At 35.0% G+C, this 72,089-nt stretch overlaps 2 protein-coding genes across 2 annotated transcripts; one reads left to right on the top strand and one right to left on the bottom strand.

Annotated features, from left to right (window-relative positions):
* The first annotated feature begins 27,340 nt into the window (after positions 1-27,340).
* Positions 27,341-35,617, top strand: LOC145776664 (zinc finger BED domain-containing protein 5-like). The gene is made up of 4 exons (XM_082587895.1): positions 27,341-27,356; positions 27,692-27,696; positions 35,099-35,237; positions 35,319-35,617. Exons 1-4 carry the CDS (start codon positions 27,341-27,343, stop codon positions 35,615-35,617), a joined length of 459 nt encoding a protein of 152 aa, XP_082444021.1.
* A 12,708-nt stretch (positions 35,618-48,325) lies between these two features.
* On the bottom strand, positions 48,326-51,738 carry LOC145776663 (chymotrypsinogen A-like). Its single transcript, XM_082587894.1, has 5 exons — positions 51,702-51,738; positions 50,898-51,060; positions 50,316-50,472; positions 49,321-49,545; positions 48,326-48,574 (listed from the first exon to the last, which is right to left on the bottom strand). The coding sequence occupies exons 1-5, from the start codon at positions 51,736-51,738 to the stop codon at positions 48,416-48,418; spliced, it is 741 nt and encodes a 246-aa protein (XP_082444020.1). The 3' UTR covers positions 48,326-48,415.
* Between the last annotated feature and the right edge of the window lie 20,351 nt (positions 51,739-72,089).

The following is a 72,089-nucleotide window of genomic DNA, read 5'->3' as shown; positions in this document are numbered from 1 at the left end:
AGAAAACATGATCTTATCCTTTTGCTATGCCACCGGACAGCACCATTTTACAGGAATATTCATACCCACATTTTTGTTGAAAATGCTTTCAGAATGCACCAAATTCAATGTAATTTTTCAAAAATATCTGGGGGAGGCCCCCCAGACCCCCCGCCGCTGGGTCGTCAAAACCCCCCCCCCCTTTCAAAATTCCTGGCTACGCTACTGCGGGCAACTTATTGTAGAACAAACTATTGGAAAAACAATTGCTGGCATGATTCTACATTAGTTTCACTCTGCATTGGTAGCATTGACATTCTTGCATTTCACTTACCAACACCAGGCCAGCAGTGATATTTTTCATTGTTTCGACAAATCTAATCAATTTTCATCTACAAGTCACAAAGAAGTCTTAAGGAACACTATAGAAAAACGAAATCCATAGATCAGTGGTTTCCAGTAGAAGAAGAAGTAGGAGGAATTCCCTACTAGAAAGGAGTTTTGAAATTTGTAAGGGAGAATTTGGTTTTAAGATTGTAAAGCTTTTTAAGGATAGTAAGTTAGTGTAGACTAGAGCTCGAGAGCGTTAAGGAGGAGCCCTTAACTCTCGAATATTTTAGCAACTGTGCACTGACATGGATGCAGACCATCACGTAGACCTACTTCTTTTTCATTCAAATACTCGATGGCTTTCAAGAGGAAACGTAACCAAGCGAGTGTTTGAGCTCAAAGGCGAGCTTAAATTATGTTTACAGCTTCAAAGAAAATTGGAATTTGTTTCTTTGCTGAATGATGATAGATGGATTACTGGATTAGATGCCTTGCTTATTTGGTTGACACGCTTGATCAATTGAATAAACTAAATCTGAGAATACAAGGAAAAAACACCACTATACGGTAGATGTTCAATAACCATCTCCGTTTGAAGCAGATTACGCATCAACATGGGTTATCTGAATTTATGAGTCATTGACATATTGATACCATGTGATTTTACAAGCCGTATTGCTTCCATGCTGGCTCAAGGCAGGTTGGAAAAGAGTGATTAATTTATGTCACTGCCACCAGGAGATTGTCTTGAGGGACTAGAATACTCTCCTGCCCTGGTCGGGGGGAATACGTTTTGTCTGGCCTCTACATTTCGACCAACCTGGCTTGGGTGGCCCTTCAAGGAGCAGATGCCAGCACCGCTCAGCATTTAAAGATGCTTTGAAAGATTTCAGCAGCAAGATTTTGTTTGTTCTAACGCTTCTAGTAGGGGTGTCTATCCGTAGTGTTTTCATCCTTCCCTAAACAACCTACGTAGTGCATTTCATACCCATAATGACCCTGGAACAGTTATATTTAACTGTTAACTTATTATGGTTAAGTGAGCAATGTTGTTACTTTGGGGTAGTACGTTTTTCTCAGATTTAACTAGTTTTATTAGTTTGTTGCGTTTCTTTGATGATTTTAAAATGAGCGTACCGGATACCGGTCGCTAACTCGGTCAATGTAATTCGTTTGAGCAAGCAAAGCGAGCAAAAAGTTTGCTAAAATAGAGAAAAAATTGAATGTTTTTTTTTTGATTTTGGAGGGGCATATAACCAAGTGCACTGTCCCTATACACAATTACTGTATATACAATACTAGTTTTGGATGTAAATTAAATTTGAATTAAACAATATATACATGTTATTTGCAGTCTGTCCGTGTTGTTGACCTGGTTTGGACCACGTATCTTCCACCAGCTATAAATAAAACCTTTCGTGACTTTTCATGTGATGATTAATCATTGATTAAAATACGGCTAAAACTTGAGAATAATAATAGAATAGATTTTGTCAATACCAAGTTGTTCTAACTTTGGTATGGTGTAATAGTTCATTCGAAAAACTAACCTTATCCGCCTCGTCTATTTGATATTTGACATCGCAGTTGTGGACTACCACTCCCAGAAAAAATAAGTTCTTTTAACATTAATTTGGGGTTAGCAGACATTGAATTAGTGTGAAAAGAATTGATTTTCTGACTGTGTTTACATCACAATGTTCCAAAAGTTACTAGTAAAATTTAAAAATGCTTTTTTACAACCCTACACAGTATATGAAACAGCATTGTATTTATTATCAACTTGAATTGTTACTATAATTAATTCGCAATCTAAGCATTGTGTTGGCCATGTATGCCTGAAATTGTGGTGATATTTTGCTATAGTTATCTCCAGCGGCATACGCACGAAGGGAGGCTTTGGACTATGTCACCCCCCCCCCCCTTCTTTAAAAAATGAGGATTGTTTTAGCGTTATTGTGAGTGTATTGCGCAAGCATGTTGTGGTTTAAAAGTGGTCTTGGGTAGTAAGACTGTAATAACCGTCCCTCTTACTTCCGGGGGGAAGAGGCACTGCTGTTTAGAGGCCCACTCATTTTAGTTTGTTCAATGTGTTTTGGCTAAGTTATTTGAAGTCAAGAAATGTTGCAAATATTGGTACAGAAGCTTGATATTCAATAGCCTAAATCAGGCAAGATCCTGTTTACCGCCTCCGCCTAGTGGGCCCACATCTATGTTCAGGGGCCCACCCATATTCTTATTTAGTTAATGCTTGGTTTTTCGGTAATTCTAAATAAAACAATGTGACAATGCTGCTACAAAAACTCTAGATTTTATGGCTTAGGCTGCATTTACCGATTTTGTATTGTTGATCACCGTTACGAATAACTATTTTAAATCAGCGAAGCCAGTAAATCTGTGCTTTCTTGTTAGAGTTTACAGAAGAAACAACACTTCGCTCACTTGCATTCTTGCGAAATGTGTTTCAACGGTTTATAGCATAAGACTTGTTCAAAATTAAATGCCCGTGAAATGACAAAGAGGTTCAATAATGGCATCCAGAAGTGTTGACAGAGATTATCCAATGTATAGCATTCGGCCACTCTAAATAAAAAAAATTGTCAAATTACATCGAACGCACCCCTCCTCAAGTAAGAAAATTCTGCGTTCGCCACTGAACATACCCTCAATAGGCTTGATTCATTGAGTTGAGTAACCTAATTACGTTACGTAAAACATTATAAGCGGCGTCAAGAATGTTATATCACATTATTTATTCATTATATTTATATTATATAATTTTTTTTATTTTTAATATAAAATCAAATCTATCCAAATGAGTAAACTAGTTGCTGCAAACTAAAACATTTTCGTCAATGCAAGCTGAGTATGGTAGGCTAATCTTACACCATATAACTTACTTGTTAGCCTATTATTCGCAAATGCTCGTTTTTTCAATTCGTTTTTGTTTAGATTTGAAAAAAAATTGAATGCCCACCCCCTTGAGAAAATCCTGCCGCCGCAAGTTATCCTTCTAAAATATAAATAAACCTTGCAACAAGTCGCTACCAATGCACGTGTGCATCGACGTACGATCAATTTTGTAATTACTGCATTACGGGAAATTAAATGGTGGATCACTATATGGTTTGTAGTCTTTTGTTGTCAACCTGATTGTGCTTTGCAGAACAATTTTGCGCAATATAAACATTTATTTTTTTGTTTTTCTGAGGCACAATCGGAATAAATAAAAACTTGACATTTTTTACAATTTTTTATAACAAAAAATATTGTTTAACTTAATACAAAAAGTTCAGGGTATGAAATACCAAATCAATATTATTAAATGCCGCCTTTAGTGAGACAGCTTAACAATGTACGACGGGTAGCCCACGTAGTATCTATACTTCGAGACTGATACACTACAATCTAGTCTAAGAGGCTAGTAATTGATATTTTTTGTTTAAAATGTAAAAATTGTTTTTAACTGAGTTTTATTCCTAATTTGGTAAAGGTACTGAATGTATGTTAGAGCACAAAGTTACACAATAAGATTGTAATTTATGGTATTTAACTGAAATGTTCCTCCAACTCTAATTACATTACTAAAACCCAAACAAGAGGAAACTGTTTCGCTGTTTACCTATTTCGACAAAATATTTTAAGAATAGTCAGTTAGAAGATTAGACATTTGAACAATAAAATCGTGATTATTTGAAACGTTGTCTAAAGCCCAGTCTTTTGTGTGGCTTCCACAAGAATTTCACGCTCTGATTGAATTAACGGATTGGTGGTGAGAGGACAATTTAATAGCAGTCACTTTGGGTGATGCCTTCTATATATAGAACTAATTCTGTTTGTTGGTCAAAAAGCAGTCTAAGGTAAGACGTTTATTTCACGTCTAACTGCACTTGATAGACTATAAATGTCTAACTTTTTAATCAAGCTAATTCGTCGACGATCACAACAAAACAACATGAGTAAGGCAAATGTAACGTTTTACGTCAGAACCATTTGCGCTTTGGAAGTTGACTTGTCTGAGAAGACCTTTCTTAAAAATCCGACGAACGTCTGACTAACAGTTTATAAAAGTTAAATCAATGTCTTTACGGCAAATTTTCACAGTGGAGAGTCCTGGACCACTGATTAGAAATGACCGATAGTTGCGTTAATCAGAACTATAACTAAATATAGAAACGTAATTGGCGTAAATCTTTCAAATTTGTAAACAACATAACGTTTGCTCTGTAATATTGGCTTGTTTGTTGTTTGATAATCACACGATTTTATGCTTTTATGGTTTAATATGTTTTGCCGTGTTAAACTTTTCTGAAATGCGACCGAAAAAAAATCCAAATATATCTGAAGCTAACTATAAAACTAAGGTGTTGCGACGGCCAAATTTTGAACTGATTGACCTTTTCGGTCTCAAGCACGTTGTAACGTTTGCGTTTCGTCACTTCTACCTTTTTATAAACTTCTGCTAAATTTGGTATATATTTGTTCGTTGTGGTGGTTAAAAAAAAAAACTGAACTGAAATGATACAAAATTATCTACAAATATATAATTGAAACAAATCAAATATAGTTATTACTATTTAAACCCTTGACAGCCTGTTTCACCTAAAGGAGGATTATCAGAAGGTCCTTATTCAAATAGAATCTATTTTATTATATATAAATAATATAATAAAATATAATTCTATTTGAATAAGGACCTTCTCATGATCCTCCTTTAGGTGATACAGGCTGTTGGGTTTAGAAGTAATAACTATATTTGATTTAATTCGCTCTGCTTTGCTTTTTGCTTGGCATTGAGCACTTTGTAGTATTAATAGTTTTTTAATTGTTTAATTGAAACAAAAGTATTTTTGAAATGTTACCATTTCGTTTATATCATAAAAGTTTTGTTTTTATCAAGTAGAAAGATTTCAAGTATAGAAATACCTGTCATCTTGTGTGGGATTAAAGCTAACCTGAATGTAAATTGATTGTTTGTATGCACTGCAGGTTCAAAAGTCTCCAAGTTTGAAGAAAGTGACTATACCTGGATAGAATTTAGTTTGATGTAGCTTTACTTAAATTTGTACATATTTCCCAGAAACAACGTGATCTTAACAAGGTTTAGACATTCCAAACTTTTACATTGATTCGACGGATAATATCGTGAATTTTTTTGCATCAGTGACATTTGCAGCTCGAATGTTTGATCAATATGCAAAGACATCGTGGATTAGCAGCGTTCCAGTACCTCCAAGTTTGTTTTGAATACTTTTCACACTTCCTATAAAAGGGCAGAAACAAAATCTTTATCATTTCTTAGAAGTTGTAGCGCATTTAAAAAATTTTCACAAAAAGGTGATTTAAAATTTTGTTAACTTCACACAAACACCGCACCATTATTATCTGAATACCGTTTCTCGGGTGGCCGGTATTTTAATTTCGATGCTTTGTGGAAACCACTTGTACAGTAATAAAAAAGGACTTAGCAAGTGAACAAAATCTTGTTGCTAAAATTAAAATTAACAAGATTCCTCATAAGCAAAAGAAACCGGTTTTTATAGGCTACATGAAATTAATTAAAGCGAGAATAAATCTTCAAATTTTTCACAGTGATGAAAATCGAAAACTAAAACTACCAGAATATGAACAATTTTTATCTTTACCCCATTCCTACAACTTTTGTTTTTGAACCTCAAGACACCCTGGGCCTGATGTAGAAACGTATGAAACTGAGCGCCACCAAGCGGTTTACTCTAAATAGATTCATTTAAACACAAAAATCAAACAAAATGATAAATGTTTCTGGCTTGCTTCGTGTCTTCATCAAGTGATGGTTTTACCATGAAACTATTTTATTTCGGTAAGGTGCGTACTTAGTTTAGAGTTCAGTTGGACGACACTAATAATTATCTTCTGCTTTAATGAAACAGTAATAGGCTAAAGTCACAGTTTAAACGCATTTTACCTTAGTATTTTAAAGACTACTGTTGTTGTTTCGTATGACGTTATAAGTCCAAGCAGTTTTCATTTAGCCAATCTATGAGGACGTTGTGCGTTGGTGGGCTGTGAGGCATCCTCCTTGAGGTTTCGTTACTGGGCACTTCAATACGAGGTAGTCTGTGGACTGTTTTGGGGTGTTGCATTTTGGAAAGTTTGGTTGAGTTGTCACTTGTCATCCCCCATACATAAAGGTCCGTCATTTGTTTTAGTTTATTTTGTTCTTATGCGGTTTGCAGTAAAGTCAGTAGACCGTAATTTTCTGGTAACCGCGTCAAGTCCTGGGAGAGCATTTGTTGGGTCTGTGATTAATCCTCCATCAGGAGGGATTTTGTTATTCCAGAAGTTCTGCCATTCATTTGTTATATTAATCAGGGATGGGTTGGTTTTGTAGCAGGGGTGTCTTGATTTAAGTGGCGAGGTGTTTGCTTTATTTGTTGGACTACTGGAAGATTTTCTGCTGAGTTAAGAGAATACTAATAGACTGAAAAAAAATTTCTGATACGTTTTTATGGGTAATAAAAAGATGAAACACTTGGTCAGTACATCATTTAGAAAAATATAGGAGTCAACGGATTTTTAACGCAGCAAAAATTGTAAAAAACCATGGATAATGTAATAGTTGAGATCGGAAGAGACGAATAGTTTAATAAAGGGACTCAACCCAAATTTTTTACAAATGGTTTGTTTTAGTCGCTTTGTGGTGTTATTTATGCCTAATATCTTTATCCAAGATGTGCACTTTGATCGAACTTATCAAATAAATTGGATTTTTGTAAAAGCTTGCATTTGGTTAAAAACTGAAATAAAGTGTCAAATAGTTTTTCATGACCACATAAGAGTTTCAATAATGTATTTGTTGACGAAGGTTTGTATGGTAAAAGGTAAAAGTAAGTCCAATACTTCATCCAAGCATCAGGTGATGAGAAGATAAGGTTCTCATTGTGCAAAGACATCGGCACTATCGAGAGTGAGTAGGGTGGCCAGTATCTTTCTCTCGGCCGCCTTTTTTTCAGCAACGACGCCCACTCAATTTATTACACCTTGGGTAGAGGTGAGCGGTGTTTTTCAACAACCAGCTTGAGCCGGGAGTCGAATCAGGATTGTATGGTGTTGGCGTTGCGTAGTTTCTAGTGACATTTTCAAAATCGGCCTGAGTTGTCCCCACTTTATTTTATAGTTGGCTAGTCCAGATTTTCCTAAAGTGTGTGCCGCGGCACACTAGTGTACCACGGGAAGATCGCAAGTGTGCCCAGAGAATCTTGATGATTTAAATGTTGCAGCAGTCGCTCAAGCTTACGAAGTGGAAAATTTGTTTGGAAGGGAGCTTTTGCTTTCATGATACAGTAGACTGACAATAAACTGAGTACGGTAAGTCGTTTGATCATCAGACCACTCCCACCTGATGGTAGCCTAAGTCCCGAATCAAGACTGTTTGTGCGCAAAAGCAGGCACACCTTTCACATTGCTTTAAAAGCAAATGATTTCACCGGCATATATTGGTTAAAATAAAGCTAATTTGTAACTTCTATCACGTATAGTTTGTTCAACGTAGCAACAACTTTGATCAAAAAGTTAGTGAAAAGCAATATGTCGGAAAAAACAAAGTCAAAGTGCTCCCCTAGATTCCGATATTCATTGGGGTATCCTAGTCTAAAAACTTGAAATCTACTGGGTTAGCCCAAGAAAGCCATAAACAAAGCACATTTCACTTTATACATGTAAAATTGGAATAGTTTAGTTTAATTGATAACTAGTTGATTGAGCAATGTGTTTGCTTCGGAATGTTGTATTACTTTCTTAGTTTTTGAAGAGCGCTTATAACACTTTCAATATCTTCATTTCACTCCGAGCAAGCAAGCAAGAAAATTTTGCAAAAACAGAGAAAAAATAGATATTTTTTCTTTGGGGGAGAGGAGAGAGGGAGAAACGCGGCGAAAAGAAAAACGTCAATTACAACACGCAGAATCAATGAGCACCAAAATGAGAATAAATAACCCGGAAATTGCTTACTCCCAAGAATCTTTAAATAATAAAGAAATTTAATACCGAAATCTAGTTTAATTTTTAGCGCTGCATTATATTTTCCAGATACCGTATTTCTTCAAACTGGCTAATTTTCACCTTACAAAAATCAGAAAATTTCCATTTGAATAACTGGTAAGCTATTGTATTTTGAGCAAAGACAAGGTATTTGATTTGAGTTGAACAAGAAAAGTAAAGAAAGAAGATTTTAGGTCTAATGCTTTGCTGATATCCCGGGCTTTGTTTTTCTGCTTTCCGTTGAAATATAGTGTGCTTTTTGGAATAATGGATTAAAACTTATGACTCTGCGTTAAGGTATGCTTATTACGGTTTAATGGCCACATTGAAAGGATTGAAAGCAGAAGAGACATCAAAACAGCTTCTGTATGATCTTAACATTCAACTGTGATAAACGTCTTGCCCCTCCTCTAATTGCCGTCGTCAGAAAGCTAAGCTGTTGCGTAGATATCAACAAGCCAAAGTACAATGACAATACTTAGTTATATGAATCGCATGTGTAGTTGTTTGTTTACCAAACAAAGCTTATTAAAAATGGTGGATTATCATCTTCTTATGGTTTAGCTTACAGCAACGCATTGCAACAAGAACATTCAATATTATCAGCTATGGGTGGTGCCTAAACTTGACAAACGTGGTCGTTTTTGTGACAGTGTTAAATATAGAAATTCGTAGTTCTTTTTTTTTCGATTGTGTTTTTTTTGCGACTTTAAGCTGTAGGCCTATATAATGATTTCCAGTATTGCAAAAGATAACGATCACCGTGTTCTGCTTGTGATGCTTGCTTGCAGTTTCTTTGGCAGTTGTGACGTATATGAGGTGAAAAATACTTATCACGTATTCTAAAAAAGAAACGTAGTTTGAAAAAGATAGAAACTGATGATGTGGGAAGCGGAAAATGAAGTTTACGGCATATTTAAAAATATATTTTTTCCGTTATCACAAGCAAAATCACCGATCTATTGCACTGTTGTGTGTATGGCTAATCTATTTTGAAACAAGTTTTGTTTTGTAGAATCACAAGTACTGTAGAAGCACAACGAAATTTTATAGGCCTGCTATGAAATGGGGCTTGAAATGACAGTATTCTTAAAAAAACTCAATTCAAAACAAAGTGACATGACTTTACATTATAGTCGTAACTAAATGAATGTCTTCACTGAATGCAGGATTTCAACCTTATCATTGTGTTGCTCTGCAAATGGAAAAACAGCGGTTGAAGGATATACTAAACTAACCAACAGAATATAACCTGTGAAAGGTTTTTGCTCTGCAGTGGGCTCACACAGACTGAAAATGATGATAAAATTGTAACTCAAAGAATGAAAAGCAAACGACGTTATACATTGATGGGTTGGTGACAGAAAAAGTGGAAAATGACCGTCTACTGTATTAAAAACCAGAGAGGCTACCCAAGTTGTTACATTTTAGAAGACCCTGTTTGCTCAATGCTCATTAGTCGTCTGGTAAAGATATGTTCTATACAGATGCCCTCCAAATGTGGTTTTTGATCGTCAAAAACTTTTCCACAATTACTATTCGACAAACTTATAAAGCATAGAAGAAAGAACAATGCATTTGAAGAGAAAAATACCTAATTTCTGAAGCATAGCTTTGTGAAATCGTCTAAGTTGAATTAAATCAACGCAGAAAAAAGAAAATGTGAGTGATTTAAGTGGTAGGATAATACCATGCAGCTGCAAAATGAGTTGTTTCAACAAAAGTTTATGTTTTTGTGATCGATTCAAAGCATACAAAGAAAAGTTGAAGTATGCTTGTAAGATAACAACTTGATAAATTCCAGCCGTTTCTCTTTACCTAATGATGTGGTGAAGAATAAAACTATAATCTGATTATCGGACAACGTTATGGCAATTAATTGCACTTGTATCAAGTCCACAAACAACTTGTTGATCATTCCAAAGGCATAAAATGTCCAATCGCTTAATTTACTTAATAGCCTTGTAAAACGTGGTTACTCATGAAAAACCTTAAATAGATTAAAGATGGGTGTAATCGCGATCGTGTCATTTGACATAATCGCAACTTAGTCTCGCAGGTCCCAGAAAAATGATAAACCTGATACAACCAGGTGGGACTTAGAACAAAGTCCAAGGCTTAGAATCAACCGAAATACCAGAGTTCTTACACAAAGATCAGAACTGCAACATACAAATCTTTTGAACCGAAACACTGCTACATCTTCGGATACCTTTGATATAGGCTACAGTATAGACCTATACTTTTTTGTTGAAATATGTATCTTAGATATATTGTGATTTTAAAATACCTGAAGATTGTTTAAAAAAAAAACTGGTCTGATTATTCACCGATTTTGTTAACCCTACGTTAGTACCCTGGACACTGGACAGTAGGATCGCCGTTAAGTAGTAATGTGGGGTGTTTCAACACACAATCACAAAAAATAGTGTTTATTACAAAAAAATAAACATTGGTCTCCAAAACTTATTGAACAAAGTAATACAGCAAGACGCTATGAAAGGTAACTCTTCTGTCTATATCTTCAGATAATCATTACTATCATTCATTATCATTTGGTGCTGAATCTTGGCAGGCAACGCAAAGCACAAACAATTTGATGTGGTCACTGCACACGTTTTTGCCACAATTGTTACAAATGGTTTTTACTTTACGATCCCGTGACCTCTCACATAATTCACATCTTTTTGTACCTCCTGATATCGGTGTCTATGAAGGTGTTACGGATTCACTGTCTATGGAGACACGTAACGATAGTGTCGCATAAATACCGATAGAAAGTGGCTAAAACCGTAAAATTTTCAGTTTTTCCCCACCTCTAATATTTACAAAAATACTAAAATAAAAAAAAAATGTAAATGCTGCCAATTCAAAACAGCAAACAAATTTAATTCCCTGGGGTGCTGGAACACCCCAGGGTACAAATGTAGGGTTAACTTTGTGGTTATTCCAATGATTTCTTATGAGTACTCTATTTCACCTGGACAAATTACATTTACATAAACTTTCTAAAGAAAAAAATCACCAATTGATTTTGCAAATAAAAATAAAGTGAGTTTTAATGAAAAATAAAATTCAAAATTTCCTTCATAGCTTTTATAGTCTGTAACATACTGACTAGATGGGTTAGTCTTTATGCTGTAATGCATACAAGATTACCCAAAGCAAATTATTCATGAACGGCCGGCCTACTTCGATTTAGATCACACATTCGTGCACGTTTTGTATTCTTCTGAATGGCTTCTTTTATCTTTCAAGCAGTACAAGAAAGATATCACAGCTTACAACAATTGCGGAAAGATAATTTTAAAGATGCTGCGTTTGAAGATGCACGACACTCCACTTTTATACAAGATAATGGTACAATAATCCAGTTTTAAGGGTGAAAGGTTATCCTAATCTTATCTTGATATGATTTATATTCTGCGATTATTTTGAGGTTGAGACCAACGCACAATTTGATTCAATTTGGTTGCTTCAACAAGCGAAAAAACGTGATAAGTACATAAAGAAAGTTGTATAAAATGGTGTGAAAATTATCCACCCCCTGATCGTTTAGTGCTGCGTGCTTGTCTTGGTCTACTATTGTGTAGTAGCCTAACATTATCAAAATTGGATTTTCGATGCGCTTAAACGTATGTATGTGTCTTCAACTCAGGAAAACACCTAACCCATTAAAGATGAAATAAGATAAAGATAAATAGCCATCTGTGTCTGTCACATATTGTCTCGCCTGAACTAGGCATCGACGGTCTCATACGGAAGTCAATGTTGGATTTAAAGTGGTCATATTTTTTTTAATCCCGTTCTCTTTGCGAATGACATTTGCTATGTTCTTTTGCCTAGCCTGAATAGACGGTCTGCAAGCCCGTACTAATGTGTGTGAAAGTTTTGTTGACAACCATAAAATGGTGTGCTATAATAACGTCTATTCGAATGCTTTTCTCTCCTCACTACTTTGGCCATCTCTAACTAAACTCATCATTACGAATAAACTTGTTGCTTTTAAAAGATTATATTAACCTATCTGGGTATTCAAATCAACACGACATTTAAAACACGACAATAATATAAACATACAAGCAAGACATCTCTATTGTGTTGTGAGCGCACAAGTTAAAAGCTAACTTCTCGAAGTGTTTAATTTTCAGTCAAAAACTTGTTATTTCAGGCCCATTGGGTGTTTTTTAATGCATGCCAACTTCGGGGTAATTCCTCTCGTGCTTCCATCAAAGTGTTACACACAGTGATCCCTTTCTCATGTTGCATGGCTTACCTCGTCATGCTGGTGCTCTCACTATTTAAATTGTACACAATATTCCTTTGATGCAGTACTTTGCAAATTTCTTTACAACTTTTTACTGCTCTCTGCATTTCTTGTCAAGTCGCCATACTTCAATGGTGCCATTTGCAGTTTACGCATTGACAATTCTCCGCAACAGCATTATCTGCTGCGTTATTGTAATTATTAAATGTATTGCTTTTTTGCATGTTTAGTGGTATATATGGACCTATTGGTCTGATAAAATAATAAAATGAATAAAAATATAGGCCCACTTCTCTTTCACGCAGATTTTGGATATTCGTTTACCATCAACTAATCCACGATGGAGTCTCTACTTATTGTTGTAAGAATCTCGAAATCCTTAGGCCATGTCCTATGGTAGGTTATTGGGACTTTGATACTACTGTGCAGCAATGGTCTGTGTTAGTCAATCATAGCTGAAATACTTGTGGATATTACAAAATATCTTCTACTTTGTTCAACCCATATCCTCCCAAAGTCAATTCAAACTGACGAAAGGAAAATAATTTATATTTTATAAAAAAAAAACTAATTCAGCGTGAAAAAAGCGTCCATTATTTTCAAGTCACATCTATCGAAAACTAACTTGGAGAAATGAAAAAAAACTCGGATTTAAGGGAACATATGTAAACTTTTTTTTTTTAATTACTGTAAAAGTCTTTCTGAATGCACAAAATGTATGTGCAAAAAAATGCATCGACGCCACACAGGTCGTTGCCATTTAAATTGTAGTCAAAAACATTTCTTTTAGTAAGCACCAGCAAAGTGCCTACATTGAATAGGCGACTATTATCTGCTGTATCTTCACTAATGAGATTAAGGTGCTTGGAATTACCAAATTAATGTCAGTTGCGTCTTCACGGTAGAAGTGGAAGTTATTTTGGATTTCATCGTGAAAAAATAAAGTGCAATTAATTCCGTTTGTATACTGGGCCATTCAGAGTTATAACTTCGTTTGCATAAAAGCAACGTAGAGGAGCGTTGGATAGACATAGTGGTAAAAATGTTACTCAGTGACCTTTTATGCTAGAACGACTAGAAGTACCATCGCAGAAAACATAATCTTGTCGGAGGTATAAATGTGTCGCCGTTAAAACGAAAATTAATTTAAATATAGAAATTCGTGCCATAGAAAGTAATATTAGTCAATAACGGTTCATTAATTTGCACATAGAAAACAATGGTACGGGATGACATGCTGACATACTGATATAGGTTTTGTTATTACCTACTGCAGGGGTGTACAACTTATCATCGATTGCAATCGACTAGAAAATTTCTTAATTAATTACTAGCGATCGACGGTAGGCGATGAAGTCACTGAGCAACATTTTTTGTTTGACACCTTTACTGTAAATAGATTTACGCTGATCACATATTTACCATCGTCAACCGTCGTCGTCGGTTCAAGCTCATATCCGAACATTGGTTTTGTCTTCAAGCTGTCAGATATGACTTTGGATGATGATATCAGATGAGGCTTTAAAGGCCAAGTCTGTGGTGGAATAGACGTGGGAAAAAGCCATATTGTAGATGAAGGATGCGAACGTGCTTTTTTTAGCTTTTTATTTCTATTCTTTTAGATTGATCTGGCATAGTTTTTTTTCTCCAGATTGATCTGTTACTGACAAGTTGTTTCCTCGATTTTAGAATAATTTTAGCTTGGTTCAAGGATACTTTTAGCTGATTTTTTTTATGTCGCATTTTCGTCTTTCAAAAAGTCTTTTCCTTGTCTCTAGTTTTCTATTGAGCATTATTCGAGGATGTCGCGCTGGGTCCATAACGTGTCCTGTCCAACCGAAACGTGTTGCAGTATGATGTCTTCTAGGCTGGGCAACTTAGCACGGTCAAGGATTGCATCGTTGGTGAGACGATTCTCTTAACAAATGCCTAGTAGCCTACTTATCTCACACCATCGTCAGCAATGAGTGGTAGGCTATATTAATGTTTCAGTTAAATTATTAGAAAAAATTAAGCTAGGGTTAGGCTGCAATGAATGCACATAAAAACCCTTGCAAAAATAACTAACCTCTTTTTTTAACACAAGCAGCAATCAAATTGGAAAATTACCGCTAATTCATTACCAAGGCTCCTGTTTTTAGCCTCGTTAGCCTACTTGTATGACAGTGATTTTTTTTTATACTTAATAAAATCTTGACTTTATCCAACCAAGTAAATTGTCTGAGTTAATTGAAAATTTTTCTTTCAGGGCTGCCGATATTGACTGAAAAATGGTCTTTTTAATAATCTTGTCAACACAAAATCTGTCGCGATCGACCAGTTCAGAAGTGTTTGCCACCTCTTGCCTACTATATCGTTCATTTCAATAGTTAGTCTTTTTGATCGTTCAGAATGAAATGTCCAAATCATGCAAGCAAAATCTGAAGAAAGACTGTGTCATGTAAAATTTTTCCTATATCTCTTGGAAGCAGTTTCAATTCGTAAACATGAGCTTACCGAATGACAGTTTATATATTTAATTTAGAATTTGGTATTTTGTTAAAGAAAAATTTTCTTTTGTCACGCACAGTGTTGATTTTATGTTTTGAAGCAAGACTTTCATAATATAAGATTTTCATGATATGCTCAATCAAAAAATTCTGCTCCAACATACACTCTGCAGAAATAACGACTTTGCAATTAACATTTGACGTTTTTCTTATACCTGGACAGTGTTTGTATCATTGGTTCTACATCCATACGCTCACGTCAAAGGCAAATGTAGTAGACTACGTTCCCCCGTCAGATATTGATTGAATTCCAATGACATAAAATTTGCTCTATAAATTTTTTATTGAACTTTTATATGCAGCAGTGGAGATTGAAAGCATTCTGTTTATTATATTTACAAACGGTGCTCCCTACATGAGTATAAATTTTCATGCAAATCGAATTTTTAGTATTTAGAAAGCATGCTTTCTTTTCAATTATACCCCATATTTGAAAAGTGTTTACGTTAGCACTGACCATGTTCGTGAAAGAAGATCCGCAGCTTCCCTTTGTTTGCTTCAGTACTTGTGGCTGATCACAAAAAAGTCTTCAAACTTGCATGTTGAGCTAATGGACGAAATTTTAAACCTTTTGGTTGCTTAAGTCGCAATCACAACAATTTAAGTTTCACTTGGTTGATTATGTCCAAGCTACAAGGGATTAAATTGTCGAACATACCAACACGAAGCACACGAGGTATGGTAGTGACCCACCTTAAATAACGCAGTTGATAATTTTCACGGTCGTGTTTGTAATTTAAGATTCGGTCTTTATCGTGGTCTTCAAAAAATGTTCAAGCAAATTTGAGATGGGTTACGCACTTAGACTAGCGAGATAATGCTGAATTAATATAACATTCCGAGCATTAGCCTATATGATGTAATATAGGTTTGTGCATTTTTTCTTAGTGAGTTGGTGTAGGTTTGTTTGTGGACGTGCTGCTGGCTACAAATACACTATGATCGCATCACTATCTTTTACTCTCTTAACAAATAAATTCTCTGATGCTTGTCTACAACTTCAAAAGTAAATCTTTTTTTTTAGGTTATTTTTAGGTGTTTAGATTATGGAGTATTGTTGTTTCTACTCTTCTTTCTATAGGTTTGATTTGAACTTGGTCAGAAACAAAGCCACACACACAAACATGCAATTTACAGTAAAATAGGGGCCATACTTAGCAATCAGCAATAAGTCAGACACAGTTTAGCACAAGGCAACTTGGGACAAGTTTAGAAGCGTCAGATTGGCACTTGCAATCGAAGACAATCTGTAGTTTCTTTCGGCTTATTGCTTCATCCTTCACCTTTAATGTAGGCTGAGTGGGATGTGCTTGGTGGGTGTTAAGAAAAAACTTTTGTGGCAATTTTATAGGTTCGAATTCGAGTTTTACAGAGCATCAAATAAACAATTTCATAAATTGACAAATTTTTTTGCTAGTAGGCTACAGTGTTGCCTGATTGTCAGTGGACGGGTGGTGGAGGGGAGCTCGGAAAACGCTCTGGCAGTTCTTCATTACTGATCAAAATGAAGTTCTTAACAAATTTAACTCAAAACGAAATCAAGACAAACGATTGTGCGTTGAAACGACGTAGCCTACATCACAATATTTTTGAAAAAGTGATACACAGAGTGTTTTTTTTTAATTGTATTGATGATTGGAAAGGCATCCTCAAGTTTTTCCAATAGAATTTCAAAATATGCCACTTATTTTTCTACAGTAGTATGATAGTACATCAGATTCAACCTTTGTCACATCGTGAAGCTGACAAACCAGTCAATTTATAGATCACATTACCAGTTTGAGATGAATGATACAAATTCTACATGAACAAAACTCTTAAAATTTGGAATGAAAGATCTGACTACAAAGTGCAGTCATATCTAAACACAGAAAGTGTAGAGTGTGTAGACTTATAAATTTCAAAGTACGGTGGTCTATAACTTAGCCTACAAGTAGGCTAAACCTTATTCTAAAACATATAATTTTAATTTAGTTGGGTTGTTTAAACAAACAAATGGTCTAAGATTTGTGTTTTTTAACCTTAAACAATTGTAAACATCAAAACCAATATACAATGGTAGCCTCCAAGCGTGAGGTTTTGCTTTTCCGTATGATTTATGACATCTAGCTCTTCTAATTGAGTTACGACATTTGGTGAATCCATTAACAGAATGTTCAGTCAAAAAGATTAAATAACATGTTGCAAGTTTTTAAGTGAAACTGTGTTGTGTAGCCTACACTAATTATGCCAGTTATCATAAACCGTTTTACTGAAATACGACACTCGAAATTGATATAACCACCTCGTTTTGAAACAGGAAATGCTGTGAACAATCTGTGTGGCCCACTTAGCATGTAGTGGATGTTGATCACTGCGATAGCACAGGATCAAAACTTAGCTCTACAACGTCTCCTAGAGTGAAATTATTTCAAAGACTAAAATTAATAGTTTCTTAGTTTTGTTTGGTAGCTTTCTCAGAGTAGACTCTCAGAGTAGACTTATCTTGCAGTTGTGGGAACCGTGGAAATTCGGCATTGAAAGTAGACTCGGGTGTTTCTTATGGTAAATATGAATTGCAAATTTGTAATTTTGAAGGATCTCTGATGCTTTGGAAGGAGGTACTGCTATTTTGCATTCATCAAATGCTGGCATTTGCACAACAATCTAACCGCTTAGTGTTATTTATTAAGTAAGAATCGATTTCGCTATAGTAGGCTAATAGCATCTTCAGCTTATTCAAATAGCCTGCTAATTCAAAGTATCAAAATGAACTTAGTCTACGTCCAATTTTTTATTACCAAATTATTTGCAACAGGGTCTCTTTTAACCGATTTATACTGGAGGGGCAATGTTATCAGTGATTGTCATAGCTTCTGGGGGGTTGAGCACACAGACCCCTCACCGAGTTACTGACTTCTTTAACGTATAATTCACATGGCATCTTAAATTGTTTGTGGTGTCTTTACACTTTTATCTGGTTCTAAAATTATTTAATCCGGCATTACTACACAAGATAATTCTGTACTTTTTCGACTTGGATCTCTACGAGAAGATGAAATTCGAACTTCTAAATCATCACGCTTTTTCTTTGCAGGATATCCAAAATTGCTTTTTGCAGATATTGATACTTTTTTGTTTCATTTTTCAAAATTTTGCTTCGTAATTTCAAAATATTTTATATTTTTTCGCTTTGAAGCAAAATTATTTGCCCTGACTTTGTTTCGATTCGTTGATACATAAGCTCTCTTCGTCTCGATAAACAAACAAATATTAATTGAATGTGCAAAAGACATTGGAAGCCAAAATTGGCAGCAGCAAATAAGCGCAAACAAAACCGATAGATTGTGATTTAACAAGATACCGGTAGTTTTTATTGGTCTGATAATCACGTCTATCGTGTCAAAAGCGTTTTAACCGCAAAGGTATAATGCTGATCTACGGTGATGCTTAAATCTGAGAGGAGATTCTAAAACTCTAAATCATAGAGTAGGCTACTTATCTTTTTGTAAAAGTTTTAGCGACTGCTGCTGATATTTAATTAACTTGAGAAGACAAAAGTTACTAAACAGTAAAGGGGGAAAAAAGTTAAGTGGGAGGGCAAAACCTTTTCAGTGTAGAGCAATTACTCCCCACTTTCCCCTTAAAAGAGGCCCTGACTCGCAATATTATTTTTCTACGAGCAAATGTAACTAAATAACGACAATCATGACAATTTTAGCATGTAGCATGTAGCATGTAGCATGTAGCATGTAGCATGTAGCATGTAGCATGTAGCATGTAGCATGTAGCATGTAGCATGTAGCATTTAGCATTTAGCATGTAGTGGATGTTGATCACTGCGATAGCACAGGATCAAAACTTAGCTCCACAACGTCTCCTAGAGTGAAATTATTTCAAAGACTAAAATTAATAGTTTCATAGTTTTGTTTGGTAGCTTTCTCAGAGTAGACTTATCTTGCAGTTGTGGGAACTGCAACCATTGAACATACCCAAAAAGAATTTTCTTTTAACAAGCAGGCTTAGCTTTGTCAATCTAAAAATACACTGATTGGTTTAAGTTTACAAATGCAAAAGTGAACAAGAAAGACTTAGTTCTTTTTGCCGAACTCAAACATAATAATACTCCTATAGCCTACCGTACTCAAGATTGTGTTAAGCGTTCGTTGGCTACATGGGATAGCCTACCCAAAAAATTCGTAAATCTACCTATTTGATAAGAACTTAGGCTATATAAGAATAGTACTACACTTCTGAAATCTTGGAACATTTATTTTAATAGAAGATATAGCCTAACAGGCCTTTTTATAATAGCCTTGTTGGATATAATGATAGCCACTAGCGGATCTTCAAAAATGTTTGAAAAGCACCAGAATTTTAATGACGTCAAATTGCAAGTAAACAAAACAATGCAAATGTTGTGATTAAAAAAAGTAAAAGGCTGACGGAGGGACTTGCCGCTCAGAACATGTTGGCAGTTTTTACCTCGTTTTGATTGCTTTTGCGTATGTGCTCCAATTATTTTGTGCTCCAACGTTCTTTTTGTTTTGCAGTTTCACACCTTGTGTTTAACTAAATTCATCCAATTAAAAAGTACATTTCTATTGAAGATACTCACAAAGTTTGGATTAAAATTGACCTTAAGTGTCGATTTTTTTTCATGGACACAGAAAGATTGTAACGACTAGTTTATTGACAAAGTTTTGCCTTGTTTTGTGTAGTTAGTATCACGTAATCTTTCACATAAAAATAGAATAGCCGTCCGGGGTGTTCTCATCTTACTGTACTAAATCGTAGGTAGGCCTACATAAGGCACATTTACTTCATACTGCTATTAGTATCTACACGCTGCAACGCTGAAGTTAGTTAATTTAATTGTTGAATAGTCGGGTGAATATTATGTTTTAGTTCAGAATATTGAATTATTTTGTCACTTATTAAGTGGCACAAAAATGCGCACCCTTTACATCTACTGCTGAAAATCGCGATTTCAACACTGTTGGTTAAGTCGATGAAATGTGATGAGTGAGCGAGCAAATGTTACAGAAATGAGAAAAAGTACATGTTTTTTCTCCCTTTCGTGGGATACTTGACCAAGTGCTCCCCCTGATTCCGCTACTGATGATAACCAGTGGCGTTGATTGATATAGGTGGTCCACGATGTACCTTTGAACCCGAGGTAATTTTATGAACTCAGAATATTTTGAAAGTTTATAATCAAAAGTAACCTCCATAACGCTGCATTTTTCGCATCTACGTAACTTGTTGTTTTGAGGTATTGCCTTTGCATCCATTTCAGCATCTTCATTTATGGACAAACACTACATCACACCTACTTTTTCGCCTTTCATTTTTGTTGTTCAAACGTGTTGCGATTGCAAGTCTTGTAGTCGATCTTTTGTTGGCAGGCCCAGATAAGCCTATTGTATGAAGACGGCGCTGTTGACAGCCATTTAAAGCTATAAAATCTTTTGAAGGCAAGAAAACATAATTTGAAAAATATCTGCCAAAACTGACAAGATTGTTTTCATTTCCAGTGTTCACAGCTTGAGAAAATCTCCCCTTTTGTCTTCACGTTTCTTCGAAAACAGAGAAAACACAATAGTCTGCACTATTCGTTGATCATTGAAAACATGGAAATAATAACGCGTTTGGTGTGTTCATTGTAGAAGTATTGCAAGTTTTCTAGTATTTTTTTTGTTAAACTCCACAGTAGCCTACTTCGCATTGTTAGGAATTCAAAGACGGGCTCTCGTCGCTGCGATTGCTGAACATCATGCGAAGCTTTATCTATCAACTTCACAGTGTAGATTCTAACGATCTGTTTTAGCCTGATGCTGCGAGTTCGTTGTGGCAATATCGAATTGCACTAGTCTTCGGAACACAGTTTCCTAGTCATGCGCTATGACGAATGATGTTGAAGTCAGTGAGTGGTTCTTTAATGTGGCTCTTTGGTTTAGCTTGAGGCTGCCGGCTGCTGAGTTTCTGTGCTGTAAGGCGCTATTGCTGTGAAATTTTGTTGAATCAGTTGATTAGTAGATTAGGTGACGTAGTTCTTCCCTTTATCTATCGATATCCTTCTAAACAGGCGCACAATTTCCATGATAATGAAGCTTGTTAGCAATAAAAACTTCATCATCATCATCAGTAAGTTATGATGAAGCAAACTAATACTAAACCTTCTGGAAATTTGTATCTCACATGAATGCCGTAACTGGCTTTAATGCATGTTGGCATATAGATCCACAACTTTCCAAGCGTAGTTTTTACGAAGTATGCTCTCTATATCTTGGCTTAGGTTTATTTAACCAAAATCTATTTGAGTTAGCTTAAGTGAAGATGATCGAGTTATAAGACCAAGTCAATTCTTTAGCCAAATTGGATTGAATTAACTCTGAAAATAAATTCATTTGTGTTAAGTCGAATACTTTACAACTGGATACAGCACCGTAAAGTTTAGGCAACTTATTTAGTCTGTTTATTGAAACTGGTGTTCACTGCAATAAAATGATAAAACTATAGGCTTACTCTGACAATAATAGAGTAAGTAAATAATATAGGCCTAGATTCTATTTGGATAAAACCTTCTGATGACCCCCTTCTAAGGTGAAACATACTTCGTAGGTTTAAGAAATTAATAACTATATTTGATGTAATCAGGGATATCTAGAGAAGGGGATATGAAGGCTCGAAGCGACTGCCTTATTCTCATGACACTACCAGGGCGGTAGTTTGTAGTGCTTTAAACATGTGTTTTTTTTTTAAATCATAGAAAGTTTTGTAGTGAAGATGGTACAATGAGCTACAGAAAACAGTTAGCAAATGTTACGTAGAGCATATTTAAAAAATACTTGTTTACAAAGACAGTTGAAAAGTTACCAGTAAGTTTTTTTTTTTTAACAAAGCCTGATGTGGTAGGCTAGATGTAAAGCAAGTATATGGGTAGTTGAATTAATAAGTAACCATGAGCATGCTGTGATTATCCAGGCCTGATGCTAATAGTGCAATGCAAGTTATCATAACAAGATTAATTAAACTAGTATCGGTGCCAATTGTCATTTTACGATAAACACAGATAATTTACGATAAACAAAAGCCCTTCTATTGTCAGACGTAATAAAAGCTTTCGTATCCCCTTCTTTAGACATCCCTGGATGTAATTTACTCTGCTTGGCGTTTTTGCTTGGTAATGAGCACTTTTTGTAGTATTAACCTAATAGCATTTATTGCTTAGGCCTAAATAATAATGTGAATCACCCTCTTACATACAAAATAGTTCTCTTTCCCCAGCTAGCGGAAAAACATAATAATGATGAAAATTTCTCAATGTCCTTGACATCATTCAGCGCTGGAGAATGCAATATACAAAAGCTCAAAATGTTCATAAATTTGTAGTTTTGAAAAAATAAACAATTCACTGTCAATGATAACATTAAAGTCATGTTTGATTAATTAGAAAGTCACTCTGTATTGGAAATAGACCTACCTTCGGGTTTTTATGCATAGGCTACCGAGGCTACCACTCATTCTACTTAGATAACCAGATAGACTCTTTTACTATGAAATACTATAAATACTTTATTGTTCAATGTTCAGGTTCTCAGACAAAAGATCATCAGCTGCGTTAGCAAAGTCCTTTACATGTATAATGTGCAATCTGCATATACCATGAAAATCACATCAATAAATTGGGAAGCAAAATAACGAAACTATAAAAAGTCTAAAATTTTGAAATTGCGTCAAAAAGTATAGTAACAACATTCAAACATGCATTTTTAATTTCAAATAGTAGGATTAATAAGTGACTGAAGACTCTTCTAAAAAAACAACAACTCCGGAATGGTAATAAAGGTGTTGCTATACCCAGTTTGCAGTATTTCCGACTCACAGATTATTTTTTGAGACTTTTGTAAAGTTAAATAATAAAAATGGACTAAATAATGGACTACTGGTTGCTGGACATAGCTGATTTTATTTGCGTGCCTGCCATGCAAAAAATAACAACTTAGTTTTATGTTTGGACTTGCTATTGCAAAGCAGCTCCATGACTACAACATCAAAGGCCTATCGTATCAGAGCCCTTCTCAGTCTGAGGATAAAGATTCAAAGCAACCAACCAATGTTTAATTTGAAGCACAACTAATATCAGGTAATTTCTTAGACAATTTTTTTTTATTTGTCTATCTTCAACGGTAGGTCTAACCTGCTTCAAGAAAGTAGGATACTTAAACATTTCAATCCATTGCTATGGCCTTTAGAGTCAACTTACGAACAGTCGGAGAAAAGCAAAATGCGCAACAATTGTTTATTTATTTTTGTTAGTAAGCGATAGTTTTGTTAGTGATCGATCGCGGTTGAAAATCAATAGTAAATATTTTCATGAATAATTTGATTTAAAAGAATAATATTATTTATTTGCACTATACCAAGCACAACTTTTTAGTAGATATTGGACTCAGATTTACGGTGATCTTGCTATATGCTCAGATTTTTAACATTATGGGCACAATAATTTCTCTCTATGCATTAAAAAATAAACACTAGGCTATACTTGCGGTCAAGGGAGCATCCAGAAGTAGCCTTAGGGAGAAAGGGGGATGTTTCAAGTAAACACAATGATGTGAAGGTTTACATTAATCGGGCCTTGCAAAAACACTGTGAAAAAAATAAATTACTTTTCCGTGTTTTAAAGGGGAGCAATTTCCCCTACTCCTGGGTCCTCCACTGCCTGTATTTTTTTGTTTTTGTTTTTCTTTTTTCTTTTTTTTTATTTCTGGACCGCATATCAACTATTCTATGCCGATGCCAAGTGGTGGAATCCATTCGTCATTCCTGTTGTTTGGTATTGAAACAAAACGGTACTGCAATTTTGAGTATGTCAGTAGTTTTTTTTTTCTAATTTTAACTTAGGCCTATTTACAGTAGGCTATAGGCTATATTTATGTTGCCACTTTTAGGTTTTTATGTATGTGTTTGATTTAATCACTTTTGTGAAACCTAACATTAATGTAATGTTTGAATCCTAAAGATGTTCTTAGTACAAAATTTGGTGTTGTGTGTTTGCAGTAAGTTACACCTAAAGCTCTGTAAGCAATTGAGAAAATGCTTGAGGAAGAGAGGTGATTTACGTTAAGAAATGTATTTGTTTTTTATTCACGGTAAACCCGTGACTTTTCTGGCACTGAGATGATGTTTTTTGTAAACTCAATAAATTAAACCTAAATATCTCAAGTAATTGCGATAGGAATGTTGCCAAATAAGTCAATAAACTTGTGCAATGTGTTGTGTCAACACATATAACTCCAGTGATGAGTTGTTCCATCTCTATGCTGTCAAATCAATCAAGATAAAAATAGAAGAAAACTGAAAACGATTTTCCTGACCTTGATTATCTTAAATACCTATCTAATCACACGAGGTATCCTGAAAAATAGGCTGATGAAGTAAACAAAATGTTTTTTTGCATTTGGAAGCTTTCATCAAAAGTTGCGAATTGTGTTGATAAAATCAAGAGAGCCACAAAGTCTATAATCCCACACCTTGTATAAGTGACTGAGGTTTTAGTTCATTGCTGTCGTGAATCAAAATAATTGTATGAATTCATCATAATACGAAAACATGCTCAAAAAGTTTAATCAAGGCAACTTGCTGCATAGACTACTTGAAAACTTTTGCTGAACTAAAGCAGCGCATCGTGATAATTGCCTTATGTAGGCTACAGTTCATAGTGGTTTACTGAAGACTTATGGAAGTCATAATACGTTTCCAAGCATTTCAAAGCTTTGGGTAACCCTAAACTAAAATTTTTAGTTCTGTTTATAATGGCAAAACTTTGCACAACAACTTTTCGTACTTTGTGCATTTTTGGACGGTGTTTTGCAGTTGAGATGTGCAAGTTGTGTATTAAATGTAAACACATAAGTAGCACGACCCAGCGCTGGTGTTGACTTGCTGAGACAAATGAGCAATTTATAAACAACAAGCAAGTCAATTTCTTTTTTTACACTTAAACCTTGTCGCGAAAGCACGTACTTACAAAAAAATGTGAGATCATCTCTGCCCCTTTCTGATAAAAAGAAGCAACCCCGAAAACACTGTTCTGAGAAAATTGATGAAACGTGTTTATTCATACTCAATACAAAAGCATAAACTGAAAGAAGAAACTTTGCTGAAAGAGAGGCTTCATTTGTGAGAGCTCTTTGTTTTGTCAGAATTTTGTTCCATATTTAAATGTTCCAATTTCCAGAAAAACTCATTTTCATTAAAATGTGGGTTACTTCTTTTTGTCAGAAAGGGGAAGATCTGGAGGCAAGCACGAGACTAATAATTCAGCTTTAAATCGAAACTTATATTGTGGTAATAAAACGTTTTCAGATGTTATTATTTCTTGACATGTACATTAAGAGTTAGTACTGATTATTACGAAATTGTAGCAATTGATTATGGTTTAACAATCACATAGTGCAATTATAACTGACTTTGCCGAGAGACAAATGAAGGCTGAAGAAACGAGCAAATACCCAAAAACAATTGAGTTTTTTACCGCTGGATGCGTTGCAAGTCCAATAAACTATTCCAAAACCACCGCAACGAAAAAAGTTTGATAAAATCATCGACCGAGGTGTTGCGTCAGAAACGCTTGAAACAACTGCATGTAACATTAATTATGATGTAATGATGCACATTGTCTAATTTGAAAGTTCACGCAAACTCTATTATTTTATTTTAACTATTGTCAACGTCTGAAGTGGGTTTCTCGCGTATCACCTGTCACCTGGAAGAGTTCGTGAACCACTAGTGGTACGCGTACTATCCAGTTTAGAAACTAACGATGACTTTTGTATCGATAGAAATTAAGTCAAAATTAACGCATTTTATTCATATTTTAACATATCATATTAATCATCACCGTAATTTTAACCTTCTTAAAAATTAATTTTGTGATTGCCTGAAAATTTAGGTAGCCACTAATAAAATTCAAGTGGAGTCGTTTAAGTCACTTGGGACTGGTTGCGGTTTGTATTGCCTATATAATTAAACAATTGAAAAACGCTGTAAAACTGATTGCTGTATTACAACATTTAATCATATTATATCTCATGTATATGTTTATTTCATATAAAATTATTGAAAACAAGTTGCAAATACATTTACGTAGATTGGGTCAAACTCCTTGACACTTTTCCATCTAACACAATGGCAACACTGCTAGCGAAAAGCAATCATTACGTTAAAAACTTACAAAAAAATATAAAATTGGAAAACTGAATAACGCTTTTACAAGAATGTTCAAGGCTTTTTGTATGTTACGGTAACCAGGAAGGTTTTAAGTAAATGCAAATGCAAAACGTTACTATAACGTCTGTCGTCGTTATAATAAAAGCTTGAAAGCAAAGAAACAAAACAAGATAACATTTGAAAACAAATATGTCAAACAAGTCTATTTCACAACTGTAGACCAGAGCGATTTGTTCCAATGACGAGTCATTTTGCACATGACTAGGAAACTATGTTCTGAAAACTGGTGGTAAACCACTGGTACCACATCGGAGCATTAGGCTGAAACAGATCGTTTGTATTTACAGATGTGAAATACTGTAAGCAACAATGATGTTGCTTAAAGCTAAACTCAAACGATGAAATATGACCATGATCATTGTTTAAGTTTAAATTTGCTTGACAAAAGAAGTTTGCTTACTACAACAGCATTCATTTAGTTACGTTTTTTGCTTAAACAACATATGGCGGTGGGCTACTTATACACAATAGTTTTTTAGATTCTATTAATGATAAGATTAGTTTGATATAATATAATTTTTTCAAATTAAAATAATGTACATAACATGTTGTTTGAAAAATAAATAAATAAATATTCAAAAGTGAAATACTTTTGCTTTAAAGATTGGATCGTCTGATATGCCATACAAAAAGAAAATACGACGGCAGCCTTTTAATTTTAGCTGTTTGACTAAACTTTATTTTAACCCAAAAATTGATTTTGATTTGCTGCAAGTTTACGGCAAATTATCTGCGCAACAAAGAAAAAAAAGAGACTATAAAAAGTTAAATACAATGCAAGAAAAATTGAAGAAATATTTAAAGGAAATGAATCAGCAACGAAGCAGATGACAAATTTGACATGTCACTTTAGGATAATGTTGCTTCGTCCGACTGTAGTGATAGTAATTTATTGCACGCTTTGATATCCCGTGAGATGACTGAAGCCGAAGGTGACGAAAAAAATCTGTGAAATAAAATAATGTAAAAATTTAATTTTAACTAAAAAGTTGAGAAAATATAGAGGGTACTGTAAATGGAAATCTGTCAAGTGGAGGTCATTGCATGGAAGTTTTTGTCTTTGAAATATAATTTGAGATAACTAATAAATTAAAAGGCATAAAATCTGATAATAATTAATCAGGTTGATCATAACTATAAGCAAAAGTTACTTTCTTGTAGCATTTAAGAAACGATCGTTGAAACGATAGCAATTTACCAAGTGACTAACGAAAGTCTTCTCTGAACCAGAATGTGATTTATTTCTCACAAATACTTTCATTCACAGGGAGGGTAAGTAAAACCACTGCTCTAGGGCATAGATTATAGGGTAAAAATCTTAGGTAATCTCTGATTACTAATTCAATCATGAAATCTCAGCTGTAGTTAAACTAGGTGACGTGTTGTAGCCATACGTCGATTAGGGCTCAAGTAATTTAGAGCTTTGTTCGTTCTACAGTGTGTGAATTATCCTTGAGCCCAGTTAGGATTATAAAATGGATACTGGTGATCACAACATTATTCTTAGACTGATAAGAAGTGTCCATCGTGGGAATCCCTGATAATAATTGTTGATGATCTTGTATCATCATAATCTTACCTGTGGTCAATGAACGATTTTCCTCACTGATACTTCGTTTTCCTCGAAAATGACAGACTTTTTTTATCCCTCTGCAAGCTACTCGTACTCTTCTTGAGCAAATCATCCCTTGGATTCCAAGGTTTTTTTGCCTGTCGTAGAATTCAAAAGTTATACTATGAAAATATACAGGGAAGCATCTTTTGTTGAGATGACAGAAAGAAAGTCAAATGATTCAATAATGATTTTTCAAAGCAAAGATGTAAACGATAACCTCAAATTTCACAAATTAATTGTGTTGTGAGGATTGAAGCGTTCAAATTTTGTTGAAAATCATTTTTTATGCTTTTGGAAATAAGCATTGAACTTTAACTGCTTACTGAACAGCAAGAAGCTTATATCAACAATGAAACATGTAAAACTAAAACAAACAATTTTACCTCTGACCTAAATAGCGCTCGTACCTTGCCCTGACATGCCTTGACCACTTGTTTGAGGGGAATGCTTTCGAAGTTTCAAAAAAAGCCACAAGAAATAAAAGTAGAAGGCACGTTGAAACTGTTGAAATTGGCAAAATTCTGATCATTGTGATGATTCTTGTTCACTAATTTTGTTACTGAGTGCAAAACTTTTATTTTTTTTTGTCAATCCTGAAAGATAAAAGTGTGTACATCAATATAAACCTCTAGACTGCTGCTTTAAAACTGTTAACCTTGTAAAAAGGTGAAAAAAACGTATTTTTGCTTTAGATGCAGAACTATGTTAAATATCCTTTATTAGTAATAGAATTGTTTAAAAATTATATTAGTTATGACAAAAAAATATGTGAAAATATTATTCTAATCCTATTGTCAAATAGCCAAACAACAACCTTATTGAGAAAAGTATCTTTTCATATTATTTGTCGTTGTTGACGTTAGTTTTCAAAGTCAAACTATCTGCAACGGTTATCCTGAAACTTATCTTGTCATTGAGCAAGCAACAACGATCTGGCAATGAACGAGTCCAAGCAGCGGTATTTATATTGACTCGAACACGTGTTTGATTTGAAAAAAAAATCAACAGAATTTTGGAATTTTTCTGCAGACCGTTTTCTCTTTACTTTGAGAATGCATAGATAAGCTTAAGTGTTTACTCTGAAGTAATAATAGTTCTACTAGTTGTTTGAATAAAGTAAACTGTATTTTTTACAAATATTTTTGAAGTATTGACGATTCTATTAGTTTTTAAAATGTCTACACGTTTTACCAATTTTTAAATTTCTATCGGAGTTTCTAAATGATTTATTATGGGCTTGAAGATTATAAATGTACCGTAACATAGTTGTAACGGTCTAATAAACACCATGACAAATGTTTTTGCTTTTTAGAAATTTTGGCTTTTCGGTAAAGTCCTCAATTTATAAAGTTTTGTATGGAACTTAGAAAATTGTATGTAACCCAAACGATTATTTGTGTTGCCAATTTGTTGCAATGTAGGCCACATTACAATTGTCGCATAAAAAAACACAAATTACAATAACACACGAAGTCTTAAATTGACTAGGTTATGTGACTATTCGACTTTTTTGATACACCAATAACATGGAATTAATTTTTGTTTATTTAATCACTGTTTTTGTTTAACGGCAAGTCACTTTATTTATTAAATTTAGTTGAGAACATTTTTTTTTGTAGCAAGAAAGTTATTTATGTATTCGTTTGTGTTACAAAAGTTCAGTTTAGTTTATTGTTTTGCTGGCGATAAACAAACAAAAAGTACATACAAATTGAGTGTCTATCAGCACAACAGGGTGGCAACGAAAGACCTGTAAGGTCTTTCGTAAGGTTTTTAACCTGTAAACTATTTTGGTTTAGTCGCTTTATAGTAAGGTTTAATTTGAGATAACGATTAAAGTGTAGCGTGTTTACCTTTGTTAAAGACAATCTTATATCTGATCTTTGATAGGCCTAAAAGTTTAGATTGTTTGAAAAAGTTTAGTCATTTTAATATTTTGGACATGGAATGGGCCTACAATAAACACCATCTATGTTTGCTCATTGCAAATGTACGAAAGTCATTATATTGCATAGATGTTAACATCGGTTACAAATTTATCGAGTATTGGAGCAAACAGATTGATCCTTATATCAAACACTTTAATTTTTTCTTAGCGCAGTTGTTTACTCTTGTCGTACGGTTTGTTATAACTATGTTACTACGGGTAAATGCAATTGATATATATTCTAAAAATATCATTTGGTTGAGTTTACTTGATACTTCACTTGTATTGTGCACAACAAGTTTAAATTATAATACCGATACACAACCATGGCCCACGCTCTGCAAGCTATTATTTTAAAAGAGTGTTCAAAACGCAGCATGTAGACACCAAAACATTATGTTGTTGTCAAAGTCCAATAGAAATTAATTACTGGGGCTCTTAAACGTGCAATCATTTTTTTATTTTTCCAAAGAGAGCAGTGAAAAAAAGAATGTTGGTAGGCTAGTTCAATTCAAAAAACTTCAACCGACGCGCATCTAATCGAAGCTGTTCGATAGGATCTACTTGGCAGAGACAGGTCCAACAGTCGGATCAAATCGAAAACACACCTTAGTTTATGCTAGTCACGTGACCTTTGAATGACGATTGAAACTCTTAACGTACACTCGCGCTTGCCGTGCCAAGTTGTCAAAAGCAGGACAACTTGATTTCCGGTCTTACAACTTTTTGTGTATTTGTAAACGATAAACATACCCACACAGTGCTGAAAATGAGAAATTGATATGCCATTTCAAATCAAATAAAACTTTAAGTTTACATTCAGTTATGGCATTTAACGTAACTTATGTTTTATTGAATGATAATTTATGATTGTCACAAAACACTAATTCGCAAGCGTACAGCGTGTGTTGCTGTTGAGGCCCGATCGAACGAAAATGAAAGACGCCAAACTTGAGTTTCACCCTTGTTTGAAATCATTCATCAGTGGTGGCTTGGTGCATATCCATATTGCCGTCTTGAGTGGGAATCGCACTTTCGACTTGATGGAAATTGCGGACTTGTGGAAAACGAGTGTTGTGTATTAATCCAGATAATATTGAATATTCTTTTTTTTTTAACTAAATGATAAAGCCGAGTTTCGAAAACAAGAGTAAATTGTGTAAGGCAAATGCGTTACGCCTCAGACAAAAAATCAAGAGATTTTTTTTATTTGCTGTCTGAGGGCTCTTTTGAAGGTTTTAAATATTTTAATCAACGTCTGTTGAAACTTCTATATACTGGAAGTGTAATCTTGCTGGACCAGTGCCCGAATATAAAACAAATTAAAGATTTTTAATTGGTATATGATTGGCAACCTTAGAAGCTGTTGGTAAAATTAATTTTTAGCAAGACCAAATGTGAAACTTTTTGTATACGTTATTAATATTGCAATAAAAAACTGACCTATTTTGCATTTTTGAAACAATCGTGGCTCCTTGCACAATGCTTGCATTAAACACGCTTATTCATAAATAAACCTATTTTTTCAAATATTTCACTTCAAGGAAGCAAATTTTATCATTTGCATCTCATGTCAATTTCAGAGAAGTCAGCACATAATTTTCACAAATATTTGTTTTTTATTTGTGACGCCAAAATTATAGAGTATATTTGACGACTTTAAATGCCATAATCACAAGTCTTACATAACTATGGTCTGCTTCAACAGATTGTAATGTATAATGTATATGGATGACTAGATATCTTTAGCCAGCGATCAATCTGAAATTTACTGCGTGTGCAGAATATTTTCACTGGTGCAGCCTGCGGTATACGGTAATTTTTATTGAATAACTATCCACTGATGTTCGATGACATGATGCATTCTACTGGTGCAAATTAAGCTGCTTAATTTGCATCAGTAGAACGCATCATGTTATCGAACTAAATGTCTAGTGAATAGCCTCATTCAATTTTCAGTATCCACTGATGTGAGTGCAAGAAAAATTGGATGTGCATTCAATTTTATGATGTTCTACAACAACTCGGAAAGGCAATGAATAAAACCTTGATGCACGGATTTATCTGCATCTTTATAATTCATTTCGGTGGGCTTAAACCTTCTGTGTCGCCTCAGCTTATAAAAAAACGGTAATATGGGTTAATACACTCCGGTTGTCATTTTCGAATTGATCAAAGTGCTGTAAATGCAATACAAGTAAAAATGTATTTTCATCCAAGTAAGGTCTAAGCGTTTTCTCCTGGAAAATGAGCAATAAAAACGTGGCCGATTATTTCAAATATTCTTGTTGTTCAGCACACAAACTATTGCAAAATAAGATATTATGTATAATCTTAAATAAGGAATAAATAGGGGGAGGTTTTTTTTACAAAAAATAATTAAATGAAATTTAAAAAAGCGGATAGAGTTGTTTGAAAGGAAGTTGGATCACGGAAATGCTATATTTAATATTTGTGAAGTTATTTGCTTTAAACGAAATTTGTGCAGCAAAGCTTCAAATAGAACAAAATTTTACTCTTCGTTTAAAAATAGTTCTGGTGCTTGGGTTCTGGAGTAGCTCATGGCTTTGGGCTACTAGATTCTGATCGACATAGATTGTATAGCACTAGGCCAACTGATAATATCGGTTAAGCTGCTTCAACACTGTCCGTTTTGTTTATTTATTGTTAAAAAACGTTGGATTTAATAAAAGCGGCACTTTTGCTATTACTCTGCTGTTCTGCTCGCTGTGCTGCAATTTTATATTAAATTTCAACTTTGTCATTGAAATTCTCCCACCACAGCAGAATGCATTATCGAAATTATATTGATATGACATAAGTACTTTAAAATATACGGTGATGTCATTCGGATCACGTTATTTTTCTAACTACTATAAAATTTATTTGAACTAAATGAAAGTTTTTAATTAACTGTCAAATCGGAAAATACTTGAGTAAAGTAAGGTGCGACGATATACTCTATGTGATAATAATGCCTGTAATCTGCATCAAATTCAGAAAACTAGGATATTCCACAAACCCGAAGCAGCAGATTAACTATCAATATGTTTGTCCATGTTTACATTAAGATTTCTCGTCACTTCATTTATGGTGCAGTATAACAGCGCACTTTTATGTTAATCATATTTCATACCTGCTGTATATTAACCGGAACAACATATATATCGATAGGTAATAATAAATAAAATACAAGTTTAAAGCTTGAAATAATCTTGATGAATAAATTACTTAAATAAATCAGTTTTTCTAAAATTTCCGACATTATACGATAAAGCTACTATAGGCTACAGTGTACATTATTACTCGTTTTGGCGTATCCAAGCTACTATCCAATGATGAAAATTTGAGGTTAAATGAACTGAAGAAAAATATAAGCAAATTTTTGTGTTCACTTTCAAACTTGCCATTGAGTTTTTCACAAAGTTACATGCTGTGTTGTAGGCAGGGCTCTAACTGACGAGTGATCAGAAACAGAACCGGCACACTTGCGCTGTACAATCAAGATGTATATTGGTTAGCGTAAGGCTTGCTCCCGTGGTTTCACATTTAAGGCAAGTGGATGGGAAGACAAAAAAGTAAATTTTAATGTCCAAATGGGATAGCAGCATTGGATTAAAAAACTAGTAAAATACATGTCAAAGATCATCTTTCCGTTGCAACCAGAACAATTTTTAAAACAATCAAATACCGGGATAGATAGAAATACCTATGCATGAACAGTAGAACACCTAAGCCTGAAACAGGAATGGTACACAAAGAGGAGAAAAATGCACTACCAGATGATTTTGACAGCTTTAAATAGGTACCCTTTCGAATATCGCAGGCCTCCGTATTTATTACTACTCGGTTATGCAGCTGAAATGTTTGAATGAGTAGCTCACTTTGAAATCTTTTGAAAATTGTTACAACAAAATTATATTATAAGTAAAGAAATGGATGTTATTTGTCAAGTCTTCTGAAGAATTTAAAGAGTGGTGAGTTATTATTTCTTTCAATAACTGTATCTATTCTGAGCAATTTTTATGTACACTATTATGCTGTGAAAAAATATAAAATGACTTTAGCCTATTGTACTGTAAATATACGTTATAAGTACAACAAAAGAGTCTTGGCAATGTGGCTGATTTAAGGTGTGTGAAGTATTGTAGACAATTTGGGGTGATATAATGAAGTTTGTTTTATAAGATCTTCATTTCATTATCTTATCCAAAGTTTACCTTTACAAAACAGTATATCATTCTAGAAATGTCTGTATAGTTTATAATAAACAGTAATGTTTAATGTGTGAGATTTTAAGGACACTATAAAACATAAAAAATGATAATTTCGTTTTGCCGTAGTTGTTATTGATTTTAATTTTGAAAATTTGAACACTATACGTCTGCGATTTAGAACAAAATAAAATATTTGTTAGGCTGACATCGAGCAGCTGTCCCTTTCCGAGCCACGATCGGATATCAATGTTTATTATGAAGAATTCAGAAAAGGGCAAGACATATTTAAATATAAACTACTTAGACAGGCGTATTCAAAGGTTTAGAAAGTCTTTTATTTGTACAGACAATCAAATTGTGCTTAGAAATTGGGAAAGTTATCTGATCATCTATTTGTCATGTCACGGATTGTGTCAATCTATTTGTCACCAAATGAGATTTTTAAAATTAACAACAAACTGTTCTTTCCTCTGCAAAAGATAAAGCGGTGCGAAAAAATAAGATAGCAACTCTTCATCACTTTTAATTTGTAATCTCGAAAACAATATTATCAAATAAAATTTAGAGAAAAAAATACTTTACAATTTTTACTTTTATCAATTTTCAATTTTTGCTATTTTAAATCCATTTCTACTGTAGTTAAAAATATTTTAAATCACTATTGTTGTATTAACATTGGTCTATAAATTAAAAAAATAAAGCTTAATGCTTTAGAACAGTGGTTCTTAACCGGGGGGGCGCGCCCCCCCAGGGGGGCGTAAAGCCTCTCTCAGGAGAGGCGCGAGCTCTACAACAATTTTAATATTTTTTTAATTACTTTAATGTCCTAGGACCTATATGCTGTTTGTCATGTTTTGTATTTTATTGTATTTATTTGTATTTATCTGCGAAGCATTGAATACTCTCAACCTTTAGCTTCAAAGGAAAAACATCAACATCATTAAGCATCATGGCATCATTCGAACTTTTATAGCCAAACTTGACCTCTGGAAGAGTCGAATTGAACAAGGAAATCCAGCGAGCTTCAGTAACTTGGATTCTGCTCTCAAAGATGGTAACTTTGAGTCTGAGTTAAAGAAACAAATAGAAACCCACCGTAATGAATAGAAAGCGGAGTTCATCAAATACTTTCCAGATGTGGATGAGAAGCGTGAAGCCTGGAAGTTCATCAGAAACCCGTTTCAATGCAAAGTAGTTGATATTTTCGAAGAAGGACAAGAGGAGTTTTTTGAGATGAAGTTCAACTCCACAGCTAAAAAAGACTTCAAAGAACTTGAACTTGAGACGTTCTGGGCCAATTACCTTCCTGTTTACCCTCTTATCGCAACTCGGGCTCTTCGAATTCTAACAATGTTTGGATCCACGTATCTTTGTGAAGCTGCATTTTCTGCTCTCGTTGCTATCAAGACCAAGTACCGTACAGAAACAAGCTGAGAGTTGAAGGAGACTTACGTTGTTCACTCTTTGGAGTTGAACCTCGCATTAAAAATCTAGTCGCAAAGAAGCAGTGTCAAGTATCTCACTGATGTGTACAATAAACAGACAAAAACGCAATTTTTTTGGTATGATACTTATTTAAAATCTAGGGGGGGCGAGAGGCTCATGACCATTATTGAAGGGGGGCTTGATAGAAAAAAGGTTAAGAACCACTGCTTTAGAACTTAATGACCAGTAACGTAAAATTTTTTTAGCATTTCATACATTTCAAGCTTCTCAAAGATTTTAAAATAGTTTAGTCTTGATTTTAGTTCAACCTCATTGCTGAACATAAGAAGCAATGTTACAAATTACTGCACTGACCAAACTGAATGTTTTTAAGCCATCCAAGTGCTTTACTTCGACTTCTATGGAACTTTTTTAAAACTATTGGTTAAACGATTTATTCTTCTTTTGTCGGTAGACTAACAGATTAGTTTTTTGGCTTCAGTGACTTTAAGAAGCCAAAGCCAATTTTAAAATGCACAAATATTCATCATTATCATCATTAAGTTCCTTCCTCGTGTTGAAGGTTGGGTACAATGCGCAATTGTTCTCGACCATGAGTTGTTTGTACTGCACTTTCATAACTTAATTTTGTCCATTTAGCGATGTTTAAAGCTTTGGTAGAGAGTTTGCTTTGTTGAACCATAGAGAAATAAAACAAAGTAACTTCAGCTGGCTTAACATGATGTATTACATACACAAATCTAACATAATTAAAAATAAACTCTAACGTTTTCGACACGTACATGTGTCCTCATCAGGAATTACATATCTGCAATATACATAAAATGAAAATTGTAAGGTAAATTTGACTTTGCACTATAACTGTAACTGCATACTAACGACACTCCAGACTGAAAAGCACAAACTAAACGAGTGACACAGGAGTGATTACAAGTAAATTATTCGGTGGAAAACAGATCACATGAGATGTAAACTACAGGCATTTGACAAACAATTGAACACACAAATTGAACAACAGAACACACAATTGAACAACAGAACACACACAAGAGGAACGATGAGCCACAGGCGAATAACTGCCGGTTGAGAGACGAATTATTACGTTTGATTCTTAAGGCTTCTATGATCTTAGTCTGAAATTTAGATCTGCCCCGAGAGATGATTTTAAATTGGTCGATCGAGACATTGTCAGTGCACGTTTCACAAGAGGCGATGTGCTCTTTAATTGCACTTTTTGTTGTTAAGTTTGGGTTTAAGTGCTCCCCGGCCCTTGCCAACAAATGTCTGGTTGACATACCAATGTATGTCTGGTTTGCGTCACGCAAATAACTAAATTTATACACAACATTCGAAGAAAGAGCAAAGGGGCTAGGCGACTTCAGTTGAAATACTGATGCACTTTAAATGTTTTATACACAGGATGAATGTCACATGAAAATTTCTTTTTTATAAGTTTAGCTAGGTGTTTTGCAAAGCTTGTTGAATCTTTTCCTAAAAAGGGTATATTAATAAAAAAGCTAAAATCTACTTCTTCAGGCGTGTCTTTTGGTTCATCAGCCATGAAGGTGTGTAAGACGTTATTGAAAAAGTGGGAAGGATATCCATTTAAATAAAACATGTTTTTCAATTTCTTGATTTCTTTCTGAAACAACTGATTATCAGAACACACCAAACGAGCACGAGACAACAGACACAAAATTAAACCAGATTTCCATTTGTTAGGGGATAGAGCGTTTTAATTTAAAAGCAAGCCAGTGTTGGTAGGTTTTCGCCAAATCCAGGTGTCAATAGAATTGTATTTAATTTCAATTTCAACATCTTGAAAAGGTATGGTATCATTAGATTTTTCAAGTGTAAATTCGATATTTTTATGCTGCGAGTTTAAGAGGTTTAAAAATTTTGAGCACGATTCATCATCATCACAAGTGGCAAAACTATCATCGACATAGCGTAAATACAGTTTGGGATAAAAATCAGGATGGAATTCAAATATTTTGGTTTCGATGTGTGCCAAGAAGAAGTTTGCCACTGTTGGGCCCAATGTGGAACCCATGGTGACGCCACCAATCTGCTGAAACAAACTATTGTTGTACAAGAACATGCCTTCTGTGGCTAAATGCAATAATTTTATGAAGTATTTTTTTTCAATGGGCAGTCGATTTGGTTGGTTTTCATTAAAAATATGGTCAGCAATTATAGTAATAGTTTCTTTTAGAGGCACGTTGGTAAACAGAGATATTGATTGATTGAATCTTTATCCTCGGACTGGGAAAGCTTCTTGCAGAGCTTAATCCTAGCGGTTTCGCATACTTGTAGAGGCTTTGAATCACTAACGCAGGCCCGGTCACCGAGATTGGCAGAGTGCAGTTTATGATTGTTGAAGTCTTGTTGCCGAAAAACTAATCCATCCACTAGATGGCGCTGAATCGAGAGCAGTCCTAAATATGCGTTGCTTAAGCGCACACCCCGAGAGTCGAACCAGCGCCTCTATTGATGTTGAAGTTTCTTCTTTCCAGAAGTGACGCGCTAACCAATTGAGCTATGGGGCGGATCAAAACTATATATAACATCAAAACTCACCATGCGACTATTGGGTGGACACTTAAAATCTTTTAACTTTTCAGCGATGTTTGTTGTCCAAATCATTCTTGGTCTGCCTTTGTTTCTTTTACCGTAAATTTTCCCTTCTCTTAATGATCCCGACATACTTCGTTTTTCTTCTTTTGACTATTTGTAAAAGTATTTTCCTTAAATTGAGTTTATATAATATTTCATCGTTAGTGATCTTTTGTTGAAATTAATTTTTAACATTCGCCTGTATGTTCAGAGCTTGAAGGCATCGATCCGTTTCTCCATTTTTTGTGACACTGTCCAAGTTTCAGAATTGTATAAAACGGTAGACCAGGTGTAGCATTTAATATCCTTTGACGAATTGATAAATTTAAAGTTTGATTGATTTAAACATTTTCCATTTTTCCAAGTGTAGTTTTTGCTATTTCTATCCGTCTTAGAATTTCAGGGTCACACCTCCATATTCAGTTATTAAATGTCCAAGATAAGAAAAAGGTTTTAATTTTTGTATATTTTCATTGTCATTTGTAATTAGGAGTAGGCTAGTGGAGTGTCCAGTGATTTGGAGATTTTCAATTTGTTTTTTTTTAGTTGTCCAATATTTCTTGAAAATCTTCTTGCATAAATTTGTTATGTTCAAACAGCCAACTCTTACTGCTTTCATATCATCAATGTGTCGAAAAATCATTTCTGTATATCAATATTAAAAAAACATGCAGAAAGTACACATTCTTGGCGTACTCCACGCTTGATATCAATTCCTTTAGACCAGTGGTTCCAAACCGGGGTGCCGCGGCACCCTGGGGTGCCAATTGCAATGCTCAAGGGTGCCGCGAGATATTGCAATATTCCGGCCCATTCTTTATTTTACCTTTAACCCGTTAAGTGCGGAATTTATTTATTTCTAACCGAGTTTCAGTGCGTAAGTTGCGCGTCTCGCAGTTATTCCCAGCTCCTTTCTGGAGGGTCGCGTAGTGGAGAAGTCGCTGGCGGTAAGTAGATAATCCGCGGTAAGCCTTTGTTTTCTCACCCAGGAAAAACAGCGTGAAAGAGATTTTGACTCGTTGCTGTTCTTTCCATAAAAACGTTTGAAACGCATCATTATTGCCAGGTTTCATGATTTTATTTTGCGAAGAATTCGAGAAATCCAGTTTTACTGGACTCTCATATTGTTATGAATCTTAAAGAAGAATTAATTGACATTCGTAACGATGGAAATTTTAAGCTTATGCACAAGCAGATGCCTCTCCACGACTTCTGGATAAAAAATCAAAATGAATATCCTTGTAGCTAACTGCAACTGCAACTTTCCAACGCAAGGATATTCAAAATGAATATCCTTGCGTTGGAAAGAAAGCTATTATATTTGCCTTCTACAACGTCAAACTCTGGTAAGAAGATGCTATGTTTTAATGGAGTGAAACTATGGAATCAAGTACCAAAAGAAATAAAAGGAAAGTCTTACAAGGTTTTTAAATTTAAATATAAATGTTTATTAAAGAATTTGTACAATGATCACTCCTGAAACGTATCATCCGCTTATTTATCTACACAATGTTTTTTTTATGTTGCCCTGTGTTATTCCATTGTTAATGTATTGTTAATTCCATTGTTAATTTTTACAAATTAAAGTGCTGGTATTGTGCTATATATTATATACCGTATGTGTTAATGTTCTTAATTTTGGGTCTTTTGTTTAAATGTTTGGGTGGCAGCTGACTTTGGTGACCTTTTGGTCTTTCGCTGCCATCCTTGTTGTGCGAATTATTTGTGTTTATTGTGTTTTTGCTTTTTGTGTCTTTCTTTTTCGCCAACAAAACAAAAAATAAACTGAACTGAACTATTGTGCTTTTGCTGCAGTTTTCCACGTCATAGCTTACCTATGTGAGAGTGGATTTTCCGTAACGAACTAAAACACGAAAACGACTGCTTAGTAGTCGAGGAAGAAATGTAAATGGCTTTATCGAATGTGCCCCCACATATTAAGGGACTTTGTGCAAGAAGTCAAGCCCAAATTTTACACTGACTTTTGAATAACAACATTTATTTACGCGCTATACTGTACAACTCATTCTGTGTTATTTCATACAGTTATTTGAAATACAGAAACCCCATAGAATTGATCCAGTTTTGCCAGGGTGCCGCAAACTATTTATCTCTTTGATAGGGTGCCGCAAGGTCTAAAAGGTTGGGAACCACTGCTTTAGACAAATCTTTGTTTATTCGAATAAATGCTTTTTAATTACAGTACAAATTGATAATAAAACGTAAGTCTTTGCTATTCATACCAATATTGGCCAAACAGTGAATCAGTTTCTCATCGTTAACTTTATCAAATACTTTCTCATACTCAATAAAACATGCATATCTTTATTTACTGCATTGCAACTCTCATAAATTGTTCTAAAATTAAGTATACTCTCCCATGTTCCTTTACCAGTCATAAATCCACTTTGAGTCATGTTAACCTCATTCTCAACAGTTTTAAGTTTTCTTAGCAAAATTACTCTCAACAAAATTTTCTATACTTGACTGATCAAACTTAATGTTCTAAAGTCATTGCATTTTTTTTGCTTTGGATTTCTTTGGTATTTTCTTCAAGCTCACCGATTGATTAAAAGTCACTGCTGGACAGTGACCTGGAAATAACAGCAAAAAAGATGTGCAAATTTTAACATCTTCAAGTAGTCATTTTGACTACTGTGAGCATTCTAGTGTTACTTTCTATCTTCCCAAAAGGAACCAGTCATCATATTTTACGCATATAAGAGTTAATTCCAATTGGCTATTTTGTGGGCGGTTGGAGTTTTTATGCTGTATTTTTCAATTATACCAAAGACAGGCAAGACACAATAATAAAACAGGGTTGAGCATTATATTAATATATTGTTTTAATGCTCAACCCTGTTGTATTGTTGTGTCTTGCCTGTCGTTGGTACAAGAAAGCAAACTCTCTCCCGAAACTATATTTTTCAATTAAATTGACAATTACGTTTAAACGTTTCTACGACTTAATGAAAGGTTTTTAAAAGGAAACAGATAGCTTGAGAAAGATGTAGGCTAATGATAATAGATCATTACAGAAAGCGAGACTTGGGTCGAAATCCTTGGTACATGAACCTCATTGCTACTTCTGAAACACTAAGGAATTGTTTTAAAAATTAGATGAAGCACACATTGTACAGTAAGTGAAGCACAAAAAGAAGTGTAAAAGTTGTATTGTTGCACAATGGAAGTATAAACCGCTTATTTCTATAGCACGTTCTGTTTATCTGAAAGAATCTTATAACGCATTGAAGTCCTCCTGGAAGCTATTCAGTACAATGCTTACAAATAGAGCATTTGCTGAGGCCTCAAATTGTTTGCATGTGAATGGGAATGCAAGGCAGATTCTGCACTGCACAAACTGCTGCTTCCTGTGTTTGTAGAACAGACGTGCTATCAAAGAGCATTACAGTATGTTAGAAAAAACTGTTGTTTAGAAGAATTAGCTTATGCTTAACTGGGGTGGCTAACATAAAAAAACGTTCATCTATGTCAGTGTTTTTGAACCTTTTTCGCATCAGGACGCATTCTGCAGACATCTAAAAATGTTTCGGCGCAAGCGAGAAACATTTTTGAGGAGGCCTATAGCCTACCGATATTTATCTTGAATTGCCTGCAAGTTTTCATTGCATATGAATCATAACTATATTATCTTCAAAGTACGGTATGTTCAACGAGATTACCCGAAAGAAGCAAGCAAACAAAAATTTGAAGAAATAAAGCCTTCAATATTGGAATAATTTCAAATTACAAAAACACACAGTACAGCTTTTGGTTGAAAGAAATGGCTTTGACCAACAAAATATCACACCATTTTATAAACTGAACTATCAATTTTCAGATTCAGAAAACACATATTTTCTATCCATAAATCTAGAAATAATACTGATTTATTAAAAATGTTTTTTTTTCAGTTTCCCTGCGGCGCACCTAGCGACCTTCCATGGTGCACGAGTGCGCCGCGGAGCAGCGGTTAAGAAGCGCTGATCTAGGCCTAGCAAATACTCAGAAAATTCTCATGCCACCTCTTCATATCAAGATGAAGCTGAGTGTGATGAAGAATTTGGTAAAAGAAATGAAAAAGTGCTATTCGATTGGGTTCGCATTTCTCTCTATAAGCCAAGCAAAAGTACGAGAAAGAAAGAAACTGTTTGCACCAACAAATTAGAAAAGTGTTAAGTTGTGGTGTGCTAGCTTTTTTGGAAATGCAAAATCGCCTTTTTTCGTTTTTTTTTTCTTTTCCTTCTTTATTGTTTCATCTTAGGCTCCTATTTGAATAATCTAATTTTTTTCCTAGGCCTGTATTTGTTTAATTGATTGAGTGCAGATCTGATTGAGTTGAAGATCGGATTGAGGCTTACATAGATGGGTTTCAAAAATCCGGATGTCCCTCAAAATACATTTTTGCTCTCCCACTTGAATTTCCTTTTAGAAAACCTTGATGGCGTTAGTGATCATCAGGACATTCAACCTATGTAAAATCGTCATCAAAGTTTTCAGGTGAGGAAATGATGGGGGGTTAATGCTAGATGACATGAGTCATGTGCACAAAAGAAAGTTAGGCCATATGCAAATATTTTAATATGTCAAACGTTGTCATAGCTGTGTTTTGGGTATTGTTTTAATACTTTTTGTGAAGGCATAAGTTCGGCAATATTGCAATATTTTGAAAAAGTGATATATAGTACTATAAAAAAAATTAAAGGCATATTCAGAATCAAAGTTACTCGCAATTTTGTTGTCTAGTGGTCTAGTGTCATTTGTTATTGTTACGGACAATATTTGTACAAATCAAACGTCACATAGAACCGTTGTCTACTGAACCTGACGTCTTACGTCATATGGACTATTGCTAGAAATAAGCAAAGATTGCATCACCTTTGTCACACCTGTTGAAACATTACATCATCGTTAAATCTTGAATTACGAGATATGGTGTAAGCCAAACTTAACAGGTGCTTGAATAGCTTCATAATGCTTATCATTGTTACGTCACATAAGATGGTTACGTGCGTTTGGAAGATTGCAATCTATTCTCGTCATTTTTAAAATCGTTGCTTGAAATGTTGGTCGCATATTAACTGTTTTGCTTAGTGCTTGCCAGCTGGACGAAATTTCCGTCTTTATCTCAGTAATTTGTCTTGTAGTGACAAGTTTTAGTGGGTACGGTGTTGCCCCCATCCTTCGACAGCCTTGAGGCTATTTTTACAGAAATACAATTCTTGAATAGACGTTTTCAGAAGAGTGTTTCTTTCGGTCATTGCATACAGACGAATGGATCTGGGAAATTTATGTTACAAATTTCCCACGAAGAGATTATGGTTTACCGTTGTGACCAGTTATTACTTTGTGTTGTTTTTAATCGTTTTGCAAAAATTGCTACATTTTATTAAAAGAAAACTTCGCTTTTTTCTGTCAATGTGCTGATACATGTCACAACAGATGGCAGATTGAAAAGGAAATGAACAGTACAGGAAGCTTTTTAACACCAATACTCCACACATTACTCACGATGATAATGTAGGCCTTACTGTTATGTACTTACGATAATGTTAGCATCGGATAGTAAGACAGAATAAACTTTGAAAGCTATACGCAGGGAAGGATACTTGATCAGTTCTTAGATTTGAAAATGGACACGAACTGCATGACGAATACTCTAAGCAAGATGCCTTCCTCTACTAGACTGATAAACTCAAAAGTGATACTTTATCCTTTCAGATGGTGCATTCTTGCAGTTGTGGCAATAGAAGGGTGTCTTGCTGTGTTTTCAATAAACTCGTTCGGAACAGTCAACAACATCTTAGTTGCTTACTATGAAGTTACTCCTGAATCAATCGATTGGTTATTCATTTCTCACTACGTTGTGATTTCTGTCTGTTTTCCTGTGTTGGCGTGGTTCAATTATAAGGGTATCTTGCGGTTCAGAAGACTCGAGATTTTAAGGTCATCTGCAATATTTTTTAGTTACTTAGCACGACTTTTGACAGTAATTTGGACGAAACCATTCCCATTGTTGTTGGTTGGTCAACTCGTCAGCGGATTATCACTTCTTTTAACGCTTGCTTCGCCTTCAGTTTTTGCAGTCAACTGGTTCCCAGAGAATCAAATTGGAATCGCCTATGCTGCTGCTGCTATTGGAGGGAGCATTGGAAATATGATGTCTGTGATAGTCCCAGCCAATATTCTGCAAGATCCTCTACTTATTCAATCAAATACAACAAAGTTTCAAAACAAAAGTTGTGTTGCGATAAATTGTCAAGATTGGTACATTAATGATCGTAGAGCCTTGCTTTGGTTGAATGGCACCTTACTAATCATTTCATGTTTTGTAATGATTTTTGTGATTGTGTTTGTGAATGATAACCCCCCAACGCCTCCTACATATGCAGTCGGATTACGTTTGGATAAAGAAAGCGGATTACAAGAAACAGAAATTAACAATAGACGATTTTTTAAAAAGTTAAAACTATTACTCTCTGATTACACGTTTTTGCTGATATCTGTTTGTTTTAACATTGCGTATAGCATCGCATCGATTGAGGTTTTATTTCTAAGTGAAGTGATCCGAAGTATATCTGATGAAAACGAGTTATTACTCACACCTAATCAGCTAGCGGGTGATGTTCTTTTCGTAAATGTTTTTGGAAACATTGTAGGATCTATATTATGGGCAAAAATTGTTACTAAATCAAAAAGATACCGAGACTTGGCTTTCATTGCAAGCATGTTTCTTGGATTATCCGGAATTGGAATTTTTTTGGTTAACTATTTTAAAAGTTTTAGCGGCCAATTTGTGGCTAACTTCTTTTTTGGCATATGCCAATTTTTACCAATGGGTTTCTTTTATGAAATGGCCACTCAGCACACTTTTCCAATGGATGAAATTTTTGTGACTGTTGTAATGATTGGTATTTACAATCCAGTATTGATTATTATATCTGTATTCTGCAGATTTCTATTAAATGATTATGGTGGCTTATCTGTAATGATTTTTCTGGCTGTGTATTCGTGGGTTATGTTTATATTAACAATTTTTATTAAGCCAAAGCAGAAACGTTTAGAAATTGACGGTGCTTATGAGATCTTGTTGCAATAAGATTTATAGCCTACAGCAGTGGTTCCCAACCTTTTTGTTGTCACGGACCTCTTTAGACAAATTATTAATTCTGCGGACCCCTACCTGAATTTTGCCTGAAGCTCAATTAACATACTATTGACTATTGTAATAATTATGCTACTCAACTACTGTACTGTGTCATATTGCATTGCCGCTATGACTCCTGCGGCAAATATCAGGTTAAACAGTTGCTCAAATAAGAAAATGAATGAATTGTTCAAGAAATGTCAGCAGTAGGACCCAAAGTGCCATGCCGAAACTTTTCAACGTAAGCAAATTTAATGAGAGGGCTGTTGTTGCCTTTCCTGAACTAAACGACTGAACTTTGGTTGAGTTTTTGACAATGCAACACGTTGTTACAGACGGTTGTTCGCCTGGTCAAACGTCATGTAGAAACCGTTCGGGTCTACTGAATATTACGTCATGGAAATTCCTAAAACATGAGCCAAAATTGCACCATCGTCCGTAAGACTCGTGTCAGACCGGTTTAAACCTGTTTCAGTTTGAGACCTGTTTGGACATGAAATATTGCGTCACGAACTGCTCTCGTGCCTTTGAGTTATCACAAATTTTTCTGATTCATTCTCGAAGTTGTTTGTTGGAAGTCGGTCGCACATTTAACTGGTTTATTTGGTGCTTGCTAGCTGGACAAATTCTCCGTCTTTTATCCAAGTAATCTGTATCGTAGTGACAGTTTTGAGGTGTAAGGCGTTGCACCAGTCATTTCGATAGCCGCGGGCTAATTTTACAGGAATACACTTTTAGAATAGACGTTTCAAGGAGTGTTTCCTTTCGGTCACTATATGCAGACAAACGGATTCGGGAACTTTATGTTACAATTTTCCCACGAAGAGATTATGGTTTACCGCTGTGACCACACGTATGTCATCTTCAACGTCCTGGCGATTTCGATGTTTAGTTTTTATTGTAACAAGAGCTGAGAATCCTGCCTCGCAAATGTAAGTGGTTATGAATGGTAACAAAACAATAATCGCTTGCTTTGCCAAGAATGGGTAGGTTTGCAGTTGTGAGCACCAAAATTCTTCCACAGTTTTTAAATGAAATTCATTGCGTAATAACTCTTTTGATCTCAAATCAATTAGGTCATCTTTACTGAGATCGTCATCGGTAATGTTGTTCAAGTCAAAAAGAAAAGGATTTCGAATCCATGTTTCAACTTCGTTTGGCAGGTGTTCTAAATTAAAATAACGTTGAAATGAGATTTGCAGGGTTTCCAAGTGTGCGCAAAATTCTTCTCTCATAGAGATCAAAAGAATACATTCTCTTTGAGTTTCATCCATCAAGATAAGATCTTCTAACATTGGAAAGTTAGCGTAATTACCTGCTTCCAATCTGCGTTTCTAAACCGGCAACTTGGCTGAAAAAGCTTTCAGTTTTTCAGCTGCATCAATTATTGTCACACCTGGTCCTTGAATGCCACGATTAACATTGTTAATATGACCAAAAATATCAGCTAGGTAGGCCATGCCGTATAGAAAACTTTTACTCTCAAACAATTTTGAGAGGGGATTTCCTTTTGCTTTTCAAATCGACAATGCATTGTGGTAGATGTAGTTTGAAGTCAATGTACATACGGTAGGCAGCAGTATAGATTTATTTTAATGCATAGGCCTACCGGTACAGTTTATTCTCGCGGGCTTGAGCTTGATACATTTGCATCTAAAGAGAGAAATAAAAGTAAAAAGATCGTTTTTCGTTTTTTTTTTTTTCAAAATTTGTCAAGGTAATCACGGACCCCCAAATGCTTTCTCACGGACCCCCAAGGGGTCCGCTAACCCCAGGTTGGGAACCACTGGCCTACAGTTAATACGGAAAAGTAGACTGAAGCATTTTATCTATTTCGAGAAAGTTTGTACTTGAGTTATGCACATTAACGACTGTGATTACATCTTGCTGCTTCTGATAGCTTCAACTTGAGTTAATAGAGAAACCTATTAACAAAAATTTGAGTGTTTCTTTTTCACTCCGTTAACTGTCAACTGTGACCACCAGAGTGCTCAGACAGTAAAAATGACAAATTTTGCTGTCTGGGTAGGTATTGAAATTCCGTGCAAGGTTTTGCAAAAATAACAAACGAAAACGTGTTGGCATAATCTAGGGGTGTGCACAGTGCATGCGTCTTTTAGATCAACCCATTCAGAAGTTTTTTTTTATGCATTATAGAGGTATATTGATCAAGTTTTATTGCTTGTTTTTTGTTTGAATTTTGTGATACACGACTTTAGAAATGTTTAACGGCAGAATACAACGTTGCTACTCACAGCAAAGGACTATTTACAGTCTATAGGAGCTAATATTAAAGCAATTATTTTAGTTTATAAATTTCTGTGGGAATTGCCGACATCAAGAAGATCATTCTTTGAATTCTACGCCAACTTAAAATGAAGGAAGACTTTCAGTAGGCTACGTAAACTTACGTAACTGCCTTCTGCTACTGATAACAGGTCACATTTTGACCTCTAGGAAAAAAGTTGGTCTATGGCTTTTCAAAATTTGATAAAACTGGAAGCATCAGATATTTCGAAGTTGAGGCGAGCGGTAGAAATTTGTGAAACAAAATTTAATGCAATCAACGTGACATGAGAATTTTGTCACGAGTTCCTCCGTTGGGGTTTAAAAGTCGATAGCTTTTGCTGCTTGGATGTGTTTGTGCTGAGCAAACAAGCTGAGTAGGCGTAGTCATGTACGTGCCTCCTGACGTATAGTAAGTAGCCTGTATGTCGTAATGTATTTTGTGAAATTAGTTGTTTTGTTCTGTTTCGATACTCACGATTGCGTGTTAAAGCAAGAAATTGAAAATAGTAATGTTTTCTTTTTTGGAAGTTGGACTGGATTCTTTTGGTAGCCTGATTGCCTTTTCGCTTCTTTAAATGGTGTGTAAGCTGAGTATTTACCTCATCAAAAATGGTTCTACACAACTCACTACGATTTTTATTTTTATTTTCATTTTTTTTTTCATTACAATCGACGTAAGCTAAGTAATTGCACTTGCAGTGTAGGCTATTTTAATAATCAATTGGCTTTTTGAACTAAATATCAGTGTTGGATTGGATCCAACTATAAACAACGCTATTTTTCGACCATGCTGATGGATATCTTGTGTCACAATCAGAATTTCCCCAAGAAGTATTTCCAACCAAGTACCAAGTACCTTCATCGTTGACAGCGAGTGGGCCCCCAGAATCACCCTGTGCAAGATTATTAAATGAAAGAGTTAGTTTATTTTCGAACACTAAAAAATATTGACAGAAGTAGGCTTCATTAAATTGATAACATTCTGAAAAGTTCCAATCAAACAATTTATGCGTCTACTCCAATCAGCTTGAAAATTATAGATGTAGGCTAATAATGCCTCATTAAGATTGCTAAAACTGAAAATTAGGTTTTTTGGATGCATTGAACTTTTGTGCCTCTTATGTTACATTATGCTGCTTCAGAATATTGTTTTTGTGAAATTTTGTAACAATTCTTGTCATTGTTTTTACCATGGACTTCTAAATAGTAGCATCTGGACTGGACACTCAGTGGTCAACATGAGGCCAAACAGTTGGTACAACAGTTGGCCAACAGTGGGCCAACAGGGTTAGTTACTTGGCTGTTGGCCCACTGTTGGCCAACTGTTGTATCAACTGTTTGGTCTCATGTTGCCCACTGAGTGTCCAGTCCAGATGCTACTATTTAGAAGTCCATGTTTTTACTCAAAATCAGATGTAATAAATGAACTGTTTCTACAAATAAAACTATACTGATAGACATGTGGTATAAGCTGGGTTTTACGTTTGAAACAGATTAAGTCGAAGTTTATTGTTATTGTCCACCTATTATCCCACAGACAATTATTACACCTATTACTGTATACTGCATGCACAGAGTAAAATCGTCTGACATATCAAACTGTAAAAGTATAGCAATGTATGAACCACATGCAGCTTACCTGACAGGCGCTGACGTCGGTTTCACCTCCAGCGCATTGCATGCGATCCGTTACTTGCGATCCCCAAAAACGTTTGCACTGTACGTTGGAAACAAGATCAGTATAAAGGTATTGAAGGGTGGTGGGCCTTTCGCCGAAATAACCTGGACTGATTTTACCCCATCCAGTAATCAACGCTTGTGTTCCAGCAGCGTAATCTTTAGTTGCAATGGCAATCGGTTGCACCTGAACATACTGCTTGGTAAGGTATAGCCTATTGTACATTTTACATAATGATACAATGATAATTGAATACGTGAATTCAAGAAGGGTCCAATTCCACAAATGTGTTTTTGAGATAAATGCGGTTTAATGATTTTGGTGATTTACTGTTGTGGTGAAATTTCGATAATGATTATATGCTTCTACGGGTAAGAAGTATTATTTTTGAAAATTTCACTCGGTGAAGATTCTAATGAGAAACCATCAAAAATTGAAGCCTCATTTGCCGGATTTGGGTCTTTCGATGGAAATATTAGACTTGAAAAAAATTGGTTGGTTTTTCAAATATCATTTAACTTACTTGAAAAATTGAAAAAGCACAAAAAGTGAAATTTGGTGAAAATGGAATTGGGCCCTTTTTCCATTCACTTTTTCAAAAGTTAAAGGTAGCCTAATACTTAGGTCTAAGATTGTAGCGTACGAATTTGTAAAGGCTAATGTTCACATTTGTTTGCATAGTGATGACCGGGTTTACATCTTTGCACAAGACAAGATCAAACGACTTTGTTATTAAAATATCAGCGTAAATATAACAGCCTGCAGTGCCTGTTGTTAAAACAAGACGGTTGTGAAGACAATTAAGAGAATCAGATGATTTATGAAAGTGTTTATACGTTTTGACATACAGAACGCAATGTGCTTCTGAAAGGCAACAGAGTAGAAAGGATTCTGCAGGCCAACATAACTTTACGGAAGGCTTGTTCTTTTCCCTCAAGTAAAGTAATTTCACCTACAGCAGAATTGAGATTGGCGCTACTTGAAAGAGGGATGATGCTATAATCGTAGTCAAAATTGTTGCTGTTATAGCTGGGATGGCAAAACATTTTTGTGGTGAACATGGATTGTCCCGGATATCTGATGTCTAACGTTCCCATGACAACCGTCAAAGAGCTAAACAAAACAAAATGACATTGTTAAAAGACGGAAAATTAGTAAGTTTTTGCTATTTATTTTCAATTTATTCTTTTAAATATAGGCTAAGTTGATTATTCTTTTGTCTAAGCAGAACTACTGTAAGTAGATTTGTCATTACGAATAGACCCTTTCACAACATAGTGTCAATATCAGCATCTTTGTCTAGCGTAGTCTGTGTAATGTGGTTTTAGCAGTGTAAACATAAGCGTCCAGATATCATAGAAACTCATCCCCGGCATAGACCAAATATAAGCTTAAAATATCATCTACCAACAAAATTGTTATTTTAATGAAATATAGGGAAATTTTACTAAAAACCTTGTTGTAGTTTTTCTACGAGTAAACGTAGGCTAATGCTTAGACGTAATGTGAAGACAAACCGTATCACAAACTTAGTTTACCTTTGATAACAGTGACATGCTGACATTACAAAATTAGCAGAGATCAACGATCCTCCGCAAAAATGGCTCCCTGAAGTCTGAAGAGAAACTTGCCATGGGGCAAAGGATGTGGATGTTACATCATCGCCATTGATAATCCTATCATCAGATCTCACAGGAAAAACTGGTAAACAAGACAAATTTTAGAGAAACGTCGAGCAATGTACATTTTTGTAAACGTTCCCCTGATTCAAAACGTTAGAAATTTTACATACCCTTGAGTTTTGCATTGCAAATTTGATTTCTCGTATGTAAAACGTGGGGCTTCAAATTAGCAATGTGGCTTCTGGAGTGACGATTCGAATTAAATTAATTTATCGCAAAGTGTTTATTTTTTTAATTTAGTTTACGATAATGTTTGTTTCTAATGAAAAGTGATCGCAGATATACATGTAGCATTAGAGTTTATCTTTACATCAAGAGTGACTTGTAGTAATGGGATGTTTGGTAGGTCTGATTTTTAACAAAACTTACAAGACAGGCTTGCACAAGGCTTTAGCATTGTATTCATAATTGTTGATAGTTGCATATGATTGTATTTTTTGCGTAAACCTTCAAAAATTGTTTTTTTATTCAATTTCATTTGCCTGAGATGTATTTTAAAACACGATCTTTTTCGTTTTAGATAAGAAAAGATTAAAAACTGTGGTAGCCTACAACGCAATATTAAGCGTGAAATTTTGGCATACAACAAGCAATCTATTAACATTCAATTACTCCTTTCAGTGGTACAAAAAAGTAGGCAGCATTTAATTAAGTACCTACCTGTTGCGATCAATAAGAGAGCGATAACAGAATGCATTTTGATAGTGTTGTACAGTAACTGAATCCAAAGAATGCAGTAAGACGTTATATATTTTTTATTTTCTATTTGTGTTCGAGGTATATTAAGTAAATCAACTCATACCTTTCTACTTATGACATCAGGACAACAGCGTGGGAACACCAACGTGTGGTAATTATTCTTTGTTAACGTCATAAGTATTCATCATTTTCACGTTTATTCATTATCATTTTTATTTGATTAGTTGTTTTAAATTTATACTTGTTCGATTTCCTCTTTCAGCATCTGGAACAGTGACGTAAGAGCAGCACTATTCATAAACTGTGTTTTATTAACATTGTCGCAATCACAGTGTAATAATTAACATAAGCAGTGGCAATGTTCCAAGTGAAATCCTCTCTTGTTTGGTAGAGTCACTTCGCACTAAATTCTGACTTACATTTTGTGGATTTTGCAGTTCTTTGTAAGACCAACTTGCTTATATCAATACAGCCTATCATCATCAGTCGCCATCTCCGCTTGCTGCAGATTGCACATCAACATGGTTAGTTGTCTCCAAGAGTGGTGATTTTGAGTTAATTCGCCCAGTGTCGCCAAGTTGAGTCCGGTCCATGCCTGAATGTTATCTTGCCATCTTTTTGGTTGTCTGCCACCTTTTCTCTTTCTTTGGAATTTACCTATTGCGCAAACTTTGTTGGTTCCAAATTTCGATCTTTTAGCGTGGCCAAACAGTTTTAAAACTTTTGATTTATTGTTGCTGCAATTGGATGTAGATTTGTCATAGCCAATAGATCTTCTATTTTCATGTGGTCAAGTAACCTTTTGTTGGTCATGCTTCTCATGATGTGGTTTTGGAAAGTAGTGAGTTTTTGCATTGTTGATGATGTCCAATTTACGCATTCTAAGCTGTAGAGCACGACTGGTAAAACGCAAGTGTTAAAAATTTTTGATTTCAGTTTGATTGGTAGTCTATTGGAGGAGGTTGAGAGCTTTTCATTCTTTTCGAGCGCTGCCAAGCCTAAGCCCATTCGGTGTTGTAGGCTACTACAGTTTTTCCATCGTTGGCCGCGGATAGTAGGTGACCAAGATATACGAATCCTGGTACTTGTTCTATTTGTTTTCTGTAAAGAGTGAGATTAAGTGTGTTGTTAATTTTATTGGTTGTCCTGCATGTAGTTTTGAACACATTAATATGAAGGCCGAATTTAGCAACGTTTTTTGACAGAGTGTCTAGGTATTTCTGTATTTTCAGGTATTCTTATCTTGGTATTCCTGATGATGGTCATGTCGTCTGCGTAAGTTGGATAGCACCTGACGCCAATTGTGAATCCAGTTGTAAAATTATTTTCAGATATTATTGCAGCAGCTGCAATGCAAAACAGGATAGCAAACATTACATCTCTTTGCTTAACGTGTTTTAGAATATCGATTGATCTGGTTGTTCCGTTGTTTGGTTTAATTAGTGCCTTTGAGTTGTTGTAAGTTGCTTTTATAGGTTGATATATTTTTTGTTGACAGAAGTTTTATCCAAAAGTTTTCATAGGTTGAGTAATTTAACACTGTCAAAGGCCTTTTTGAAGTGAATGAAAGTGATATAGACGGAGTTGTTGAATTCAATGGACTTTTATATAATTTGTTTCTGAGCTAGGATTTGCTCGATTGTTCCTCTTCCTGGTTTGTAGGGTGCTTGTGTAGGGGTGAAGGATGCATATGGGTCTTTTTTACGCGTGTAGCAATAATAGTGATAAAGAGTTTGTTTACATGGCTGAGTAGACTTATTGAACGAATGTTGATGCAGTCGAGTATATTGCCTCTTTTGTAAATTACAATTACTAAAGCTTCTTTAAAATTGCTAGGTATGATTGTCGTTAATAAGATAGAGTTGAAGAGGTGAAGCAACGGTGTGGTTAGAGTTTCACCTCCTACTTTGAGGTAATCCGAATAAATGCCGTTTATACCTGGAAATTTCTCACTCTTTAAATTTTTTATAGCATTAGATTACTTCTTAAAATAAATGGGATTTCGTCAGAGGTAGAGTCATTGATGTTCACCTGTTGTAGATTGCTGTGATAGAGTTCTTCATAGAATTTCGTCCAACGTTCAAGGATGCAGTTTTTGCTCGTGAAGATGTTGCCGTTTGCATCTTTAATTTCCCAACTAATGTTTTAATGAATAAAAAAATATTAGTAACCTCTCAAGTACATGTAGCACCACACAAAATGAAAATTACATCACTTTTGACTATTCCTTTTTGTTTTTAAATAATATGTTTAAAAAGATTGTTAACTACGGAAAGCGGCCAATGTTTCGATCTCACGGATTTCTTTTGCGGAGTGAAATGAAAGCAAAGAGTTGTCTTGAAGTTTCGGATGAGTTGATGGTTTTCTAAGAGTAATTATTAAGCCCAATGAGAATTGGTCAAATTTTTAATTTCAAACTTTGGCGAAGTGTAATTTTCCGCTTATTAGAACGTATGATTTTTTTTTAGAAAAGTTGTGCTAAAAAATGAATTGAAGTTTTTTAAAATAAAAACTTGAGAATAAGACAGGAATTTGTCGCTAAGCTAGGACATAACAACCATCTGAAATGGTTCCAAAATACAATAAATTGGATTCTAGGGGCACAAATATGTATGAAAATTCAAATAAATCAACCCTTAAGTTTCTTTGATGTTTTTATGTTTTAAGTTTGTTTATGGCAGCATAGTAGATTGTGTGGAGCATGGCCATGTGGAGGTAGGGTGTCGCGTTCATCAATTTTATCTTCCAATTGCTTTATTTGGTCCTTTTTCAAGAGTTTCTTTGACTCAAATTTAGCAATTTTGTATTGATCCTATCACATAGCCTTTTAATGTCACGATAACTTCAGGAATTATTAATGAAAACTGTTTGACTACTGATTAAAATTCGTATTTAGCGTCATACGAAATAACAACAAAAGAAAGAACCTGTAGGCTACCAATTTGATTTGTTTAAAAATTGTAAATGTCCAGGTCTGCTTCGGACATCAGTTAGATTTTAGGATATAAGCCAGCACTTTCAAGTCGTGCCACGTTTAGGCCTCAAAGGTAGGAGTCACATTTTGCAGCAATAGAAAATGCCAGAGATGTTTTTTACCAAAAAAGATTCCAGTTTGAGAAATAAGCTTATTGCCGTCATGTTTGGAAATTTTACAATGTAAGATGTATTGAGCTATTTCCTATGTATGTTTTAGGCTAGATGGAGGTTATAACAGTAGCATCAATCCTTCACAACAGAGTCACGCTCATAGTCATACATCAATGTACAGGGTGTTTCAAAAAAATTTGACTTCATTGTACAGTCTTGTAACTTTGCCAATTATCGTTTATACAATCTCAAATTTTAACAGTAGCCTATGTACAGATACAACATAAAAGTTTATTTTTTTAACTTTCAGGTGTTTTTCTTTTTAGATGTTGGAATGCCATACAATAACGTAGAAAAAGCATTTTGTGTACTGGAGTATGCTAGAACACAGTCGAATAAGAGTGAGCAGCGTGCATTTGCGCAACGACTTGGAAGAAAAGGGCCAGATGCTTTTACTCTGCACAAGCAACCTTCTTGTTCGATCTTTTTTTGCCATGTCCAAATCTGCTTTCCATCTGGAAAGCAGATTTAAATTCTAGGGTGATTTGAATGAAAAATTCTGAGTTAAATAAAAAAGATTTGTCTTGCTGAAATAAATGTTGTTTCGAACGTTCCTACTTTATTTTTTCAACCACAACAATCGTAAAAATACTATATCAGTCAACAAGGACACGAATAAATGAGTACAATAACATTTTTGTTTTTATACTAATTTCCTGCTTTAGATTATCTTATATCTTGCTAAGCCGACATTTTGGTATAAAACAATATGCCAAAATAGACCAAATCAGATTGCATTTCATTCATTTTCATTTGGTATGGTGTGTTTAGTCCAGGATAACGGACAGTTTGTGTATACGAACATTTACCATTGTATTAAACCGTATTATAGGTAAAACAAAATATACAACATGCGATTCAAATTCTTCAGGGTGATAAAGTTGAGACAAAAGTTGAAACTTCTTAACGTAAACCATTCAACAAACAAGTTTTTAAATGATGCAAATACAACCTATGAATGTACCATTTTATTTTCATTCACAGAAATGACAATATTAATGAATATAAATTATAACTCATAAATGTATAAAAAAAAAAAAAAATCAATATGCAGAGCTAACCCCTGGAATGACCAGCGGTCATTTTTTACCGCAAAATGATTTTTTCCCTCTTATCGCGTTGTTTGCCCATATTATCCTTTGTCGCTCCATGAGTTTTCCTAACTTTGCTAGATGTATCAAGAACTGGAAATGTTAAAATGATGCAATTTGCACAACGTGCTCAGTGCCCACTGATGGACTATACTTAGAAAGACCGAGCGGTCAAAATTGACCGCCACGTACTTTTCCATGAGAAAAGTTTTGAAATCAGTTTGCTTTTCTATGTCAGACAAGTTGATGTTATCAAAGCAATGTACTATAAGGAAATTACCAAGTTTTTATCCAATAAAGCCTTTTTTACATTGATTTAACATTCACAGACGTTAATTCAAGAAAGGAGCAAAGCTGTAATCTGTGTAATTTATTTATTTCTCAAGAATGTAAAAATAAATTTCTGTTGGAAGGGCACATCATACGTTAATTTTTTGGAATGCGATACTTTGGACGAAGCTAATATATATCTTGACCAGGCTTTTCACTAGCTGTCCTGAATTTTAAACAATCTATCTCATATAAAAATGAGCGAATTTTTAGCACAAACTTGAATGCGGTCAAAATTGACCGCAGCGGTCTTTCTAGGTAGTGAAACTTTGCGGTCTTTTTGGTGCTAAACTTGGTTATCGTTTGCAATTCTTCTTAAAGCAAAATAAATTATTATCATACTTTTGCTGAGTGTAAAAATTTGAGTGTTTTAAAACAAAAAATTATGATTTCACAATTAGGTGAAACACTTCATAACAAAATATTTTGTATTTAGAACAAGTTTGGTTAAACTTGATGTGGGTGTTATTTGTTTTTCATTATATGCATGTGGCAGACAAAAAAAATTATGCCATTAGAACAAACAATTAAAAAAAATAGCTGTTTTTTTTCAGATATTAAGTTATTCTTGTAACCCATTTCATGTCACTGAAAGAACCAGATTGCTGCATTACTTTGTGATATTTTCTGACAAACAATTATGTATTTACAACTGTATAAAAGACACAATTAAAAGTAAACGTAATCAACACACAATGAACCAGAGCACAAACCAGTAGTCTATTTTACAACATCATTTATGAAACTACGTCGCACAATTTTCGCACTTCTGAGCTGATGCCTGTTTCAGAAGACTAGTGAACCTATATCAGTCTTCTGCACTGCAGCACACGGTATCACAGATGCTAAAGATTATTATTTTGCCATTTGTATCTTTCTTACCGTTATTTAATTAGCAAGCTAAAGTTAAGTTTAACTTTAGAGACTTTCCAGTAAACGTTTATTCAACCTTTCAGTGGGCTTTGTACATTAGAATAAATCTTAGATTTACAATATTGAAATATCCATTTGAGGTTTGAATTTTTCGGCTATTGCTTCATATGGTGGAGGATTGTCACTTGCAGTGGAAGAAGAAGAAACCTGAATCATTGGATTCTCTCCACTGCATCCGCTGTGGCCGGATCTATTTCTCAAGATTTTGCATTGGAGGATTGTCATCACGAAAATAGCAACCCCCTGTTGGGACAGATAAAGTATGTATGAGTTTTAACAAAGTCTCTTCTTCGAATGTTACTGTAATGAAATTAAAGTGCAGATTAACCTCTGAAAAACATTTCTTTATCGTAAGTTTGTTGAATATTTTTAATTACATTTCTATTGTTACCTGAAGCACAACAAAAGCAGCGAAAAACCAACTGACAACTGCCGCAAATTCTGACTCTGGTGCTATGAGAATGATGTATCCAAATCCCCAACCAATCCCAACGACAGCTGTCAATGTTATTGCAGTGCCAGCGGTATGCTTGTGAAAGGAACCATCAGCAGTCACCTAAATAACACAAAACTTCATATGAACACCATTTAAAATGTAGTTAATTAATACAATAGGGGTCGTAACATTGCACTAACAAAGCACAATCGTGTGTCTTGAACAAACGACGTTGTTTTATATCGAGGCTTACGCACGGCGGTTGAACATTTAGAATCATCAATCAATCGCTGCAGGTAGCCTGTGTCAACATAGTTGCATTTTAATTTTGGCTTCTGGCTAAAGGTTTCGTCTGTACTGCTTACCTTCACACTCTTCAAACGTTTAGCAACTTGGACAAACACAATGACGTTGTAGACGAGCATAACGGCAACTGGAAGTAGAAATCCAATCAGCAGCGAATACCCTTGAAGCCAACAATAGTTATCGGACCGATAAGTAGATAGTGCCAGAGGGTCTGGAACTGTAAAAAAAGCAATCCAAATAAACCACAAGTAAATAAAATTGAAAATGTGTATAAAAGCAGCAATCTACAAAAAAAGTTATAATCTAAGAAAAAACGTGAAGTATTGTTGCTTTAAAATTTTACCTTTGCTATAAAATTAAAATTTATGAAACAAAGAATTTAATTTTACCTTCATCACAATACAAGCTTGGTTGTTGCTGATCGAAAATTCCAAGAGCAGCAACAGCTGTCGTAGCAGCGATAACCAATGGAATTCCATAAGCGAACATCGCCGTTTTTTGTGTATATCTTTCAGGTAAGTCACGAGATGTCTAGAATAAAACAAATAGATATATAGTAAATCTGTTAAATAAAAAAGAAAGTTCTGGAATCCAAATGTAGCTGATGTCAAATAGTTCTTTGTGCAAAAGCATGCATCCACAGTGTTCATCAACATGTTCATGAAACATTTGCAGGTTGTTAAGGCTGTGAAACACAATTTGTGTGTATTGAAATAGATGCGAACGACTCCTGCTTGTAGTCGATTGAACTCAACCCAAGTGATTGAGGCAACTTTAGTTTTTTGAACGGCGAAACTTGGTAATTTATGAAATCTCCATCTTTGGTAACAATGTAAAATAAATCTTTTGGTTACTGCGAACCTATCCCAAGCAAACTGTCAGCTTGAATCAGTTCACTTATTATCATTTCTAGTAGTATAAGATGTCTTGGTACTCATCCAACTGTTGTTTGGTAACAGTGGTACTCAACTCTGTGTTTTAGGTTTGGTTTTTGGTTTATTTTCAATTTAAACGAGAAAAGGGGAAAAGTTTTACAAGTGACGTCAATCATGGGGGTGCACTCCAAAAATTTTAAGAACCCCTGGTCTAGGTGTTCTGAACCAGAGTCTGTCGTTGCCACGTTGCCATGTGTAAGATGTCAATGCCTGCATTCTGTTATGATTCCTGGTTTTGAAATTGAAGACTTGCGTCTAGTCCAAAGTTTTACTTTTGTTAAGCTTCAGCTGACATTGTCGACAACGTTGTAATTTTTTGGATCAATATCTCTTCCAGATACTGCCGGACGTCGATTGGAAAATGCCCAGATCATCGCACTATGCATACTTATCAGATGTTGTAGATGACAGTTTCTGGGTGTGATATTGAAAAAAGGATGCTTAGACTGATCATGATCACTGCCGACACAGTTTTAGAATCACCGCATTCAGTTTTTAAAGTTTTTTTTTTCGGTTGTGAAGGTAAAACACTCTTGCTATGGCAAGTTCCATAATCATTTGGACTATGTGTCCGCCAGGGAGTAAACGAAGTAGCATACAATACAAGTTAGGCTACTGTACTACATGGATTCATAAGTTGCTTTAGGCAAAGGAACACAGTACGCGTCTTCCTTCAACAAAAAACTCTCATTGATACTCTGTGAAAGGCTGTAAGCAATGTGACTTGTCCACTTTTTATTAGAATCCAGCTTGTTCTTTTGGAAGCAATGGGTGAATGATCAGTTCGACACGGGCGTATAGAGCAGACTCCAAGGACATAAAAGAAGATGCTACAGAAGGGTGTGGAACACAATCTACTTTGATACCTCAGTGGTGGGTTAAATTGAGGTACGGCAATAATTAGGATGTGTTACATACGCTACTTTGAGAAATTTGAGGGGGTGCAAACAATATTATAGGAGCTTGCGTAAGCACAACTTTAAGGTGTGGCCAGAGTGAATCATAGTATTACAACATGTGAATAACAGTTTTAGCATGAGCCATTTTACTTCGCGATTTTCACATGCTTGAGTGGTGCAGCATTAGCTTTTTCTGCTAAGCGATTAGACATCCTTTCCTGAACAGTTCGGGTCTTGCAGAGCTCTTATGTTTTTTGTTCTCACAATGGCCAAATATCAAGTGAAAATGAAAAGTCTTTTTGCTTTATAAAATGATGACCTAGTGGTGCCGTTTATTTCTTGTTTGATCAAAACAGCTGTGTTGCTGCCAGTAATGTTTTCAATATTGTTAAACTAGGGGGTTAAAATTTTGTAATAAGGACTCCTTGAAGGTGACAGTAATAAATAATATGATCATTCCTGAAATTAGATGAGAGCTTGGATTTAATAGAAGATTTTCACACTTTTAATTAATAGCAAAGTTCACTAATCTATGTTGTGCTGTTCACTTTCAATGTTGTGCTGTTTTTTTCCCCAATTCAATGCTGAAAATGTGAAAAGGTTGAGCAAAAAATAACATTTAAAAGTTGACGTTGTACTACAGTAATATAAGAGGATAACTTTTTTGCCATACCCTAACTTCCAATGCTCTCAATCAAGACAGTAACAGAACTTTACCAGTATGCTTCTTCTCATTTCATAGCAATAGACGACCATCCAACACCAAGAGGACAGGAAGAAATAATGCAAGAACACAGCAACAGTATCACAAGATGTTTTGTTGGCAGTTCGGGAAATTCCACCAACAAACAGGGAATAAGCGACAATCAAGTTGAAACAGATGTGAATGAGAAATTGAGTCTGACGTTGCTTCCGAGATTCCCTAAGAAAGTTAAAATATCAATATTTTTGACCAGTAAATATTGTTACGTTTCCACATATTCACCTAAAAGTTATAATTATTTTATTATAAAAAGATTCTTGCTTTCGGCCATACTTTATGAAATCTTGATTTTCAATATTTCATGCTTATGATAATATTGGAACTAATAAAATTTCTGAAAGCAGTTTTTTAATTTTTCCGCAATTTTTGCCTAAAGGTCTTTTAGGCAGTAACATATATGTTTATTTCGACATTACTTAACACTTATTTTAATGAAGGCTGGTTGTGGTTCATTTGTCTCCAGGTTACCTGAAGTAGAGGTTGATGACAATTGTAAGGAAGAGAGCAACTATGGACAAACTGCATCCAATGTCACTCACAAGATCAAGAACTACATCTGTCGACACTCTCTCAGACTGGAATAGAAATAGGCTATAATTATTGTAATTTTTGTTAAATACGATTCAAATATTCAATCAATGCACACGTCGATTGTAGAAGATTGTCTTTCACAAACAGGCAACAAATACTATCGGTATTACAATAACTCACGTTTAAAATAATAACATCGCAAAATAAGATAAAAAGCTTGCATTGCTAAATGTTGAAGTTAAAACCGCTTCACACTTCTTACCACAAGCAAAGCAAAATTCGTCAAATGATCGCATGAACATTGCGGTGGATCAGTATCAGGCTTTAAACAGCAGCCATTTGTTGCCCAATCGCCAGTGTTTTCGTCCCAGAAAACACAACTCAACTCTGTGTTGGTGACCTAAATATGAACATTTGCTAATAATAATAAACATAGTAAAGAACACCACGTTCATGGCATGTCATTCTAGTGGAAATCCACCAACGAATTCACCACGTCAACAAACTCAAACGAAAAGTTGTCAGCAACCAGTTTCGACTATTGCAAGGGTATTGTTAACATCAAGCATAGATCGTCAAAGTGGTGATAAGCAAGCAATAGACCTAACAAATTTAATATTGATGTAGCAGAGATTTTTTCCGATGAAACTGTTCACTGAATACTCAAGTCAAAACGATCAGAAGAAACATACCTTTTTTTAAAACATTTTTAAAATAATTGTTTATGACAACTAAGTAAATATTACTTTCATTTCATTTTTAATCATGGTTACCAGGAGCGTTAGGCTACTTGCTAAATGGAAAGAAATAAACGTCTCTTTGACAAGTTAAATGTGAACTCTGGAGATGCATACACTGTACTTGCGTCAAAAATAAAGATGGCTCTCTATCAATTGATAATGTGGTCAGTGGAATATCTGATATCTGACCCTCCTTTTAGTTGAAATAGGCTGTCAAGGGTTTAGAGACTAATAACTATGTTTGATTTAGTGTTTAGCCATGTTTTCTCCAGCATAAACCTCTAGAAACAGTACTGAAGTTTAGCCTTACTTCAGCTTTTATCACATAAAATATATAGCCAACTTGCTGTACAGCAACTACATTTGAGTGATTGCCATCTCTTGATCGTTATATGATGATTTTCTTTAGGACATGTTGCCTATGTTTTAATTTAAGTTCTAATTTGGCATTTTTAGCTACAAATGCGATGAGTTATAGCTACAATACAAATATCAAGCAATTTTACTTCAAATTAAGTAAAAAACATCTATCTTTATGAAGTAAAAATAGGATAGTGTGTATTGCCCATAACATTTGTTCACATTTTCTGTCAGCTTGGAACAAGTAGATACATCCTTCAAAACACGGACCTGGACATGTAGGTTTTATGATTTAAGCTTTTTGGTATAATGTAACAGTAGCATAAAGCAATAATGCTGAACTAAATTAGTATAACAAAATAAAAATCATAAGGAAGGATATATATAAGTATCCTTGCATTTTCCTGGCATTGAAATAAAAAGTTTAATAACTGCAGAGTCTCTTGAAGCCATACCTGAGCAGGTTTATCCGGATTAGTTTGTCTTCCTGGCTGGTAATCAACTTTATATTCAATCGTCACTGGGGTGGTAAGATCTTTCACAGAACCAGGTTCACCAACATCAATGCTAATCACCTTTGAAGATTAGACAAAAAAAATTATTCCAACTCTAAATGACACAAACCTTTTAAATAGCAGACAAGAAGTTTGCGATTTACTGTTTTAACAAGGTTCACAATTGAAACAGCAAGATCAAGCTACGCTGGTTCGATTCTGAGGATGTGCGCTTGAATAATGAATTTCAAGAACACTGCTCTAGCGGAAGCTATTGGATGAAATAATTGTTTTCCTGAGTTATATTTTACACTTGACAACTAATCATCGAGTTTTTTCATACTTTTTTTAGTGTGAATAAAAAAATAACAGTTAACCTCTCAAGTTAACTGTTAACTGTTATTGGGCCAATCCTATAGATGTTTGCTGGTACACCCCTTCATTTTCTTTGAATTTTTTTAGTGTGTTTGAAAGCTCCAATTACCTGAGTAAGTTACCTGATTGAAAATCACAATTACCTGAGTAATCTATTTATACACTACCCTCTTATAGTCTACAATAATGAACGTACTATGTCAAAGACATCTCCACTTTCAAAAAGAGTAGTATCCTCAAACAAAACAAAGGAAGCAGAAAATTCTTCAACAGATTGTCGTTTTCTTCTCCGTTGCTTCTTGAAGATTTCAGCAGGAAGATTCACATTTACATAACTGAAGTTTGCCTGCAGCCCTTGCCCTGAAGTTTCGTTGTATTTTTGAACCTGTTCAGAACATTTAAAGTTAATATTAAAATATATGCTTAAGCTTTTTTTAATACACTGGGGAAGCATGGAAGAAACTAACACAAACTGAAACATTTAATAATAATCCAATCAATTTACACACAAATATGCTTGGTGTTGTATAAATCAGGGTCACAGTCTTGAACTGAAGAAACTTGGTCTTTCAGTCGAATTTATATTTGAATAAACACTATCAAAACTCCAAGTTCTTATTTGGTTTTGGATTCAGACTTTACTATCTTATTTCAATCTTCAAGAAGATGTTTAATGCTGATGTGCTACTGAGGAATCCACTATTAATATGTTAAAGAACACTTAAACTGTATTCTAGAGAAAAGCTCTCAATAGAGTTTTATCACTTTTGCAAGAATGATGGTAACTTATTGCAAAGTGAAATGAAATTTCAAACAAAAAGAATCTAAGCTTTAAATGTTTTTGAAAAACACCGAATTCTGCAAATTGCAAGAATATTCTTCTTACCTTTAGGGTAAGACTTTCTGTAACTTTTTCGAAAGTTTCTCCTTCGAAGTTCAACACGCGAGCCAGCCCAGTGATGGACTTAATAAGTTTATCTTTTTCTGCTCTTTTTGTTGCATTTTTTGATATTCCAGATAGTTTGGGTTTGAAATAATTTTTGGTTATTTTCGACAAAATTTCTACAGCTGGCTCAAGTAAACTTGGACTGACCTGAAATGAGATTACGAATCAACGGATATGCGAGTCAATCAGTTTTTATACGTTAAAAGTCCCAACTTTTTAACAATGATTTTTCAAATTAACTGCTTCATGCATTTTGACAAATAAAATTCAATTACTTCAAAACTTCCATTAATGGCTGCAGATACGATGTTGTCCAATGTAGGAATAATGACGGATTGATAATCTTTTTCACTTGCGTTGTAAGAAGAAACGATTTCATTCAAGTCAGACACGACAGTTGTGGCTGATCCGGCGTCCGACACATTTGAAACCTGCAATTAAAACAGAATATTTAAACAATTTCAAAACGGCACACTGTATATCAACGTAATAATCATTACCGTTGTTATCATTATTATTACTGCAGAGATAACAATAAGAATAATTATAATAATACAAAAATATCATAATTGTTACATTATAATTATATATCATAAATATAATACAATGTTATACAATAAAAGTACCCTATATAACAATTATTATCATTTTTATAATAATGTATATATATACACTATAATTATTATGGTTTATATTATTCTTATTGTAACAACAATGTGTTTTTTATGTAGTGCAGTATTCACCACCGATATGCGTTGCTCTCGTCACTTTCAAGGCGGTCACGGTTTTATAGTTCTTTACGTTGTCATTCGAGTTCATTACCGGTTCACTCGACACACATTTTCAGGAAGAATTAAAAAATTGATGACACTTACTGTAATTATTTTTACTCCACTTTGTCACAAACCTTAAATTAGCGGTTTATTTTCTACAGGCAATGTTATTAGAAAGTTGTTAAATAAGGAGATACTGCATAAACCTGAGGCTATGCCTTTACATTGTCAAATTTATTTTATTGTCAAAATCATTTTTACTAAAACTTTTATTTTTTAAGTTGAATTTAAATAGCACTTCCGTAAAAACTACAAATTCCGGTGAAAGTCAAAACATTCAATGCATTCGCTTTCAACTAAACCTTGGTTGAACTTAGGGTAGAAGACAATGAGCAAGTTATTGCTTGAATGTAAACTTTGAATATTTTGACTTAACGGTTGTAACTTTTAAAGCCTACTCATTATGACACTTTATACTTAGCGTAAGTAAAAGGTCCGAAACATTAAGCTGATGTTCAAAATCATATTCAAATGAATCAACCTTTTTGTACATCAAAAGTTAAAGTGTCCCACATCTTGAATTAAACCTCAATATATTTTTTATGTCACTTTTTAAATCAGAATGCTATCTACAACTAAATGTTTGGCATTTTAAACGTCTTACCTTCTAAAGTGCAATCAAAGTATAAAAAACGATAAAATAGAATTAATATTAAAAATAAAATCGTTTTTGAATTAATATATTTTCTACATGAAAAACAAAAAATTTCTGTATAGTTAACAACTTATGTAGTTTCCGTTCATAAAAAGTAAAGCGTCTTGTTCCTTTCTGACATCCCAAAAGACCCATTGTTTCAAAAGAAACAATTTACTTATAAATATAACATTTTCAAACCAGAAGCAGAAAATTGATCAAACGCCTATTTTGGGTGAAGGTTATAGAATAATTGGAATCTACCCTAGATTGCTATTATCTTACTAATAACTGACCTCAACGCTGCTTGCAAACACGTCTAGAAGTTTGCTGCAATTGAAACCGTTCCCGGTATATCCACCCAGACATGTACATTTGTAGCTGTCATCAGTTGCTTGGCAGTAGGAGTTAGAAGAGCATGTGTTGTTGAGGCATTTGTCTTTTGAAACTTTAAGCAGTAATAACAAGTTGTTTGAGGAGCTGCACAGCCGTTCATATTGCGAAACGGCTGATGAAAGTAAAAAAAAATTCTTCTATGTTTTAACTTTTACTTTACTTTTTACTTCACTTCTACTTTCTTTACTTTACATTTTTTAGGTCTTCAATGAAGTAGACATGCTCTTCGATTGGCGCATAGCCAGCAAACCTTCCAGCTCATAGTCAGCCATTACTAAAACTTGGTTGTGCACTTGATAAATACCTAGCTACTTCTAGTTATCTAAGTTACAAAGTTGGAGCCAGATAACAAGAGAATGCAGCTTGTTTGAATGTAATTTCAGCAATCATGCCTTTAGTTTAAACAATTGTAGTTTTCGTAAACTAATTCAAAACTAAATAGAGTTTAGGTCAATGCGTCTTTACCTATTGTTGCTGGTATTGTAGATGTATCTGTAGTAGAGGTGGTAGATAAATCTGAAATTGTTCCTGAAGAAGTAGTGGATGTTATAAGAGTGCTGACGTCGCTGCTTTTCGAAATGGTAGATGTACTTTGAGTTATGCTGGAATCTGCAGTAGATGGAAATCAAAACACATTAAGCTAAAGCTAGCAACTTCTACCAGGTTATTTTTTTTGAACACTAATTTATAAATAAAATGTAAGTGAAACGTTGGTGTAACTCGACCAAAATATCAGTTTCATAGGATATGATAATCTATCGAACTGTATGGTATCCTACCAACATGTTCACAGGATACATATACACGTCCAGGGTTTTTTTAAGGTTCGGTTTGGGTGACCGCTAAGTAGTTTTAAGAGATCGCAAGTGTTTCATTTAAATACCAAAAAATAGCCATATTTGCTTAAACGAATTATTTATTAGGCTACTGTAGTTGCAAGTCCAAATATTGGGAAACCGCTGGAGAAATTTGGGGGACCGTTTCGGTCCCCCAAAACACTTTAAAAAAAAACACTGTACATGTATGTCAATTGCCACAACCTCATTGTTGTCAAACACTTTGCATGTAAATAAGATAGAATTCAAGCATGCCAGTCTACTTCAAATGGGCTTAACTACCACATACCTGGCCCACAGAGATTCAGACTTCTGGCTACATATAAGGCGTTATATAGTTATAGAAAACCAATTTAAGGACAAAGCGAAATGGAATTTCAACGGGAATTTTACTAACTCAAAACGAAAAGCAATACCTCTTCCTTTTTGCATCATGATAAACCTTTAGTCAGTAAATTTGAAATGCTGTAGCGCAAACCTTTTTGTGTTGTAGCTGCAAACGAGGACGTTTGGATAGTGTTGCTTTCTTTTGATGTAGTTACGGTATGAGAAGAATCAAACTTGGTTCCTCGAAGAGTTGACGACACACGTCCAGTCGATTGACTAGTAGAAGATTCGACTGCTGTAGTTGGCGAACCAGGCAGAACAGTCGTTGTGGTAGTAGCAGTCGAAGATGTCCTTGAAGTACTCATAGATACCGCAGCTACAGTGAAATACAAATATAAGACCTTAGTTGAAAACTACATAAGTTCAAAACCTTTTGAGATAAAGCAAACGTTGTTTAACGTTGTTAATCTTTTGTTTCTATGCAAACACCAGCGTGTGTTATAGTGAAATTAAGCCTTTTTTTAAATCAATTTTTGCACGACATTTCAACTATGGTACAGTATAATGGGGTTTAATCTACGGGCCTTCGTAGAAAATATTTTGCATAAACAATCCTACGTGAGCCATCGCCTCAGCTGATGTCTCACATTCCATCAAATTTGCTGAATAGTTTTTAGAAAATAAGATAATTTCTGGTTAAATCGTGGTTTACCGACATCTGCTTTAAATAACCGCTGCAATATACACAATTGTTTATCAATTTACAAACCTCTTTTTGTAGTGGTAGAAAACATTTGAGTAACACTGCTTTCTTTTGACACATCCACAGTGGTCGCTGGTAGAGAGAAATAAGGTTTACTGGATTTTAGAGTTGACGATGCAAGTCCAATCGTTGTGCGAGTAGAAGGTACGACCGTTGTAGTTGATGAACCAGGTAGAACAGTCGTTGTGCTGGTAGAAGGTACGACCGTTGTAGTTGAGGAACTAGGTAGAACAGTCGTTGTGCTGGTAGAAGGTACGACCGTTGTAGTTGAAGAACTAGGTAGAACAGTCGTTGTGCTGGTAGAAGGTACGACCGTTGTAGTAGAAGAACTAGGTAGAACAGTCGTTGTGCTGGTAGAAGGTACGACCGTTGTAGTTGATGAACTAGGTAGAACAGTCGTTGGGCTGGTAGAAGGTACGACCGTTGTAGTAGATGAACTAGGTAGAACAGTCGTTGTGCTGGTAGAAGGTACGACCGTTGTAGTAGAAGAACTAGGTAGAACAGTCGTTGTGCTGGTAGAAGGTACGACCGTTGTGGTTGATGAACTAGGTAGAACAGTCGTTGGGCTGGTAGAAGGTACGACCGTTGTGGTTGATGAACTAGGTAGAACAGTTGCTGTGCTGGTAGAAGGTACGACCGTTGTAGTTGATGAACTAGGTAGAACAGTCGTTGGGCTGGTAGAAGGTACGACCGTTGTGGTTGATGAACTAGGTAGAACAGTCGTTGGGCTCGTAGAAGGTACGACCGTTGTAGTTGAAGAACTAGGTAGAACAGTCGTTGGGCTGGTAGAAGATATGACCGTTGTAGTTGACGAACTAGGTAGAACAGTCGTTGGGCTGGTAGAAGGTACGACCGTTGTGGTTGATGAACTAGGTAGAACAGTTGCTGTGCTGGTAGAAGGTACGACCGTTGTAGTTGAGGAACTAGGTAGAACAGTCGTTGGGCTGGTAGAAGATATGACCGTTGTAGTTGACGAACTAGGTAGAACAGTCGTTGTGCTGGTAGAAGGTACGACCGTTGTAGTTGAGGAACTAGGTAGAACAGTCGTTGTGCTGGTAGAAGGTACGACCGTTGTAGTTGAAGAACTAGGTAGAACAGTCGTTGTGCTGGTAGAAGGTACGACCGTTGTAGTAGAAGAACTAGGTAGAACAGTCGTTGTGCTGGTAGAAGGTACGACCGTTGTAGTTGATGAACTAGGTAGAACAGTCGTTGGGCTGGTAGAAGGTACGACCGTTGTAGTAGATGAACTAGGTAGAACAGTCGTTGTGCTGGTAGAAGGTACGACCGTTGTAGTAGAAGAACTAGGTAGAACAGTCGTTGTGCTGGTAGAAGGTACGACCGTTGTGGTTGATGAACTAGGTAGAACAGTCGTTGGGCTGGTAGAAGGTACGACCGTTGTGGTTGATGAACTAGGTAGAACAGTTGCTGTGCTGGTAGAAGGTACGACCGTTGTAGTTGATGAACTAGGTAGAACAGTCGTTGGGCTGGTAGAAGGTACGACCGTTGTGGTTGATGAACTAGGTAGAACAGTCGTTGGGCTCGTAGAAGGTACGACCGTTGTAGTTGAAGAACTAGGTAGAACAGTCGTTGGGCTGGTAGAAGATATGACCGTTGTAGTTGACGAACTAGGTAGAACAGTCGTTGGGCTGGTAGAAGGTACGACCGTTGTGGTTGATGAACTAGGTAGAACAGTTGCTGTGCTGGTAGAAGGTACGACCGTTGTAGTTGAGGAACTAGGTAGAACAGTCGTTGGGCTGGTAGAAGATATGACCGTTGTAGTTGACGAACTAGGTAGAACAGTCGTTGGGCTGGTAGAAGGTACGACCGTTGTAGTTGATGAACTAGGTAGAACAGTTGTTGTGCTGGTGGAAGGTACAACCGTTGTAGTTGACGAACCAGGCAGAACATTCGTTGCGGAACTGGCAGTCGAATATGTTCTTGAAGTGTTTGTAGATACTGCCACTACAGCAAAATAAAATGAGAAGGTTTAAGTTTGTTGCTTCAGCACATGGTCGTAGGAGATGGGGGCAGATCGCTACCCCACTGAAAACAAAATGTCGCTAATTTGGGAAAAAATGTCTAGATATTTGTAAAAATCAATTTTTACCATATGGCTCTTTGTGATAGAATCTGGCTCACAGAAAGTTTTATAGTATTAACTTTAATTACAACTGAATAAGCTCAAAATGCACTAAATTATATGCACTTTGTTTTAATTTTTTGGTGTTCGTCCCCCCTCACCACACTCCCCACTGTTTTTAGTATCATCTGTAAACACATGGCCTCACTTTTACAATTCTCATTAAGTGTTAAATATTATATGGTTCTTACGGAAATACATTTGCAAAAATATAGCTTTTATGGCTCTCTTACCTAAAAAGGCTTAGTGGTTAGTGCGCCCGCCTCTGAATCGGTAGGCATGGGTTCGATACCTTGTCGGGTCATACCAAAGACTTTTTGAAAATGGTACTGAATCTAATTTCTGCTTGGCACTGAGTAATGGAGTGGATTCGGGTAATAATGTACTCAGTTGCGCCTCTATACGGCTGCATTAACACTGTCTGCTTTGTAAAGCGCTGAGGAGCAACGCATTCTGCGATGGATACAGCGCTATATAAAAACTAACATTATTATTATTATTATTATTATAACAGTTAGTAGCCTACTATAGGCTAACTTAAAAGTATAAAAATAATTATAAGCCGAGTTGCTCTTTATTAGCAATATTTCGCTATGTTTGCCTCATAGATCGGTTATCACGGGTCCTTTTGCCTCATCATGCAGTAATTAACCATTTGGTAGTTGTTCAAGTTGGGCAACATTACACCATCGAGGCCTCTTTCAATTTTTTAAATATAAACGGAACATTGACCTTCACATGAAAGCAATAAATTAAAGTTCTAAACTGATAAAAATAAATTAATAAATATTTGTAGGCTACTGTACCAAAATGATTTAAATGATAAAACCTCTGATGGCTAAATATCAGTTTTTTCTCCACATTATATTACCTTTACAGAGATCGAAAAACTCACTGAGATCAAAGCTATTCTCAACAGTTGTAGGGAAATCAAAATAAATGGACAGAAATACACATTCGTTTTCAAATGTAGACTGTAGTGTAGGCCTATGATTTCTTTGCGGCTTGGTTACAACTGTCTTGTTGACGAATACTGGGACGCATGGGGGGGTTGGGATCAGTTTCTTAGGAAAGCACAACAGATCAGTTATTAAACAAATTATTGAAACACTGATAATGATTCGTTTGTATTGAACCGTTGTAGCACACCTTTACAATTATTTCCATTTTCAGAATAACCTTCCTTACATTGACATCTAGAAACTCCAGTGGCTTGATTAGTCACGCAATGAGCATTAGCAGCACACTGGCGGACGCATGGAGTTGTCACAATGTAAGAAATCAGCAAATTCTCCATATTTATAGACATCTATCAACTCCAGTGGCTTAATGTGTGATCAAGGTAGCTATTGCTCGAACCAATACACATACTTCGACAGTGCATTATATTGCCAATGAAGGCTAAATGCAGTAAGACACTTAGTTCTATTTTTTATGAGTCTCTCCAGTTTAATTAAGTTACAAGAAGTAAATATGTAGGTACTAGGTTACACTCACTGCTTGAACAATTTGGAAAGTTTTCATTGTTTAAGAAATTTAACACGATGTCGAAGAAATGCTTCTCTCTTGGAAGGAGTTTCTGAATTTCTGTGGGAACATGATCTTCAAGAGCAGCGATAAGTGTATGGATATCACAACGTTTTTTCCAAGATTTGATAGTATCTGCCCTCAATGAACTCATCCTCCTGAAAGACGAAGGTAATTGTCAATACCAATTATTTTTAACTGAAAGTGACGTTAAATCGACCACAGTTCATCATCACAATCACTGATTTTCTTCTTGTTATAACTTAGAGTTCCAGACGTAGAATTAATCTGGAAAAACGATTGTTTTGAAGGTTGAAAAATCTTCAATAAATGTTTTTTTTTGCTTTCACGTTGCTTGTACTGTTATTTAATGTAATTAGATCTGAGAAACTCTTTTTGTTCCTTGAGGACCACGATGTTAAGACTAATAAAATACTGAATCACGTGATTAATGTACTTTGTTTGTTGGAAATATACTAAAAAAATGAGACTATTGATTGTCAGGATTGCCAGATAATCTCAAAGGATCTTGGTCATTATTACACTGAAATTCGGATATTTTAAGACAAATAATAAAAAATATAGTCCGGAACTTTACTGATGTTAC

This window comes from Aplidium turbinatum, chromosome 9, assembly GCF_918807975.1.
Source record: "Aplidium turbinatum chromosome 9, kaAplTurb1.1, whole genome shotgun sequence".
Lineage (NCBI taxonomy): Eukaryota > Metazoa > Chordata > Ascidiacea > Aplousobranchia > Polyclinidae > Aplidium > Aplidium turbinatum.
Note: the sequence above shows the minus strand (reverse complement) of the source record. Positions and strands in the feature narration are given on the sequence as shown.

Excerpts from the sequence above, each read along its gene's own strand:
- LOC145776664 (XM_082587895.1), top strand. Across the intron at positions 35,238-35,318 it reads GGATTCTGCTCTCAAAGATG|ATGTGGATGAGAAGCGTGAA; the intron begins GTAACTTTGAGT and ends AATACTTTCCAG.
- LOC145776663 (XM_082587894.1), bottom strand. The coding sequence starts at position 51,738 with ATGCATTCTGTTATCGCTCTCTTATTGATCGCAACAG. Across the intron at positions 49,546-50,315 it reads GCGCCAATCTCAATTCTGCT|GTGCAACCGATTGCCATTGC; the intron begins GTAGGTGAAATT and ends CAGTATGTTCAG. Across the intron at positions 48,575-49,320 it reads CCGACGTCAGCGCCTGTCAG|GGTGATTCTGGGGGCCCACT; the intron begins GTAAGCTGCATG and ends AATCTTGCACAG.